The 62339-nt window shown below is 36.7% G+C and overlaps 1 long non-coding RNA gene and 2 pseudogenes across 1 annotated transcript; 2 read left to right on the forward strand and 1 right to left on the reverse strand.

The window, feature by feature from the left end:
• Positions 1–20569: 20569 nt before the first annotated feature.
• Positions 20570–21056, reverse strand: LOC129144315 (large ribosomal subunit protein uL23-like; annotated as a pseudogene).
• Positions 21057–23531: 2475 nt separating this feature from the next.
• Positions 23532–24874, forward strand: LOC100614903 (protein LSM14 homolog A-like; annotated as a pseudogene).
• A 2368-nt stretch (positions 24875–27242) lies between these two features.
• On the forward strand, positions 27243–60571 carry LOC107975380 (uncharacterized). The gene is made up of 4 exons (XR_008548640.2): positions 27243–27330; positions 33246–33317; positions 36902–36952; positions 60483–60571. It is a non-coding gene; the product is annotated as an uncharacterized LOC107975380 (long non-coding RNA).
• The last annotated feature ends 1768 nt before the right edge of the window (positions 60572–62339 follow it).

The raw sequence follows: 62339 nt of genomic DNA on the forward strand, positions 1-62339 counted from the left end.
TTTATAGACTATGCCTCAGTGACAAGTAACATATTTGATGTTGCGTTTTATTATCTAAGTATGCAATATATTTTTTATTAATTTATTTTTTGCATGTTTTGATAAAACATTTTTATTTGTATATTTTGTTAAGTAAAACATAAAATATCAGTTCTATTTTAATTTTCATTTCACTAATAATGAGCTGAGTCCCTGTATACATATATATATATATACATTTCTATTTAAAATTCTTCTTTTTTATTTCAACCATACTAGATTTATAGACTATGCCTCAGTGACAAGTAACATATTCGATGTTGAGTTTTATTATCTAAGTGTGCCATATATTTTTCTATTAATTAATGTATTTTTTGAGTCTCCCAATAGTGATTTAAAGTTTTCTTCATATTAATCTTACACATATCATGTACAGTATATTCCTAGGTATTTACTCTGTTTTGATGGCATTGAAATAGGGTCTCCTCTAAAATATATTTCTAATTGTTGTCTAAACAACACATACACACACGCAGAGTACTATTTTTCAGTTTTCTGTAAACCATGTGTTCCTATCCTTTAAAGATTTTTCTGTCAGAATGTTGTTGATTTTAAATTATTTTAAATACTCTTTATATGTTGAAAATATTAACCATTTTTTTTAGTGCTCAATATTTTTCTTCAGTTGGTTATTTTCTTTAGACTTTTTATATAATGGGGTCTGTCTAACTTCATTAAATTACTCTAACTTTTATTATTTTACTCTTTAATATCTTTTTGGTATTATATTAGAAAGATCTTCCCCATTTCAAGAATATTTTTAAAACTCCTTCATGATTTCTTCTGTAGTAAATTTCCACAGTACTTCATGTGAAAATATTATCTTCAACATAATATGATTGACAATGGGTTACCACCTTCACACAGCCTCATTTTCAAACAGAGATTCACTGAATTTCTTATTCCAAGTTAATGTCAGCTGAAGCACGAAGAAGATAATAAAGCTGGGGAAGAGAATAGCAGGCAGCTCTGTTTGTGGAAATATTCTCTGCTTCCAGTCTCCTCAGAGGGAGCTGACAAAATGGTTCAAATATGTTCCAGCATCTTGGAATTGCTGCTGCCAAACATAAACCAGGAATCCTCCCCATCGATATTTAGGTGAACATGAACAACTGCCATGAGGGAGCGACGAACTGTAACCAGCTCTGGGTATGGATAGTAAAGCTGAAATCCCAGAACTAAAATGTAGCCAACTAGTTACCCAAGCTCGCTGCTGTTTGGGTCATTTCATTAACCACACAGCAATGCACATTTTAAACAACTTAAACAATTGAATTTAAACAATCGAATTTTGATATCCCATTTATTTTATGGTGGGGATATTGTGGTATGTTGTGGTTTTTTTTTCAACTTTTCAAACTATAAAACATCGGGAATACATTTGTATATAAAGTATGAAGTCTGCAGGAACTTGACCTTTTTCAGATGGATACCAAATGTTCCCAATATTATTTATATCTAGGGATAATGTTCCCCATTGATACAAAATGCCACTACTATCATCTGCTATACAAAGTATGTAATAAATATACACAATTTTTTTCTGGACTTCCTACTTTATCCATTGACATGTCTAGTCACATGACTGTCACATTGTTTTAGTCCTTGTAACTTTGTAAGCATTCTAATATCTTGTGGATTATTAACAACCCCCACTACCAATTCTATTTTTCCCCTGTTACATTTTATTTTTATGTATTTTTCAGAAAACTTGAGAAACATCTTGTCCAGTTTCAATTCCTATTTCTTATGTGAATCATACTGAATTTATGAATTATACCTTAGTGAAAAGTGATATGATTGATGTTTCATTTTATTATCTAAGTACATAATATGTTTTGTTAATATTTGTGGAGGTTCTTCAATAGAGATTTAAAGTTTTCTTCATATCCATCTTATACATAGCACATAAACTTTATTTTTAGAGATTTAATCTTTTCTAACGGTGTTAAATAGTCTTTTCTAAAATGTTTCTAATTGTTTTCTGAATGACAACCTGATTTTGTTCCAGAAAACTTACCGATTTTCTTTATTGCTTTTAAAGGTGTTTGTTTTTGTGTTTTAGCAATTCTCCTGAACATTCCAGAAAGACAATCAAATTATCTACAAATATTGGTAGCTTTATTTTCTCCTTTCTAATATTTATAACTCTAATTTCTTCCTTTTGTCTAATAGGCTAGGACATCCAGTTTGATATTAAATAATGACAGTTATAGTGGATATTCCTGACTTTAATGCAACTTGGTCTAGTGCTTCACCATTAAGCATAATCCTGGTATTGGTGCTGAAGCAGATATATTTTATTATGTCATAAAAGTATCCATCTATTTCTATCTTAAATTTTTTTATCAAAAATGAAATTTGAGTGTTATACAATATTTTGTATTATCTTTGAGGATACTAAAAATGATTCCTAACTCTTTTAGAATTAGTTTTAGTAAATTATATCTTCCCCCAAAATTGTCACTTTAATCTAGATTTTCAAATTTATTTACATGGAATTGAGAATTGAACAAAGTAATCTCATAAGATTGCTTGCGTGTCCTTTTTGTCTGTGATTATTTTCTAGAACTTTCTTATTTAGAATATGTGTGCTTTTTTTCCCTTCTTGATTGAATTATATACAAGTGTATCTACTTAATTTTTTTCCCCAAAGAACTAACAAACCAATCAGTTGTACCAAATCTTCTGATTCCTAATTACAAATCCACCGCTCACCCTCCACTTTTTTACATTAATGTCTTTCCTATGCTTTCTATTGGTTTATTTGCTGCTTTCCTAGGCCCATAATGTCCTCCTTTCCTTGTCCCTGATAATATTCTACTCACATTTCTGTAGCTCAGTTCAGAAAATAGCTTCTCTGACCCCCTCATCAGAGGCAGTCATGCCTCTTCTTTGCTTACATAGCATCTGTGCACATTTAATCTGCAGCACCTTTTATATTTTATCTTAATTTTCTCTATAACTACTTGAGGCCAAGAGCTGTATCTTAACTTCTCTAACATACTGCTTGTAATATAGTAGGTCTCAAGAAGTGTTCAATAATGAATCAAAAATATAATAATCTCAATGGGTATGTATAATGCTTACCTTTCTTATTCATTATTTTGATCTACAGCTAGAATCTTTACTTATGTAACTAAAAATTCAATGAAATGAATTAGAGCCAATGGACAGTGAAGATCATTGTTCTCAGAGAAGTTCTTCATGTTATGGATCAGTGACTCCTTAATACATTTTCCTACTTTTGAAGAAATTGAACTGAATTTATTCTATTTATATAACAGGAAAGATGCCAAACTGTGGATCTGCTTATTCAAAGTGACTGAATTTTGTCAGGCTATTTATCAACAAATAAAGTATTTGTAATTATGAACTCTCTTTGGACCAATTTTCTTTAAATATATTTTTATATTTAAGGCCATTATTTGCTGCAAGTGAATCAGACTCCACCACTGATCTGATTTAATATATTTCATAAAAACTTCTCTGTCCCTAGTCTACCTTTTTAAATTCAGCTCATTGAAGGCCCCAAATGTAGTTTGAGATAAATTCCTTTGACTAAAAATTACTTTTGTCTCTCAAAATGGAAAGCTTTTGGAAAATAACACACACTATCAAATAATTAAAAAATAAATAGATAATCTACTTTATACAAATTCTTTAATTATTAAATTTATTCAACTCTTTCCATAGAGTCTCTGGTTAGCTGGGTCTTAAGAAAGGAAAATTAAACAGCTTATTGAGCAAAAGAGATTGGAAAAGGAAAAGCTGAGGGCATGAAAGTTTTCTTACCCTACATATTTGCTCATCACTATCATTTTTAGCCCTGTAGAGCAAGCATTGCATTAATGTAAAGTCCAGGACATCCAGGGCATGAAAGTTTTCTTACCCTACATATTTGCTCATCACTATCATTTTTAGCCCTGTAGAGCAAGCATTGCATTAATGTAAAGTCCAGGACATCCAGGACATGTTGCTTAATACTCAAAAACCAGTATGTCATCTATTTACTCAAATTGACAAATATTTATTAAATGGCTATTGTGTGTCAGGCACTGTTTTAAGTGCTTGAGATACATTTATGAACCAAACATATTTTTATTCATGTCCTGTTGGAGCTCATATTTTACTGGGAAAAGTCAAATAATAAATAGTAATGATAAACAAATTATAGGCTGGGTGTGGTGGCCTACAATCCCAAGAGTTTGAGGCTGCAGCCTAGGTGGCAGAGCAAGATCCTATCTCATAAATAAATAAATAAGACAGAGAAAGGGAGAAACAGAGAGAGAGAGAGAGAGAGAGAGAGAGAGACTGAGCTCGGTGGCTCATGCCTGTAATCCCAACACTTTGGGAGGCCAAGGCCAGGAGTTCAAGGCTGCAGTGAGCTATGATTGCACACTGCACTCTATCTTGGGCAACAGAGTGAGATCCTGTCTCTCTAAGAAAAAAATATATATATATTTTATATATTTATATAATATATAAATATATATAATATATAGATAAATATGTATATATTTTTATATACATATTTAAAAATATATTATATGTATAAACTATATACATATATATTTTTTTGGAGGGTGGTGAGTGCTATGGAAAAATAGAGCCATTTAAGGGGAGGATCACACAATTTAAGGGGAGGATCAAGGGTGCCAGAGGTGGGGCAGGTTGCAATTTTAAATGAGATTGTCATAGTAAGTCTCACTGAGTAGGTACATTTGAGCAAAAATGTTTAAGTGTTAAGGAAGGTGACCATGTGACTATCCAAAGAATATAGTATTTTTAGTGGAACAATCCACCAGTGCAAAGGCATAAGATGGGGACATACTTGGCAGGTTCAAGAAGCACAGGGAGGCCAGTGTGGTCAGAAATGAGTAAGGGAGGTAGAGAATAGAAAAAGGAGATGAGATCAGAGGAATACTTAGGGTGAGGAGCAGAGAAGATGGACTTGTAGGCATTGGCGTTTACCCTGAGTGGGATATGAAGTCATTGGAAAGCTTTAAGCAGAGGACTGATGTAATCTGACTTATGCTTGCTCTGACTCTCCATAAAGCATAAACTGTGGTAAGGCAAGGGTAGATCAGTTAACAAATCGTTGCAATAATCTAGGTGAAAAGGATAGCTTTTGAACTGGAATGGGACTACAGGAAGTAGTAAGTTACCAGGTATATTTTGAAGGTAGAGACAAGAGGATTAGGTGTAGGGCAGACGTGTTAGGTGTGGGATATAAGAGAAAGAGAAGATAAAAGGTTGACTCCAGACATTTGGCCCAGAATCATTATTAAATGACAGGATGAAGACTGAAAGTAGAAAACTTTAGGGGGAGAAAACTAGAAGTCCCATTTGGGATGTGTTAAGTTTGAGGTATCTATTAGCCCTCCAAATGGAGGTTTTTCAGTTAGCAATTTAGCATATAGGTCTGAAGTTTAAGAAAAAGGTCTGGGTTAGAGATAAAAAATTGAGAGTCTATGACATAGACATAGAATTTAATTTCATATGACTGGTTGAGATGGCAAGGAAGGGAATGTAGATGAGAAGAAAAAGAACTAAACTCTGAGGAACTTCAACATTGAGCATTTGGAGAGAAGAGGAGAAGCAAGTAAAAGGAGACCCAAAAAGCAGCAACCAGTGGCATGGGAGGAAAACCAGGAGAGTATAGTGTCCTTGAAGCCAAGAGAAAAAGTAAATCCAGAACAAACTTGTCCAACTCACCAGGATAGCTTTGAATGTGGCCAACACAAATTTATGGTTGGCGGTGAGATTTTATTAAAACACCATGAGATTTTTTTTGCCATTTAGCTCACCAGCGATCATTAGCGTTAGTGTATTTTATATGTAGCCCAAGACAATTCTTCTTTTTCCAATGTGGCCAAGGGAAGCCAAAAAATTGGACACTCCTGGATCTAGAAGGAAGAAGACTTTAACTGTGTCAATGCAGCTGATATGTCAAGTAAGATGAGTCCTGAGAATGGAGCGTGGCATTTGATGGCATGTTATTGGTGACCACAGTAACAGTGGAGGCATGAAGGGGCCAAAATCCTGATGGCAGGGGGTTTAGGAGGTAGAGGAAGACACTGAGCATGGATAACTATTTCACAGAAGTAGATACAACTACTACGTCTGCTTTACAAGTCCCAGAGAGATTTTGTACCCACCCAAGTTCATATAATAGTAGCCAGGGGAGCTGAGTTTGTTTGAATCCAGAATCTGCTCTTCATGCCACTATCTCATACCACCTGCAATCTGCCCTCCTCACAGACATAATAATTCAATGAAAGAAGAATCGTGGACTAGAAGTCACCATTTATTTCTTGTTTTCTGTGTTTTCCCACCAAAAATTCGGACCAGTGTTCCTACAACCTTCCACAAAAATCAGTTCTTCTCTCACTTTCTATTTTCATCATTTCTGGGCCTTCTTGTCACTTCAATTATGTAACCATTTATCCTTCCTCATCTGACACTCTCCTCTTTAGGAAAAAAAAAAAAAAAAATTCCTGGCTGGATGTGGTGGCTCACTCCTGTATTCCCAGCATTTTGGGAAGCCAAGACGAGAGGATTGCTTGAGCCCAGGAGTTCGATACCAGACTGGGCAACATAGTGAGACACTATCTCTACAAAAAAATTTAAAAAATTAAAAAACAAAATCCCTTGATTACTTCTATTCCTAGTTACCATATTCACAGTTTCCACTTCATTGAATCCTTATTTTATTTCCCACTGACCTAGGAATCAATGTCCTTCTATGTATTTCCTCCACCCAATAGACTTTGTCTGCTAAAACCTGTAACAAGTACACCACTGATTCTGGCTGGGAAGTAACACACCTCATGTAGTTGGAAAATAAAGTGAAGAATCTTTGTGTGCATGTATGTGGGTTGACGGTAAAGGTAGTGGCAGGCAAGCTGAAAACCAAGAGGGAAATAAAAATGTCAGAGAAAGTTAGGTTTACTGTGACCTCCCTAGCAAGTTTGGCAGAAAATGGGTCCAAGGCTGGGAACCGACAATATGGTCCATAGTATGACAAAGAGACATATTGGAAAATAGAGTTTCACACCAAAAGCTTGCAGATTTACAATGCAAGGATGGAGAATGAGTCGGATAATCATAGACTTACGCCAATTACCTGGCAAGGAAGATAGTGAGAATGAGCCCACAAGCACAGATGATTTGACACAAAGTGCCCTGCTTTTATTTCTCTCCTCATGGCATGGCTTCAAGTAGCTATGGCCCAGTTGTTTCATAAAGCACTCCCAAAATCTTCCTTTCAAACTGGAAATTCATAGTCACAGTGACAAGCACAAAATAAATTGAACTTCTATTTTACAATGTGCTCTGTTTGGCATCACTTGAAATGCTGATTTCTCCACAGGAATTATTATCCTTTATGGACACGATGGTCCCAGTCATAATACGCATCTTTGCAACTCAGAAATCTATTACTATTTGTGCATTTTCAGCCTGTTTCTATATACACTGACCTCTTCCCTGTATATTGCCTGCCTTTGCTCCATAAAAGCTAATGACTCATGAACTTCTGAGTCATGCTCTGAAGTTATGTGAATTAGTCTTAATTTAGTACTCTCCGGTTATCAGTATAAGCCCTGCCTGCTGAGAGCTTTGTTTCACCTTCCTTCCTAGCACTTGGAGTTCTCTTAATTGGTAGTTGATAACTTCCACAGTGAGCATTTTACATAAGGCAATAAAAGTTGGCCCGATGACAAACAAAAAGAACAAAACAAATTGGCACTGAAAAGAAATTATATTGTGTAAGACATTAATACCCAGAAAAGCCAAGATTTTGTAGATAAAAAGTTTCTTGTTTATATTGTTATAAAGTAATTAACATCACCTTCTAATAGCAGATCACAAATTAAGATGACAACTCTAGAGAACTTAATAGATATGTGAGGGGGAGATGGGGGAATTTATTCTCTTATGTCAAAGTAACAAGAGAAGCTTTGTTCATTCATAGCTATATATGTCAATGAGATTAAATTATCACACCAGAGAGGAAGAATTAGATTAAATAAGTGGATAACATGCACACACCAAGTGTTCCTACCATATCTTGGGGGCCCAGAGAGAATATAATCTGAGATTATAACATCATTATATGTATGGACACAGTATGGTATTTAAAAGCCTTTAGGATCTAATAGCATCTGAGAACCAGAGAAACATGCCAATGAGTGTATTATCTGGTTTAGAAAACATGTAGACAATGATCCAAGGAATTCATTTCTGTTATAACAGATAGCAACTCATTTAATTGTTAAAGAGTTTAGAAGAAGGATCTTGAAAGTGTGCCTATTATTTCCTTTTTTCTTTGTTTGTAGAGACAAGGTCTCACTTGTTGCCCAGATGGGTCTTGAACACCTGGCTTCAAGTGATCCTCCCGTCTTGGCCTCCCAAAGTGCTAGGATTACAGTATGAACCACAGTGTCCAGCATTTTCTTTTTTTTCTTCACTGCTCTAGGCGTTATTTAACTTTCACTGGTTTTCTGTGGGCATGGGCATGGTTTTTTTGTTTGTTTGTTTGTTTTGGTTTTTTTGGTTTGTTTTTTGAGACATCCAGGCCTGAGTACAGTGGCACGATCATGGCTCACTGTAGTCTTGACCTCACAGGCTAAAGCAATCCTCCCACCTCAGCCTCCTGAGTAGCTAGGACCACAGGCATGTGCCACCACCCCCAGTTAATTTTTTTAAATTTTTTGTAGAGATGGGGTCTCACTACGTGTCTGGGGTTGTCTCAAACTCTTAGCCTCAAGCAATCCTCCCACCTCGGCTTCCCAAATAGCTGGGATTACAGGTGTGAGCCACCACACCTTGCCAGTGGTCATTTTTTCAGAAAAGAAAGTTTGATTTTTGCTAAATGTTTCACACATTTTTAAGGTTTGTAAGTAAAAAATCCTGGGAATTCTACAATCTCTTACTCATTCACAATAGTTTTTTTTTTTTTTCTTTAGAGACAGGATCTGGCTCTGTCTCCTGGGCTGGAGTGACAGTGGTGCAATCATAGCTTGCTGCAGCCTCAAACTCCTAGGCTCAAGGGATCCTTCTGCCCCAGCTTCCTGAGAAAGCATGCATCACTACACCCAGCGAATTTGTTTTGTTTTGGTAGAGGCAAGATCTTGCTATGTTACCCCGTCTAGTCTCGAACTCCTGGCCTCAAGTGATCCTTCCACCTCAGCCTTCCAAAGTGCTGACATTACAGCATGAGCCACCAAACACAGCCCATTCATAATAGTTTTACACACAGTTGATACTTTATTATTCATTCCCAGTGGATAATCCAGAATTAATTTTTATTTGATCTTATAATGTATTATGCTTCTCCTCCAGAAAATTCATTTACTTTTGGTCTACATCAAGATGTTAATAAAAGAAGAAGGCCATATATTTCTTAGCATCCAGGATTAAGTGCATATGTGGTTCTGTCTTTATATATTACAGATGTGACTATAAAGCAGAAGTAGATTGCTGTCCAATAGATATGCATTACATTACATTACAGTTTAACAAAATACATCTATTTCTCTTTCCTTTGTTCTTCCTTCCTTTTACTTTTTTCTTTAAAAATATTCATGAAGTCTCCATGATTGTCTATGCACAGTGTGAGATGTCATAAATAAAGCACTAAACAAGAAAGACAAACATATCCCTTGACCCCGTGAACCTTAGCATCCAGAGAGATAGCTGATTATTGTTTGTTTGTTTTTTCCTGAGACAGGTCTTGCTTTGTTGCCTAGGCTGGAGTTCAGTCGCACAATCATGGCTCACTGCAGCCTCGAACTCTTGGGAGATATAGCTGAGTATTGAAGAAATCTCTATATAATCCCAATTGTCACTGTCATGATAGAAAAGTATAAGGAGGCATGTATATTAATTTATGAGTCAGGCTTCCCTGAGAGAACAGCATAGCTGGACCTGAAGTATAAGGATACATACGCACTTAAGGAGGATATTTGGGGGTGGATACATTCCTAGCTAAAGTTAATACAGTGGGCAGAATTGTGAATAAGCATGGGAGGCTCTGTCCTTCCCTTGAGCCCAAACCTGGAGATGCCACAAAGTTAAAAACGTCTTTGATGGATCCTGGAACTCAAATCAAAGACTGTGAAAAGCCCATGGAGAACCAGAAGGTAAGTCAAACCCCACAGAACCCAGAGGAAATCTTTGTAGTTCTGGGCTTCTCTTGCTTCACATTTACTAGCCAACTCACTGCTTACTCTGCCATACTTGATTCGGGGGGTAGGCAGGAAACATAAGCTCCAGACTGGCACCAGCCACGGAAGTCAGTTCATGTAGGCACCATGGGACTCTAAGTGAGTAGGAAGTATGGAAATAATCACCCAATGCAGGACTAAATGGCTTCCTAGCAACATCACTGAGTCCCTACTGAGTAGTTACAAGAGGAAGAAGCAGCGCACAGAAAAGAGCAGTGCTCCGCACAGGTTGAGGGGAAAGAAAGGCAGGTTACAGAATGCAAAATCAGAGGCTCTTTTCCCTATGGTAGCCACCCTCGAACACACATGTACACTTTCATCAAGAGGAGGGTCAGCTAGGATCCAAGCCATCATCCCTCTCTTCAGGTACATATCACCAGCCAAGGAAGATGGCGATTCCAAAATATGAACACGCAGGAAAATACAGACATCTGAGGAGTGCAAATGCAAGCTCTATGAAAAAAAGATCCAACTATCCATGAGGAAGCAAAACTAATAAATTGAATAAGACTAAATAAGACTTAATGCTTCTTAAGATGCTTAAGATTAAAATACTCATAATAATATCTTTATCAAGGATAGAGAGAAGATTGAAAACATCAAGCAATTAAGAAGATCTAAGTAGAGATATTAAGCATGAAAAATCTAATGTTGAAATAAAGGATTTAGCTGGGCGTGGTGGCTCATGCCTCTAATCCCAGCATTTTGGGAGGCTGAGGTGGATGAATTACTTGAGGCCAGGCTGGACAACATAGTGTGACTCCATCCCTACTTAAAAAAAAAAAAAAAAAGCTGGGAGTGGTACGTTCCTGTAGTCCCAGCTACTTGGGAGGCTGAGGTGGGAGGATCGCTTGAGCCCGAAAGGTCAAGGCTGCACTGAGCCGTGATTGCAGCACTGCACTCCAACCTGGGTGACGGTGAGACCCTGTTTCAAAAAGGAAAAAATAAAAATAAAATAAACAAATAAATAAAGGACTTAATATCTTAGGGAGGTTGAGAAAAGAAAGTATCAGAAATGATTTCAGCCAAAGTTTGCAAGTGACTCATTTGGTTAGTATTGAGAGTCCTATACAAACAGATTTTTCCTATTCAGTCATTTAATAGGGTTTAGATAACATATTTAAGAAATGTTCCTCAAACCTTTTTCTATGACTCATTTTTTAGTTAAAAAAAGTTAATTCTATACAAAAGATATTTTTTGTAAGTAACAGAAATAGTACATAAATACATGCTTACTGTATAAACTTCAACACAGAAGTATGTAGAAGAAAAATAAAACTTTCTTCTCAACATCATTCTCAACACAGTTTGCTTTTCCTTTTCTTTAACATAAATAGGACAACACCATGGTATTATTTTGCTTTTTTCATATAAAATATGTATTATTAATATATCTCTTATACATACATATTTCTGTGTATTTATAGCTCATCTTGTTTTAAATTAGTTTTTTCTTGTGTCTTTACAATTTTGAAAGTATTCATAATTATATGCTTATTATTAAAAAATCAAACAACACAAAAGTGTGTGTAGAGCAAAGTCAAAATCCCCTTTCATCTGTCTCTTTATCATTTTATTCATTTACACACACACACACACATGAATATATGTATATGTGCGTGCATGTATGTATATATTTTCACTGCTGTGAATTCGGGGACTGGAAAGATAGAAAAGTAAGCTTCCACAGCAGATAGGTGCAGTGGAAACATGTTGGTTTCCATTTCATGTTATTATATAAATTTAATCTCTTTTAGTTCGAATATAAACAGAATCAGACAATATCTATGACCCCGTAATTTACTTTTTGACTGAGCAATATTTCTTAGCAACATCTCAGGTAGGCATATGGAACTAACTTATATTACTGATGAATGAAAATTCTCAGGTTTACCATGCCAACAAAAATAGCATCTAGGTATTTTACCAGAGCTATGTGGGACTATATTAGCTTGATCCTTATTCTAAAGATAACCACTTGTTTGCTGGAAAATTTTTTTCTGAATAAACAGTAATAATACTGTGTCTGGAACAAATACTAGCAAACTGTATACAGTACCAGAGTATTCCTTTCCTTGGAGTTTATGGAATTTATTAATATTACATTCCATCCTCAGGCAACTGTTGACCTTTCTAAATATTGTAGTTCAAAAACTAGAAGGAAATGTGCTGGAATTTCAAGTAATTATTTGTTTAGAGAATTTTCTACCAAGGAAAATTAAAGAATATACTTATGGGAGTCTTACAAACACACACAAAAACACATAGTTATGACAACCATTTGATTTTAATAATCACTAAAATTCAGAAACAGTCTTCCCCTTTATTCCCATTATTTTTATTGAAATGATCTGGCTTTTCTGTTGTGTATGTCTCTGGTTTAGTTTAATAATTTAGTTAATTAATAATGACCTACTGGTTTGTTTTTCCAGAATTTTTACTATTATGGTCAGGAAGTTTTATAGAATCACTGGAAAAATCTGAAGATATAATGATATTTCAGTTTGGTTCTTCAAATATAGGTCTTTATTCTTCTTTTTAGTACTGAGCATTAAATAAGCCAAAGTTTTTTACACTTAACAAATCTCATCCTATTAAAAAAAATTCAAAAATTTTACAGAAAACTTTTTCAATTCCTATTTTTCCATTACTTTATATTTAAAGATATAACAACAAAGGGAAAAAAGAAGAAACAAAACTATAAAATGGAGCTGGGCACAGTGGCTCATGCCTGTAATCCCAGCACTTTGAGAGGCAGAGGCAGCCTGGGCAACATGGTGAGACCTCATCTCTACTAAAATTTAAAAAAAGGCACACACCTGTAGTCCTAGCTATCTGAGGGCCTGAGGTGAGAGTATGACTTGAGCCCAGGAAGTCAAGGCTGCAGTGAGCCCTGATCATGTCACTGCACTCCAGCCTAGGTGACAGAGGAAGGCCCTGTCACAAAAACAAACAAACAAACAAAAAAACAAACAAAGAACTATAAAATGTAAAGATGGGGAAATTAAGGGTTTCATGTGTAGTTCAGTGTGAATAATATCTAGTAAAGGACAGAAAGTACTGCTACTAACACAAATAATTAAGCAAAAGTTAAATTAATCCTATGTTTATGTTGCCTTTATTCAAAACAAAATAATTTTTCCTCCTCACTTTGCTCCAGTTGAATATTCCACTATAGTTACTTGTGTGTTGTCATTGCTGCAAAATCTGGGTCCTTATGGAGAGAGTCAATCTCTTATTCCTCTTTATCTCATCAAAATGGGACACGCAGAGCACCTAGTACTCAACACATTATTAGTTGAGGTAATGAAGTAGAAAATTCATTTTTTTTCTTAGCATCATCTTCAGGCTGAGACAAGAAAACGAATATGATTTTATTTTGCAACATATTTCTCCTGGGTAGTAAAAGGATTTGTGGTTCTTCTAATCTTTTGTGCACATAATGCTCCAGTTGACATAAATTCATTTCCATCCTGCCACTGGGGACACCAAATGTCTCTATTTTGGGATCTTAGGAAAAATAATACTGTTTACCTTTGACTCATTTATGTCAAGCATGTCCTTGTAATATTGTGTAGTTACAGGAATAAACTACAAAGACATCATCTTACATTTATATGAGGCTGTATGGTTTATAAAGCATTTTTACACATATTATTTTATTTCATGTTCATAACAGCTTCGTGATGTAGATAAAGCAGGGATTACTATTATCCTCTCTTTGATTTGGTTTCTTGTCTCTGAATGTCCTTACCTACATTTTCACTTTGTGTTATGTAAAGAACTAATGCCTTTAAACATCAAGTTAAATGGTCCAGATTGGGCAAATGATTTGTTTAAAATCTCACAGATGGACTTTACACAGCAGATTCCGAACCCCAAAGTACACACCTTTGACTCATAGTCCATTATTTAGTTCCCTATATCCTCAACCAATTTTCCCGCAGTTTTCCACCTTCCTTCCCCTTGCTCCCTTCACATAACTTAAATATGTGCATATTCTAGAGTAATTAATTAAAAAATTCTTGTAATTTTCCTATATAGTTTTCTTCCAGCCTGTTAAACTATCTATAATTTTCCCTAGAAATCAAATTGTTTCTTTAAGTGATAGAAGCAATTCCATGTTAACACAGCAATAAACACTAATACAGCGTCTGTAATGCACTGAGCACTGTTCTGTGTACTTTAACCAATTTACTAATTTAATTCTCACCACAACCTAATAAGGCAGACACTGTTATTAGCCCCATTTTACAGGTGGGAACACTGCACAATCAGAAAGATGGAGTAATTTGCCCAAATTTATCCAATTATTGACAGAGCCAAGATTTAAACCCTGACAATGGGGTTCATAAGTGTGTGCTATTAGCCATTATGCTATAATGCCTTTCTATGGTTATAGAAACTTGATTACATAAATTCCACATATTTACCCTATGCTAATGCAATGCTTAGGAGAAAAGCAATAGTGCACTTCCGTATACCTTTTATCAGGGCCTCTATCAACAGTGACTATGTTCCCCAGCACCGTGAACAGCATTATTGCTGTTCAGAAAAAAAATATGAAAAACTTCGAAATAATGTAAAAGGATGATTACATGACCTTTCAATGTCACACTGGAGCATTGTTTAATAGGGTCACCCGACAATTATTAAAATCTAGTACAATGACCCTTTCCTTGATATACCCTTTATTACTAATTAGAGCCCAAACTCTATGATATTATATGGTACCTTGTAAATATTATCTGGTAGAGAGGCAGATAATTTCTACCTGGTTGAAATTATAACCCCAAAGGATATGGTTTTATTTCCCTTTAGTTTATTAACGATGTTTGTCTCTAACCTATCAGTCTTTTTGTTCAATGCATATCATTACTTAGTTCCTCAAATGTTCTTTAAGCCAGCTTACCATCCTGTTCCCCTAATTCATGAGTTAAATACAACTTTGATATTTACTTATTCTTTATTTTCATGATATTCACGTTTTTTAATGTTTTTAAAAATTATTCCTGGAAGTCACCATGGTTTTTTTTCACTCAGCTTTTATGAGTTGATTATGAAGAAACATAGAAAAGCCTTTGATATACAAAATAAAATAGAAGCATATAATGTTATGAAATCAGTATGTCCTAGTTATTAATTACTGAAGGACAACTACTCACAAGTCAGAGTTCTGCAAAACCTAAATATGAAACTATTCAGCATTTTGCTGAGTATGAACAAAAGCATAAATAGTATCAGACTCTAATAAGAGGAAAGTGTGGGTGCTGGGAGACAAAAACAGTAGCAACCACACGGAGCCATCATTTCACCTTTCCTCCACAAGTTTAAAATGAAACATATATAACACATGGACACTTCAAGACAAAGAAGTGACTGCCCATTTATGAAATAGAGACGTAATCAATGTCTTTAAATGGTCACCAAATGAAGAGCAAAACCCAACTCTGGTGAGAACAAGATCATTTCTTATAGTACTTTTATTCTGTTTTTGGCTGTTGTCTTTCGTACTAACCAGAGAACATTTTTTGTAAGCAAGTTTCAGGGCCCTATACCCTGGTTTTAGAATGATTCAGACTCATATAGAAAAAATAAAACAAGATGCCAGGCACGGTGGCTCATGCCTGTACTTGCAACATTTTGAGAGGCCAAGGAGGGAGGATTGCTTGAGCCCAGAGTTCAAAACCAGCCTGGGCAGCATAGTGAGAACTCGTACAAAATCTAAAATTTTAGCAGAGTGTGGTGGTGCATGCCCATAGTCCCAGCTACTCAGGAGACTGAAGTAGGGGGACTGCTTGAGCCTGGGAGGTTGAGGCTGTAGTAAGCCTTGATCATGCCACTGCTCTCCCACCTGGGCAACAGAGCAAGACCCTGTCTCAAACTTAAAAAAAAAGAAAAAGAAAACTTCTTTAGTAATTAACATCAAACTTCCATTTCCCCCGAGATAGGAGGATTCCATGTTTATATTAACTAGTAAAGCCAGGAGTGAGCCAAGCTTAAGATAACAGAAGAATGTTTCCTGTTAACTTAAAAGCTGATGCTAAAGAAAGCCAAAGAATAAACGAGTTAAAATTTAAGGCTCTTATATTGCCCAGAATGTAGAAAAAGATTAGATTACTTTTGACTTCTATAAATCAAGAAAATCATGAAAAGAGTAGTGAAGTGGTTAATGTTATATCAGAGGGAGAGACTAGGAATTGCTGAGAATGCAAACATAAGATTAATAAGTGTCCATACTTTGTTGCTATCCCTTTACCTGTTCATTAATTTTTAGCTATTATTTAGCATATAGAATATTATAAAGAAAATGTTCTGATATTTGGTAGCCCTATTTAGCAACAGTCACCTATCACCATCAAAACTACTGGTGACTAAAAAATTAGTATCTAATGCTGATAAAGTGAAACTCTAAAGTCAATGAATATTTTAAGTCCTTCTTGATAACAGGGTTCTATGACAAAACATTTGACTTTACAATAAGTCACCACATCTGGCTAATTTTTTTATTTTTGTAGAGACAGAGTCTCACCATGTTGCCCAAGCAGGTCTCAAACGCCTGGGCTCAAGCCATCCTCCTGCCTCGGCCTCCCAAATTGCTGGGATTACAGGTGTGAGCCACTGCACCTGGCCTCGCTCTTTTTTACTTAAGCTGGTTTGTGCTGGAATTTCTGTCTCATGTAACAAAAAAATCCTAACTGGCATAGATCACATAGAGAGGATAAAAAATTATTCTCTTTTCCCTCATCTAAAGCTCCGTATACATGTCCTACAGGTCATGTTGCCCAGAGGAAGGGCATGGCTCAGTTAAGAAAGAGGCAGAATACAGCCAGTTTTAGCTCATTTTTGAAAGTTTAACTGCCCCATTCAGCTCTCTCCCTTCACAAGCCTTACCTTTGATAGTTTCCTCTTCAACAAATAAACAACAAAGCCCTGCCTCTATTTTATAGATTGTGTGGCAAATGCTTGAAATTGCAGTGTAGTGTTGCTTTTCATTTTTTGGAATAATTTTCTGATTTTTTGTTAGCTTTTCTCTGTAGTTAATGCTTCCCCTTAAGGTTAGAGTGAACATTGATATTTTACCAGTTACTTTCATGTCTCATCTGTCTTCCTGCTCTTCTGACTAAATTCCACTTTATGTCTGACCAAGCCCATTGCTGTGATGGAGGGGAAAGGACTACTCTTCCCCATGTGAATGAGACCCATAGTGAAATGCACAAATGACAGAGTGGAACTTCCGTTTCTGGGAGGACCAATGAGTGTAAAAAAAGGAGGTATTCCTTGATACTTTTTTTCTTTTAAATGAAGATGGGTATGTTTAACTTGTGGAAGAGAACATGGATAGGTTTCAAAACAAGAGATTTGTTAGATTTACTATAGATTCACTGCAAAAGGTGACAAACTACCAACTGTAAAATCAGGCTTAAATCTTTGGTGATCAGAACATCATCTCAGGAAAAGTATGCTCTGGAATGTGTGCTATTAAGCCCTCTCACAAATCACTGTGAAGATGAGAACTTGAAGGAATATAAGACAAATTGTAGTATATTGCTTCTCAATTTACTACACTCTTTCCTTCAAAGTTCCTTGAATCAACTTTAGAACTGTTTTTGACTTAGTGCCTGTGCCAAGAGGTAACATGGACCAATGTATTTTCCTTTTAATTAGGGAACACACATAATTTAGAGAAATAAAGGTGAATCTTAGAAACTCTGTTTAATGTTTTTTAGTTACAAACTTCCTTTTTATTAAAATTAGCTTGTAATAGAAAGAGAAGCTACTTGATAGTATAAATTAGTTGCCTTAAATTGATCTCCTTTTATTTTTTCATCAAGTTATAGAAGGAACTCAGTAAAAAAGCAGGAACTTTCTTAAATTTCCAAGGGTAGATACATTTGGAGGTATTATTGCAAAGGATCATGGTGAAAAGAGAAGGCCTATGGTAGTGCAGAGAGGAACTGTGATATGGGAAAACATAAAAGACAAAGAACAAGTGGAAAAGTCCCACTGTTTTTAGCCAGTTCCAACAAGAACTGATGAAATTTTCTCTGAAATACCCTATTCTGTTCCCCTGCACACAGACACACAATCCAGTGGTTTCCATTGAAACTGCAAGTTTCAGAACCATAGCTAATCTGCAATGTAAGCACATGGAATCAGAAAGGCTAATGGATTCCATAGTCATCAACCACCTTCCTGCTTTGGATCACAGACCAGGGAGGCATGGTTTGAACATGTGAAATAAATGTAGAGATTACATAATGCAGCTTTAAATTGTAGTTCATTTTAAACAGACCACGGTTAGTAAAATTTGTGTGTGTGTGTGTGTGTGTGTGTGTGTGTTTCTAAGGAGAATGTGGTTTGAAGAAGTATGATTTACATGATCTGGGAAAATCCTTACAAATGAATTCCATCCCACCCTTTCAAGGAAATACTGTGATTGTGGCAGCTACCTGATTAAGCTGTATTCTATTACTAGTCTATGATCAGTATCACTTTGCTGCTTGTCTTATATACCGGCATAGTAAATAATAACAAGAAGCCATTAAAATAAGTATAGTTAAGTCTCGATCGGTCACACAAGAGGGTTTTTGGTTCTGTTGAATGGAAAGTATTGTTTCTCTAACACACTTTCAATAGCATTAATAAGACCCGCTTAACTAAATGCCATATCTTATGTTCTGTGAGGAAATATCTTACCTCAAAGAACAGTCTAGAGTGTCAAGAAGGGATGCTAGAAGAACCTGGTTCTCATTTCTTTAATTTTCTCTTATGATACTTATCAGTGCTATGAGTATTCAGAGGAATGTCTTAGTAAAAAGAGTTGACAGCACTCCCAAGAAATCAGTGTAATAATGAGACAAAAGCATGAGTCAAATAGAGTTAGAGGCCACTGATGAATAAGTTTCAGAATACAGAAGGCTTCAAGTAGTAGAAAAAGTTTCTCTTTATCTTTTTAAAGCTACTGTATATACAAATTAAAACTAAGTCCTCTCTTCCTTGGTTTCAATGACCATAAAGCAAAAGGGCATATACCAGATTTGCCTTGGTTGCTACAACCAATTCACTGTTTCCAAAGATTTAGAATCTTCTGAAATACAATATTCCTAATTTTTCCAAAGATTTTCGTATTATGTATTATTCTCCAGGAAATTTATCATATTGTATCAATTTCATAAAATACACTTCTTTCATAAGCACTAATTTCCACAGTGATGTAGGGAAAGATATAAGAAAATATGCTATTTTCTGGGCAGGCCCTGTGGCTCATGCTTGTAATTCCAGCACTTTGGAAGGTCGAGGCAGGTGGATCACCTGAGGTCAGGAGTTCAAGACCAGCCTGGCCAACATGGTGAAACCCTGTTTCTACTAAAAATACAAAAATTAGCCAGGCATGGTGGCTAATGCACCTGTAGTCCCAGCTACTCAGGAGGCTGAGGCAGGAGAATCACTTGAACTCAGGAGGTGGAGTTTGCTAGTGAGCCAAGATCGTGCCACTGCACTGTAGCCTGGGCAACAGAGAGAGACTCTGTCCACAAAAAAAAAAGAAAAAAGAAAATATGCTATTTTTTAATATGAAAACATTGATCAATTTTCTGTATATGCATATATAAACCTATAGATGTATATAAATATTCAGTTCATAGTCTTTAGTTCAAGAACATACAGTCTGCTGTCCATATCTGTGGGTTCTGCACCCATGCATTCAAACAACTGTAGGCTGAAAATGTTTGGGAAAAAAATGGATGGTCACATAGACTTTCATGTCATTATTTTCTAAACAATACAGTATGACAACTATTTATATAGCATTTATATTGTGTTAGGTATCATAAGTAATCTAGAGATGATTTAAAGTATATAGAAGGATTGTATAGGTTATATGCATAAAGTACAACATTTTATATCAGGGACTTGAGCATCCATGGATTTTGATATTGGCAGGGATGTCCTGGAACCAATTCCCCGAAGATATGAAAGGATGACTATACTATATTTTAGAAAGTTCCTTGCAGTTCTTTCATTTTGAATTCAATATTTATTTTTAATAGATAAAATTTTATAGCCCATTTGACTCTCAATATTATTTAGTACAGAAAATCTTTTTAATCCAAGTGCTCATGAAAAGGAATATTTGTAATGCTTTTTTTATGGTGAAAAGTATATATATATACGCATATATATATACATATATATGCCTATATATATATGTATATACATATATATACATATATATGCCTATATATATATGTATATACATATATATATACAGTTAGAACTAGCAAGCTAGACTCATTTTAGATTATCCCAATTTTGTTGGCAACTTCCAAAGCACTGATATCAGGAGCCAGTTGAACATATGCCTTCTTCAAATCAGGGTGTTGACCTTGGCCACATCAATGTCATAGAGCTTCTTCATAGCCTGTTTGATCCGGTGCTTGTTGGCTTTAACATCCACAATGAACACAAGTGTGTTGTTGTCTTCTACCTTCTTCATGGCAGACTCAGCGGTCAGCAGAAACTTGATGATAGCATAGCGGTCAAGCTTGTTTCACCTGGGGGCGCTCTTCCAAGGATATTTGGGCTGCCTCCGGAGTCACAGTATCTTGGGCTGCCGGAAGGTGGGTGACATGCGGATCTTCTTTTTTTTTCTTTTTTTTTTTCTTTTTTGTGGCTATGGACACCTTTCAACACTGCCTTCTTGGCCTTTAAAGCCTTCACTTTGGCTTCGGCTTTAGGAAGAACTAAAGCCGAAGGAAATTCCTTCTTCGCTTTCAGCGCCATCTTGTGATAAGGGTCCAATGCTTTTTTTTTTTTTTTTTTTTAAATCTACGACTGCTTTTAAAAAATGCATTCCTAGTTTCAACTCAAGATATAGGAACGTGTCTTTTTTTATTCTCTTACTCCTGGTCTTATCAACAGTTCAAGGGGTTGGGTGGGGTGGGAGTGGGACCAACATTGAAGATGAAGAAATTCCCACCTGTGTCTGTTTGCCATCTCTATTTGTATAACAAAAAGTAAATTGCTAGATAAGTGACTACTTAGGTATTCTAATTTGGAATGGACTGGCATTTGGAACTGTATCACAGTATAGAAAGTTTTAAATTGGTAGCTCTCAGTCTTATTCATCTTTCTGTCTAGTTAATTCATTTTTTAAAACCTATATTGTTTATGCTTAGATCGTGAGTCTTTCAAAGACATGCTAATTGCTTAATGTCTGAAGAAACTTCATCCCTCCGAGTAATTTCAATTTTCTTTTGACTATTAAGTTTCTGGTAGCAGGAATGCTTAATTTGGCAAACTCTTGCATTTTAAAAGTTTAAAATGAGAGAACTAGAAGGCCACGAAATAACCATACTGAAATAGAAATAAGTTCTAATTCAAAAATTATTCTTTCCAGCCCCCAGGATGAAGGCAAATTGCAATTAGGCCTTGTAATGGAATAACTGCAAACATATTTTCTCCAAATCTCTAAGACAATAAATGATTTTTTCCAACAAAATATTTTATCAATAAGCAGAAGCTTTCTAATACATATGTGATGTGTACCTTTATCAAATCATTGCTTAATAGAGTTTTGCAGATCAGCTGAAAGTTTTTTAATCAATTTATTTTTTGATTTTCAAAGTATTTTTTTTCTTTAATTTTGCCTGGGAAATTGTTTAAATGAACCAGTATCCCGCAAACCGTAGTGGAACAAAACAAGTTGACATTTTAAATAAGGCAACTGGCTTTCATACTCCTGAAACTTCTTATGCTATGGATTAATTTTGCTTTCTTGAAATTCTAGCTATCTTGGTTTTCACAATACAACATTTTTCTTGGTTCTCCTGCTTCCTCTCTGGTCTTCATCTTTTTTTGTTTGTTTGATCTCTTTTGTCCTCATCCTCTTCCTAATTTCTAAATGTAAGTCTCCCTTTCAGGGTTGGGTCTTTGTTTTCAGTCTTTCCCACTTTACTGCAACGTGCCCAGGCTCAGTCTCTCTTCTAAGAAAACATGGCCCTTTGTATTTCTTCCTAATGTGTTGAAAATCAAACTCATCACATCTTCTTCAAAAGCATCCTCCTTTTTTTCCATGAGTTTCCAGACTCTGTTAGTAACAGAACCATTTCCTCAGTCATACTGTCTCTTTAAGCATCTCAAGTGTCTCTTATTTTCTTCTAGTTCCTACCCCATCAATGCATCCATCTTTTCTCTTCTATTCTTCCTTACCCTTGTTTCAGGCAGTCCTTGCATAATATAATGAAATGTAATTGATGTTCCTACCTCTTGTCTCTCCCACGATGAATTCCATGGTAACACCTATGAATCAATCTTCCCGAAGTACAGTATTAGCTATGTCAATTCTCTACCAAAAACCCTTACGAGTTTGCCATTTTCTGCTGTATAAAGTACAATATTCTCATCCTGGCACACAAGTCCATCCAAATACGGGCCTACCATGCTCTGACCCTCTCGCAGTAATGTGAATCTCAGCCAAACTGGTGTGGTTGGTATTCCTAGGACTAACTTTGTGATTTCCTAACTTTTTGCCTTCATCAATGCTTTTCCTTTTATGAGGACTTTCCTTCCCTATCATCTGCCTCAACTTGTTAACACAGAGCTTAATTTTCGAATGCTACCTTACACTTCTAGCCTTCCTTCAACTTCTAGTCAGGCAGAATTCCTTCTGTTTCTTTTATCTTTATCTTCCCATAGCATTGTGCTTGTATGTTTCTAGTGGTACCAACCTTGTTCCACTTTGCACTTTAGCTATTTGAGGATGTGTTTATTTCAATTCAACACATTTTTTTAGTCACTCATATGTAAAATAAAATGAAATGCATCTATTACAGTGTAAGGTCTCTGAGGGAGGGACTGGCTTATTCATATTTGTCTTTGATGTAGCACACCGCAGGGGCCTACGCAGTAATAGATGCTTTAATTACTATTGGTTTTACTGAATTGTGAAGACAGCAATAATTTAGACATAAGTTTGCTCAGCAGTTATTTGAGGCATCTTAGAAAACAATCCAAGATTTAAGTCCTAAAGGATATCGTTTTTCAGATTTTAGAAGTCAAGATCGTTCTTTGGAGTTTTCAATTTTTCTTTTAATGAAGTGAAAATAAAGCTGATTTAGCGGAGCTGGCGCCGGCGCCGCCGCCGCCGCCACCATGTTAGGTCTGAGGCGGCTGCCACAGGCGCGACGGATACTGTGGATCGCCTGACAGCCGCCTGGGGTCCGCCGCTCTGCGAGCGCCGGGAGCTGCAGTGGCACCATGAGCGGGGTCACCCCTTTCCTCCACAGCAAGATCAGCCACATCTCCAAGGCACAGATCTGCTACGAGGGCATCCTCTGCACCATCGACACGTAGAACCCCACCGTAGCCCTCGCTAAAATTCAATTTTCTGGTACAGAAGATAGATCGTCCAATACCACCTCAAGATGAACTATTGGAATACATTGTATTCCATAGGAGTGACATTAAAGACCTCACTGTGAGCCACCAAAACCACAGTGTTCTTTGCCTGAAGACCCAGCTATCCTTCAGTCCTCACTAGGCTCATCAACTTCTTCATTCTGGTGCGTGGGGTTCTCATGGGCCTTTGGGCAGGATGCTCATATACAGTCGGTTCAGTCCAACCTCCTTAGTTGGGCAGGAGTTTGGTGCCGTTGCTGTTGCTGGAAGCTCTTTGATATCGTTTGGAACAGAAACATCAAACAGTGGTGTCTTACCCCAAAGTAGTATGGTTGACTCTGCCTTAACACAGGATACAAGATCTCTAAAAACACAGTTATCTCAAGGTCACTCAAGCCCTCAGTTAGACCCTTTGAGAAAAAGCCCAACCACTGAACAAGCAGTGAAGACTGTCTCGGCCCATTTACCTGCTCCAGCACCTGTTGGGAGAAGGAGCCCTGTATCAACTAGGCCTTTGCCATCTACCAGCCAAAAAGCAATAGAGATCAAGAGCACTGGTGAGCTGAAGTACACAATGTTTCAAGACCAGAAAATGAGCAACTCAGAAATGATAGCAAGAGACAAGTAGCTCCAGGTACTCCTTCAGCTCCAAGGAGAGGGCGTGGGGTTCAGCCGGGTAGCAGGGGAAGATTTGGTATTCTGCGAGATGGGCCAATGAAATTTGAGAAAGACTTTGACTTTGAAAGTGCAAATGCACAATTCAACAAAGGAGAGATCGACAGAGAGTTTCATAATAAACTTAAAAGAAGATAAACTGAGAAACAGGAGGAGCCTGTAAATAGTGAAGATAAAGGTGACCCAGGAGTTGATACCCCAAAAGTAAAGGAAATGCTGATGAAGAAGATCCACTTGGACCTAACTGCTAGTAGGAAAAAACTAAATCCTTCTTTGATAATATTTCTTGTGATGACAATAGGGAACGGATATCAACCTGGGCTGAAGAAAGAAGATTAAATGCTGAAGCATTTGGAATCCCACTTTGTCCAAATCGTGGCTGTGGGAGACGCAGAGGCAGAGGGATCTTTGGTTTCTGTGGTGGCAGAGGGCATGGTGGTAGCAGATGTGGTACTTTAACCATCCCTGGAGGATTTCGCAGTGGATTCAGAGGAGGTCCTGGGGGCAGGGAGTTTTCGGATTTCTAATGTAGGAAAGACAACAAAGTTGCTGTATAGTCTACAAACAAGTCTCTAAAAATAGGTGAATTTTTAGCTCTTCATGGTCCTGAAAATTGATTTCAGTCTTTGTGAAGAATCAAGTGAATTCACTGTACATTTGTCAACAGCACTGGGTTTTTGTTTTTTGTTTGTTTTTCTGCTTAATTTCAAAGATAAAATGCAGTTACTTTTTGGGGTTGCAGGGGAGAAAGGCTAATCTTAAAAAATGAACATAAAATATATTTGGAATAGCAGAAGGTTAAGTAATTTCTTATGTACAGTTAAGCAGTACTTCAGTGGGACTTATAAATATTTTTTCATCACTGAAAGTGTATTTTTTAAATTACTAAATCATATTTTTCAATTGCAAGTTGCCTGCAGATAGGGCTGTGATACTGTGTTTTGGGCCACAGAAGGGTGTGTGTGTGCATGTCTGTATCTTTCTCCTTTTTTGGGGAATCCTATAATATGAGGTAGCTTATTTCATCAATTATTTATGGTGCTGGATGGTAGAGAATTTTCAGTAGAGAATTTTCAGTTAACTAGTTACACACAGTAAATACTGTTTCTTAGGCAAAGGTAACTTTTTTATATAGTTGTAAAATTCCACTATATTCCATTGCCAAAGAAACATTAAGAACTTTGTATAGCCACATAAAAAGCAACCACATTTTTAAAGAATAATCATTTTAAAGTCAGGAAAAAAAGCTGTTTTTATTATTTATGTTCAGGGCAATATCTGTCTTGGTACTCATAAAGTTGTGAAAATACAAAAGGATTTTTTGTGTCTTCCTTCCTATTTTTCTTGCATCAGATCACTTTGCCTCATCTTTTCATCTATAAATTGGGGAATAATATCTACTTCATATGGTAGTTGTGAGATTTCCTTGAATTAATATATGTGAAGCCATGAGCACAATGCCTAGCATAAGATCATTAACATCATCAGCAAGGAAGAAACCCCAGAGCGATTGGAATGAACGTGTCTGCAGCCACGCGCAGGTTTTCCTTGAACACTTATCTTCATCTAAGTTCTTGTGTGTCTAGAATTGGTGGGTTCTTGGTCTCACTGACTTCAAGAATGAAGCCATGGCCCCTCGCGGTGAGTGTTACCACTCTTAAAGGCGGCGTGTCCGGAGTTTGTTCCTTCTGATGTTCGGATGTGTTCGGAGTTTCTTCCTTCTGGTGGGTTCGTCCTCTCGCTGGCTCAGGAGTGAAGCTGCGGACCTTCACGGTGAGTGTTACAACTCTTAAGGCGGTGCGTCTGGAGTTGTTCGTTCCTCCCGGTGGGTCTGTGGGCTTGCTGGCTTCAGGAGTGAAGCTGCAGACCTTCGCGATGAGTGTTACAGCTCATAAAGGCAGTGTGGACCCAAAGAGTGAGAAGCAGCCAGATTTATTGCAAAGAGTGAAAGAACAAAGCTTCCACAGCGTGGAAGGGGACCCAAGCGGGTTGCCACTGCTGGCTCCGGCAGCCTGCTTTTATTCTCTTATTTGGCCCTACCCACATCCTGCTGATTGGTAGAGCTGAGTGGTCTGTTTTGATAGGGCACCGATTGGTGCGTTTATAATCCCTGAGCTAGACACAAAGGTTCTCCACCTCCCCACCAGATTAGCTAGATACAGAGTGTCCACACAAAGGTTCTCCAAGTCTCCACCAGAGTAGCTAGATACACAGTGTGGATTGGTGCATTCACAAACCCTGAGCTAGACACAGGGTGCTGATTGGTGTGTTTACAAACCTTGAGCTAGATACAGAGTGCCCATTGGTGTATTTATAATCCCTTAGCTAGACATAAAGGTTCTCCAAGTCCTCACCAGACTCAGGAGCCCAGCTGGCTTCATCCAGTGGATCCCGCACCAGGGCTGCAGGTGGAGCTGCCTGCCAGTCCTGTGCCCTGCGCCCGCACTCCTCAGCCCTTGGGTGGTCGATGGGACTGGGCGCTGTGGAGCAGGAGGCGGTGCTCGTCGGGGAGGATCAGGCTGCACAGGAGCCCACGGAGTTGGGGGAGGCTCAGGCATGGCGGGCTGCAAGTCCTGAGCCCTGCTCTGAGGGAAGGCAGCTAAGGCCTGGCGAGAAATTGAGCACAGCAGCTGCTGGCCCGGGTGCTAAGCCCCTCACTGCCCGGGGTGGGCGGGGCCGGCCGCCGGCGGCTCTGAGTGCACTCCCGCCGAGACCACGCCCACCCGGAACTTGCGCTGGTGCGCAAGCACCGCACGCAGCCCCGTTTCCCGCCTGCGCCTCTCCCTCCACACCACCCCCGCAAGCTGAGGGAGCCGGCCCCGGCCTTGGCCTGCCCAGAAAGGGGCTCCCACAGTGCAGCGGCGAGCTGAAGGGCTCGTCAAGTGCCGCCAAAGTGGGAGCCCAGGCAGAGGAGGCGCTGAGAGCGAGCGAGGGGTGTGAGGACTGCCAGCACGCTGTCACCTCTCACTTGGATCCTGCATATGTGAGCAATAGTAGCCAAAGTGAACTGCGGTTATCTCCTTCTTTCAGCTAACTTCAATCACCGCTTCTGAGTGAACATTGCAGGTTGTGTTTAGTGAGGGATTCAAGGCTTTATGCTTCATGGTGGGGTCAATCAGATTCTACATCAATTGCTTAAGATTATGAAAAAATATATACATTTCACTTGAAAAAAGGACTAAGTCTGATTTGTTCATCCCTGTACCTCAGCCCATGGCACACTGCCTGGTGTATTGCAGGCACTCAAAAAATTTTTGTTGAATGAAGAAGTCAGTTAATGGAGTTAAACCACTAAGACATGATTTGTTTTTCTTACCTTTAGAAGATATCCTAGAGATGAACTCCCTTTTTTGAGAGCAATTAGCATATAGTTGATTTTATTATGAAGATAAATGACCCCTTATTTTATATTAATTGATTTCTTTGCAACAGAATCAGTGTAAGTAATTGGGAATAAATTCTTGTTAATATATGACATTGTTAGAAACATTCCATCTCGCTTGCATGAAAATCATCTGATAAGGATTAAATGACATTTTGCAGGTGCTTACTGTGTGCCAGACACAGTTCTAAATGTTTCAAAAAATAAAATGTGCATTTCATAAGTGCAGTGTGGAATCCTGGATTGAATCCTGAAATGGAAAAAGAGTATTAGTGGAAAAACAGGAAAAATCTGTATAAAATCTGGAGTTTGGTTAATTGCAATGTATCACTGTTGGTTTCTTAGTTTTGTCAAATGTGCCATGGTAATGTAAGAGGGTAACGTTCAGGGAAACAGGGTGACAGGTATACGAGAACTTTCTGTATTATCTTTGCAACTTTTCTATATACCTAAAATTATTACAAAATACAAAGCTTATTTAAAATTATGTATTCATTTGTTTAATCCTTAAAACAAGCCTGTGATGCAAGTACCATTGTTGGCTCCTTTTACAAGTAAGAATTCAAAGTATAGAGAGGTTAAGTTACTCCTCGGGTCGCAGCTGCTATCAGTGTCAAGATACTGGCATTTTATTCTAGGTTGCAGTGGTCCCCAACATTTTTGTCACCAGGGACTGGTTTCATGGAAGATAATTTTTCCATGGATGGGGGTAAAGGGGTGCAAGGATGGTTTTAGGATGAAACTGTTCCATCTCAGATCATCAGACATTAGTTAGATTCTGATAAGGAATGTGTAACCTAGATCCCTCCCATGTGCAGTTCACAGTAGGTTTTGTGCTCTTAAGAGAATCTAATGCCACTGATCTGACAGGAGGCGGAGCTTAGGTGGTAATGCTCACTCACCTGACACTCACCTACTGCTGAGTGGCCCAGTTCCTAACAGGCCACAGACAGGTGTTGATCTGTGGCCTGGGAGTTGGGGGTCCCTGCTAGGTTGTATACTTTTTAAACAATATGCATTCCTTTATCTCCTGACTCAAGTAATCAAGAAGTCATTCATGAAGCAGATACAATCACCGCTCAGTAAATAATTCTATCTTCTGAGACTCTAGTCATGTGGCCAATGATTGACCATTTTTGTTGTAATGCTATTCCCTGTGAAACTTCGGCTAGATGCTGTTGATTCTTGATTTCAGAATGTCACACAATCAACCACTACCATGACCACAAATTCTAAGTTGAGTGCATTTTAATTGATTATCATGATCATATCTTAAATTCCTTAACCCAAGACTGAAATGTTGAATTCTGTAGTCATTTGGGGGTTATTGTGAAAGCCACTCTCCTATCTCCCTGTACTGGTACCCACACTACCCTCTGTGTGGGTCATATCTGTGCAAATGTCATGCTTTCATGCTTTCCCTGTCAAGCTGTTTGTAAAAAATACATAGTTTCTGAAGAAAAATTGAAGAAAGATGCAGAGAAGAAAAACACTAAGCAAAAACGCTCCAGAAAAAGAACACTAATCAAAAAATCCATCATAAACTTTAAAGACTAAAACCAGAACTTTAAGCTTAGAGGTAGCTAACATGTTCCAAATAATCTTGTACATAGCAGTCAAAAACCTCTTTATTCTTTAATGGGTATTTCTAGCTGCTTTCTTACACCCTTAAAAACTTTATGTCTTGCCTGCACAGCTGCAACTATGACCACAAGCCACTTCTTTTTCTCATTATATTGCCCACCTATTTGTAACAATATCCTTTATTGTTTCCTTAACCACAAACAGCACCGTGGGAGAAACTATTGCTCTCTTATTTATTTCAATATGACAGATGAAAATGCGTGGGGGAGGAGCACGAACAGGAAGAGAAAGGTTTTTTTTCCTTCACTCTTTGATGGTACTATTTCAAAGCACATTTACACTTTCTTTCTTGGTTTTGTTTGGTTTTAATTTGCCCAATGAACATTTATAAGATTTGCAATATATAGGGAAAAATGAAATTATTTATGTTTTAAAAAAATCTATGTGCAAGTTCAAATTTTAGTTTATCTAAGAAGATTGTATTACTTATCCATAGATTTAGATTATTGATTAAAATATTTAATGCATTTCTGCTGGACTAATTTTTCTTCTGAAAACACTTCTTGCTTTCACCTAAAATATGGTGAAAATAAATGCTTATTGCAAGTTTTAGGAAATTTCATTTATCCCTAAGAAATATATTTCTTGTTATGCCCTTGATTTGTTATTTTTTTGAACAAATTGCTTAATAACTTTTAAACTTGGATATTTATAGCTATATTTTCCTTTGATTAAATGTACCTAAGAAGATTTAATTTAAAAAAACGGGAATAAAATTATATAGGGGCTCATTGAAAATCAACCAAAACTGAGTGTAAAATGTAAAAAAAAAAAAAACTTCAGGCTGTAGGAGAAACAACCTATCTTGATCTTGGTGTGAAATTTTCTGGTGCTGCTGCCAATCCTGTTACCATGGCCCCAGGGTCCTTTAGTTCTGTTCTCTCCTTACCTCTCCCATTACTTTCCCTTCCCCATCTCCCTTTTTCCACTTCTAAACACACACACTGGCTGAAGTGGAGTCCAGCGAAAGGATGGTGCACTTCTGTTTGCTTTCTCTCTGCATTTTCTATTTTCTGACCACAAAATGGCTAGAGATGCCTCATATAATCCAAAATAGTTTTAAAGTTTTGTTTGTTTTGTTTTTGTCCAGGATAATGCTATTGGTTTGCCCAATTTTTTTATGCTGTTGGCTATAAGCTCACACAAATTATAAATGTCCTGCATAAATACATTGTGTACTTTTTTCTCTTGGTACTTAGTAAAATATTTTGCTGCAGTCTGTCATTAATATACCATTTAACTTACACATATACATTTCCAGCCATTATCATTGTTACCCGTGCTTGACTGAAAAATATACTGAAAATATTAGTCTACTTTTCCACAGGCTCATTTAACTTACATTGTTATATTTAAGGTATATGCCTGTAACACCCCATCTCCCACTTGACACTTCTAAGCCCAACCCACTTTTTACTGTCAGCCATGAGTTCTGCATCTTCCATGAAATGTCACTGGTCCATTCCAGCTCTTGCTGCCTCTTCCTTCTCTCCTTCCTTTTATTTCCTGATTCTTGAGACCTATACTTTAATGTCAATCTTTTGGCTCAAGTTATTAACCTTCAATGGCAGAGTGGCAAATGTAACTCTCTTATGCCACATAACATAGTATCTGCTTGTCTGCTGCTTGCATATTCTAATCTAAATTTGAGTTGGCATACAATCTTATTGTCAATATATGACTAATTTGTGTAATATAGATACTAAAATCTATATATGCTTTATTTACCTTATAAAAATCTGTATATGCTCAAACTAGATCTTGAGTTTCATCAAGGTGGTAACCATGTTTTATATTTGTTGGTGTTCTCTGTTCCCCAACAGTGAAAAGGGTCAGTATATAATGGTTGATAACTAAACCCTCTGTGGACAGGAACAAATTAAGAAAAGATATTCTACTTGTTTACCTATATGGTAACTTAGAGTTGTTTAAATGTCTTGAACAGAAACATAAACAATCTTGACTCAAAATTTAAAATTATTTTCTAATGATTGATGGAAACCACAAACTATAGATAGAAAATGGCGCTGGACCTCTCAGTGACTGACCGACAGGAAAACAGGTACCAGAAAGAATGAAGACTTTTACATCAGGCGTTTTTAGAAGGGATTCGTGGTTATCTGAGTAGAGTTATGATACCAGAGTGGTGTGTTCATCCAAGGCTGATAAGGAACCTTAACTTGACAAGATAAACAAGAGTGAATCAGCTAAATGACATTTGTGATTCTGGCATATCCTCTGAAGATGAAAAATAATCACTGTCTCAGGGTCAAAGTAATGACTCATCTCTTAGAAATTGAGGTGGAAATGTCCAGATTTGGGAAGAATAATATTTCACATTCCATAGGCTATCCTCATTTAAGTGTAGATAGCTAGAGTAAATGATTGTGGGCATCTGAGCTGTGACTAGGAAGTAAAGAAAGGGTACACACAGCTTCAGAGACATTATCATCATCACAAAGGGCCTTTGGACTTGGAGTTTATGCCTTTCTGTATACTAGGAGCTGTGGAAATATAGTCCAGGAAGATGATTTCAAATTTAGATTAGAATATACAAGAAGCAAACAAGCAGATATTATCTTATGTAGCATAAGAGAGAGTTACATTTGCCTCTGCCATTGAAGGTTAATAACTTGAGCATGGATGACCCCACAGAGAAAAGTGAATACATTTTCCAAGTATTTCATTCTGATTGTTGCAATGATCTATCAAAGGCAAAGTAAATAGTTCTGTCACTACACTTGCCTTACAATGCCCACACATGTAATATAGTGTTATCCTTTATGCCAGATAATGTTCAAAACTTGATTATGTATCTAGAGAACTTCAAAAATCACTTGGACTGTACATTTTCGGAATTACTTTAGTATTTCACTGCCTTTGTTAAAAGGAAAAAAGGGAAAAAGAAGAAAGCCGCTCCATGTACACACATAAACTCATTGCCATTATCACAAAGGCAAGAGAATGAAAATACAACAAATCATACATCTGCATTCCTTGCTGTTTATTCTGTTATCAAATTAGCTGAAATGAGATACCTATGTAGCTCATGGACATTTCCTAGGCAACCATCATTCTTTATTCAAAATCTTACCAAGGTCTTAGAGTTCTTAAGATAAGCTGCAAAGAGTCAAATGCAAGCATAGGAGGAAAAAAAAGAGAGAAAACAACTTTTGGTATTTTTAAGACCTAAACTCTGAGATTGCATAATGTTTTGAGGCAAAGAACTCCAAATATCCATTCCACACATAGTTGGAAATGATCCCAGTTGGCAATGATGTGTGTGTGTGTGTGTGTGTGTGTGTTGGTGGAGGAGATGGGTAGGTAAGAGGGTTAGAACAAATTGCTTCCTTTAGTTACACGTTTCCTCAATTAAAGAACAATTGTTATGTTTCATGTCTATAACTGTTTGCACCAGTTTTTCAAAATCACAAAGAATACTAAATTCTATTCTTTCTAATTTTGTTTGACATAGACTTTCTATTGAGCTTTATGGTAGGGGTCATGTAACTGGGACAATCCTTTGCATAAAGAAAGTGCAAGACATATTTTATTTCTGTACATCTTGACATCCTGCATCCCCTTCCAATTGCTTTTTCGTGGCAGGAATTTTTCTTCCTTATCTTTATGTCCTTATATCCTACCAATGTATATCTATAAATTATTATAATACCCATTGTGCAAGAATGATAATTACACTTTTGTTTGCTATGCCTGCAAGTATCTTCTCTCAGGTAGAATATTCCAAAACTATAAATGTAGTTTCCATAAAAATAATATATATCATTTTGTTATCTCATAAGCTTATGATAACCAATGTTTTAGTTAAAAATTCAGCCCCATTACCACAATTATTTCTTTTGTCTCTCTAGGTACTTGGTTCAGCAGTCACACCTAAAGATCTTGTATAGTCTGAAATTATTAACGGTCAACTGGGTTTGAAGGTACGTGACAAAGTATCATAATACCATCATTCAGAAAATTAGTAAGAAGAGGCCAGGAGCTGTGGCTCACATCTGTAATCCTAGCACTTTGGGAGGCTGAGGCAGGCAGATTGCTTGAGCCTAGAAGTTCAAGTTCAGCCTGCGCAACATGGCAAAATTGCATTTCTAAAAAAAAAAATACAGAAATTAGCTGTGCATAGTCATATGCCTGTAGTCCCAACTACTGGGGAGGCTGAGGTGGGAGGATCACTGGGAGGATCGCTTAAGTCCCAGAGGTGGAGATTGCAGTGAGCTGAGAACATACCACTGTAGGTCAGCCTAGGCTATAGGGTGAGGCTCTGTCTCTAGAAAGAAAAGAAAGGTAGATTAGTAAGCAGAAATTAATTCTTTTGTGTCATTTTATGTAATTCTCCTTATGCAAGGCTCTATCTAGTGTGAGGCTGAAAAAATTTCTGCAAATGAATTCATAATTTTACTAAACTTACTAATTAAAATGTGTTGGTTAATGGGAAAGGGATGAAGAATTGCTAAATATTAAAACTTGGAAGAAGACTTTACAAATTTACAATCTATTTTGAGTTTTTCACCAAAGAGAAAACCAAGAAAGCAAACACCAGAAATTGAAGACCATGAAGTATAAGTTTTTTCTGAGTTGAGGACAATGATTAGAGGTTAGGTGTGAAGCACAGAGGTTGGAGATCATGCTGGTAGGAAGGTCTAGGTGTCCTAAGAAAACAGTAAGTGCAACAAACATTGTGCCGGGCACAGTGGCTCACGCCTGTAATCCCAGCACTTTGGGAGGCCAAGGCAGGCGGATCACCTGAGGTTGGGAGTTCGAGACCAGCCTGGCCAACGTGGAGAAACCCCCCCTCTACTAAAAATACAGAATTAGCTGGGTGTGGTGGAGAATGCCTGTAATCCCAGCTACTGGGGAGGCTGAGGCAGGAGAATTGCTTGAACCTAGGAGGTGGAGATTGCCATGAGCCGAGATGGTGCCATTGCACTCCAGCCTGGGCGACAAGAACAAAACTCTACCTCAAAAAAAAAAAAAAAAAAAAAAGAAAGAAAAGAAAGAAAGAAAACAGTGCAACAAACATTGTGATGGAAACAAGATAATTTCCTTGAAAATCTACAATATATGTCAGGTGAGAATGCCCATGGAAGAGTATAACATAACCTCTGACTCTAGGCTAGGATACTCTTGGTCATTCTTACTTCTAGATGAGTTAATCAGAATTGGTGTGTGACTGTTTTAAGGGCTAGAACCTGAAGGGAAACAGAGAAGACACTGTGCTGAAACTGACATTTAGGGAGAAAGTCTAGGACTGTTCACACAATCTTTGCACATGCCTGTTTTGTCTTATTCGATTGTTAATTGCTGTTGGATAAAAGATCTAAACTTAGCAAACAAGGGGCTGCAGAAAGGAGAGAGACCGCTTCCTCTGCTTAGTTGATCAGCATGTGTTTAATAGACATACTCTAAGTAGCTAACGTTTCAGTCATCTGCGGAGACCTTGGGGAAGGGTTGTGACTGAGAGAGAACTTTTGACCGTTAGCTATGACTCACAAAAAATACAAGGCTCTCAGTTTTGTTCTACCCATATGTAAGTTAGTTCATACCACAGATAATATACCTTACTTCAAAGAAGGTGGTCTTGGCTTCAGGCATATATAAAAGTTTTTTTTTTTGTTTTTTTTTTTCTGGCTGCAAAGGCTTTGCACCTGTGTTTCCTTAAAGCACATGAGAAAAATGCAAATTCCAAAGGGATTTATTCTCTGTTTTGCCATCCTAGTCAATCCTACCTTACCAACCAAGAAAACTACAAATTATCATGATTCTGAAATTGGCAGTTTCCCAGAATGTTTGACATTCCATGTTAGTAAGCAGAAAAAAAGAGGAAGAAAAGAAGTCTTTCCTGCTGGGAATGTGGTAGAAATGTTAGAATTCTTTCCAGAAGAAGAAATCCAAATCTACAAGAGCACATTGTTTTCATGTTTTTCTAGGCTGTATTTTCAGCCTTGAAAACTCATGCAGATCCTCCCGCCAGAATATGACCTACACCAGCAAGGCTGAAACTAGCACCTATAAGAAGCAAATCCATGACCGTTAAAATACTCAGTCCTTGGGTGGGACAAAGCACACCCTTGTTTCATTGAGATTGTGCCAGGAAAAGACCACAGTTTAGCTGGCATTGCAGCCATGGCCAGAAGCCAGCTTACCCGGCAACTTATTTAATAGAATTCGCAGCATCTCTTGGACTCTTAAACACAGTTACATTGAACTAAAGTAAAAGATGTGGCAGCTTTGAGATTGGTAAACCTCTTTTATATAGTATGCTGCTGATCTATATTACTGCACACATTGTCCTAATATTACAATCTTCTCTTGGCTTGTCTGTTTACCCTCTAGACCAGTAACATAAGTGAGTGAAAGGAGGCCAGCTTTAAGAAGAGTCAGTCAATATTACCATTCTCGATTTCTGGTAGTGCTGTAGATACATTGCATGTGGGAGGCAACTGACACAGCCTCACTGCTCAGAGCATCCTCAGGAATGTCAGGGACTGAGAAAAACGGGAGAGAGCCTGTCCATCAGAAGGTGGGGCAGTTACTCAGCAATATCTGAGTATTAACATACAGAATCTGAGTCCTGGTGATGAAGGATCCTCCACATTCTCAAAATGAGCTACATAATCTGAAATCTCTTAATTTTTAAGTGTTATATTTTGCCAGTGCAGCCTGTAAGTACTCAAGTGTAGAAACTGTAGGTTTCAACTTTTAATCCAAAGTAGTACCTTTGTTTAGTAGATCAATAGGTCCCCCTCTTCTATAATAATTTAGTAAATTAAAGTGAACTAGGGCCTATGTATTTTACAGACATGTATGTGATGTATACAGATGTGGCCATATGGTACTATTTTGCTTATATCTTCACTGTCAATGAAAAAGGCTCTTGGATTAAAGGTAGACATTGAAAAAGGGAAATTAAAACACAATATGAGTGAGAAATTTATTTATAGAAATGATTGGCCTTGAAGTGTTTCAAGTTCTCTTACCTAGATATATCATAACCCAGAGAATGGAGAAAACATAAAACGTTTTAGCAAACTGCTTAATCCACATTTGAATGGATGAATAAATATATATCTAGAATATTGGATATAATTAGACAAATTACAACAGTGGCTACTAAATAGTTCCAAGGACACGTGCCAGCCCTTGAAGAAGTTTTCACTGCTCTGGGAAGAAATGAAAAAATATAGATAATTATAGTGTATGGAGTATATAAACTTATTTGTGCTTGGACAAATCCCACTACCTGTGGAATTTTTAGCCAGTCTCATCCCTCCTCTGTATCTTTATTTGTAAAATGAGAGTTTAGAATTCGGTGACCTTATTTTTGTTTTCTATTGCTGTTATAACACATTACCACAAGCTTAGTGGCTAAAACAACATAAATTTATTATCTTACAGTTGTGAAGGTCAGAAGTCCAACATGAGTCTCATGGGCTAAAATTGAGGTGTCAGCAGGGCCACATTCTTTCTGGAGGCTCTGACCAGGAATTGCTTTTCTTGTCTTTTCCAGCTTCTAAAATCTACTTCATTCCTTGGATTATGGCTTCCCTCTATCTTCAAAGTGAGTAATAGTCAAGTCTTTTCCTTTTTTTAAAAAAGTGTATTTTGTTTTTAAATTGACAAGTAAAAATTGTATATATTTATAATATACAACGTGATGTTCTGAAATATGTATATATTGTGGAATGTCTAATCACATGTATTACCTCACATATCATTTCTTTTGTGGTGGGAACACTTAAAATCTACTCTCTTAGCAATTTTCAAGTATACAATTTTGTTATTAAGTATAATCATCATGATGTACAGTAGATATCTTGAACTCCTCCTGTTTAACTGAAATTTTGTATCCTTTGTCAAGTCTATTTTATGTCATATCACTTTGAAACTCTTCTGCCTCCTTTTTCTCCTTTTAAGGACCATTTTGATTACATTGGGGACATCTGGATAATCCAGATAATCTCATTGTTTTAAGGCCAGGTGATTAGCACATTAAATCCACGTGCAGATTTAATTTCTCCTCGCTATATAACATAACATATTTATAGTTTCTGGGGAGTGGGACGCGGACATTTTTGAGGGGCCATTTGTCTGTCTACCACATCATTTCAACTAATTTTTAGTTTTTCTGTCCTGTGAATCTATGAGATAATGTCTTGTTAAGCCTGACTTGTTATGAAGGAATGAGACAGGTTTCAGGGAGGTAAGTGGGTCTGAAGTTTGCCATAATTTATGGCATCCTCTTAGCATCCCATAAAAATTCTACCTGCCTCTGAACCACTGAATGTATATGACACTGATTGTTCTTTGCAACCAGGCTGTAGCTAGAGATCATCACTTCAACAGTTTGGTTCCTGACCAGGTATGATGGCTCATGCCTGTGATCCCAGCATTTAGGAGGCCAAGGCAGGAGGATTGCTTGCATCCAGCAGTTCCAGACTAACCTAGTCAACATGTTAAGATCCTGTCTCTACAAAAAATAAAAAACTAGCTAGGTGTTTTGGTATGCTCCTGCAGTCCCAGCTACTCACAACACTGAAGTGCAGATAGCTTGAGCCTAGGAGATGGAGGCTGTAGTGAGCTGTGATCATGCCACTGCACTCAACTTGGGTGATAAAATGAGGCCCCCGCACCGTCTCTCTCTTTCAAAAAACAAACAAAAAAAGCTTGATTCCTGGTATTATTGAAATAGAAGGAAATTTTCAAGATCATCAGATGCCATAAGGTTACCAGTTATTGGAATGAAATTTCAGAGCATGGGCAGAACTCATTCAGGATACTTAAGCAGTTTCACACATGTTGGTCCCTGTCATTTGATAGTCTGTGTTTAGACTTATCAAGTCTACATGAGACCGTTCCTTAAGGACAAAATGGACATTACATTGCTCCCTTGCCTTTAATATCACTGTGCTGAACATAGGAGTAATGTTAGAAAGAGTGAAGTCTGCCCAGTCCCCCTTGCGTCTGACTTTCAGTGACCAAAAGCACACTGTAGAGGCATTGTACGTGTTGTTCTAAAACAAAGCATAACTCTACTCATCAGCCAGAGAAAACTCTGGTTTATGACTCGTAATAAATCATTTTTTTTCCAAACAGACTTACCAATGTTCTTTTAAAACATTTTTACTAGAATATTTATGTTCTCAACTTTCAACATCAGAAGTATTTTATAAGCCCAGTCTGAAATGGAGGAGTGAGTGGCAAAGCATACTCTCTCCCCAACAAACAATAATTGAACTTGGGAAAATTACAGAAACAATCACATAAAGTATTTGGATATTGTCCTATGGGCATATAGAAAATGGAGAAATATTCTTTCAAAAAATCTACTAAATCTTGGTAAGGATTGTAGAGTTTGTGACATTTGAATGACAGCATACTCTATTCCTCTTTTTTTTCACCCTCTCCATCTTATGAAAACTGCCCCCAGGGAACCCTAATTCTGGGACCTGTGGGGAGAGGGAGCCCCATCATCTTTTGGCTTGTGAAGAGTAGGCTGTTTGCTTTTTTCATCTTCCTCAGCCTTGTAATGCAGAAGCTTTATTGTAGGCAAGTGTGGCTGACAGGACCAGGTCTCTATTCCCCTACACAAGCTTCATTCATAGTATAGAAGCTGTACTCAATCATGCCATACCATTCACACAACAATGCTCCAATAGCTCCTGCCCCAGCTCACTTATAAAGTGAAGAATTCACTCTGGGAGAGGCAAGTCAAGAAGACAAGGGACCATTATATCATGTCCCCAGTGAGTGCATCACACTCACTCATGCACCAGAAATATCACTCTGTAGAGGCAGGCCACTGTCTCTGCCTCCAGCTTTTATGCAGTGGCACAGAGATTCTATTCAGAAGGAGAGATATGTCTTAAGGACAAAGAGCTCTGTAGCTCTACCTGAGGAGAATGACTTTAAGTGGAAAAAAGTATGGAACATTTCATGTTTTAAAAGGTGTTGTCTAAATTAATGGAGATTTTGCTGTAAAGTAATTAAAAGGGCTCTCTTAGCTCCATAATGCAAGTAGAAAATGCAAAATGACAGAGAGACCAGAAGTTTGACAGAGAAAACCAGAAAAAGAGACATTCAAGAAGAGCTCTCCTGGGATTACAGTGAATCCTGTGGGTAAGAAGTGCTATGTGAATACTCTAGACATCACCCATTTATAAGCAACAGAACAGGGGGTGAAACAGACTTGGAAATGTTTCTCAAGCAGCATACAGATCAATCAACAAAGAGCAGAGCTTCATTGGCAGTAGAGGCTTAAGGACCAACCTGATCAACCACTGATTGAATTATAAGCTACACTTACCTGGGAGCAACTCCTAGGAAGACAGTTTTAACAATAAAATAACACTCATTCTTTGCAGTGTAGACTATTTGCATGCCCCAAACTGTGTCTTCTCAGGAATTATCAGAGGGGTAAAATCAAAGCTATTAATCCCTGGTTGAACATGGGGCAGAGGCTTAAACTTGAACTATGATAGTGGCCTCCAAGCCACACACACATGCAATGGTAAAGTGTAAAAATCTAACTGGCGAAAGGAACCTAAGTACGACTTTTAATAATAAGTGGCTTATACTGTCCCAGAGGCAACCTCTAGGCAGCCAGGCTAGAAGATAGAAAGAATATCTGATAGGGACATCAGAGGCTTGGAGGGAATATAGATGTTCACAGGACCAGTTCAGCCAACTCATTGAACAAGTAAATAAAGCACTAAGCAAACAGCAGAAAAATCAACCCATGGTGGCAGTAGTGTGTGAGTGTGTGTGTGGTGGGAATCAGGATTCAGAAGCTGTTACCATATATCACTTAAAATTTTCAGCCAAAAATCATGACACATGCAAAATACATATATATATATATATATATATATATATATATATATATATATATATATATATATCGGTAACCCATACACCAGAAAAAAAGCAGGCAGCTAATACTGCTTTTGAAGGGGTCCAGAGGTGGGACTTAACAGGCAAAGACCTGAAAATAGCCATTATAAACATATGCAAAAAACAAGAGAAGACCATGCATAAGTTATTAAAGAAAGATGTGATGAGAATGTTACAAAATAGAATATAAGTAAAAAGATAAAAATTGTATATTTTAAAAAGCCAAATGGAAATTCTGGAGTTAAAAAGTGAAGCAACCAAATAAAACATTCACGGTGACTCATGCCTGTAATCCCAGCACTTGGGAGGCCAAGGCAGGCAGATTGCCTGTCATCAGTAATTTGATACCAGTCTGGCCAACATGGTGAAACCCTGTCTCTACTAAAAATACAAAAAAATGAGCCAGGCATGGTGGTGTGCACCTGTAACCCCAGCTACTCGAGAGACTGAGGCAGGGGAATTCCTTGAACCAGGGAGGTGGAGGTTGCAGTGACCCGAGATCGCGCCACTGCACTCCAGCCTCGGTGACAGAGCGAGACTCTGTCTCAAAAAAAAAAAAAAAAAAAAAATATGTGCAAGGGGTGCTCAACAATACATTTGAGCTGGCAGAAGAAAGAATTACAAGAACGAATTAATGTCTACTTCTAGTATTAGAGATTATGCAATTTGAAAAACAAAGAGTAAAAGGAATGTAGGAAAATGAACAGATCGTCAAAGAAATATTTGATACCATTAAGCACACTGACGAAGGCATAATAGGAGTACCAGATGAAGAAAAGAGAGAGAAAGGGACAGAAAAATTTTAAAGAAATAATGGCTGCAGACTTAAATTTGATGAAAAACATTAATCTACACATTCAAGAACTTCACACAGAATAAATGCAAAGATATGCATATCCATACAAAGTCGTACATAATATGTTGAAAACCAAGGACAAAGAGAAAAATACAAAGGGAAACAATACAAACAAACAAATAAACAAAAAACCTCATTAAGTACAAGAAAACCACAATAGGTAACAGTTGATTTCTCTTCAGAAATAATGCAGAACAAAAAGGCAGTGGATAACATTTGGAAATGCTGTAAGTGAAATACTGCCAATAAAGAATCATATATATATATATGATATCATATATATATATATGATATCATATATATATATATATGATATCATATATATATATATATATATATATGAAAACTAGTTTTCAAAAATAAAAGTGAAACAAAGACATTCCCAGAAAACAAAAAGCTGTGAGAATTTGTTGCTAACAGACCTGACTTACTAAAGGGAGCTCTTCTGCCGGAAAGCAAGTTACAACAGACATTAATTTTAATCCACACACACAAAAGAGTGCCAGTGAAGGCAATTATGTAGGTAATTATAAAACAGCATATAATTGCATATTTCTTCTCTTATCTTAAAGAGAAACTACAAAATTTGATGAAACAATATATAATTATACATTTGGACTCATAGAAATGTAATTTTCTATTGTGAAATAACCTTTGACAATAAGAGCTCACAGGATGCAAGTGGAAGCAAAGTTCTGTTGGAGTAGGGAAATGGCACCAAATGGTAATTCAAATTCACAGAAAGAAGTGAAGAGAATCAAAATTAGTAATTAAACAAGTTAATTTAACAAACATTTTATGTTAATAATTATATACTTGTTCTCCTTTATTCTCTCAGCTTAAGACACAAGATTACTTAAAGAAATATTTTAACAATGTATTGTTGCGTTTATAACATATATAGATATAACAGGTATAACAATAATAACACAGTAAAAGGGTCATAAATGGAGCTATGTAAGAGTAAACTTTCTTTATTTCACTATAATTAACTTATATACATCTGAAGTAGGTTATAAGTTATCATGTATGTTGAAAGCCCTAGATACAACAAAAAGAAAATAATTTATTAATATGTTATTAAAAATTCTCAGAGAAATACAAATATTATGGAGAAAATATCCATTTAATGTAAAAAAGGCAGTAAAAAAGAACAGAACAAGAAAGACATGAGACATATAGAAAACAAAAAGCAAAATGGCAGGTGTAAATCAAAACATGTCAATAATAATAATAGCTGTAAATGGATTAAACAACCCATTCAAAAGACAGAGATTAGAGGTTGGGTGAAAAAAAAATCCAAATTTGTGCTATCTACAGGTTACATACTTTAGATTCAAAGATACAAATAAGCTGAAAGTAAAAGAGTGGAAAAAGATACATCATGAAAACAGCAACCATAAGAGAACTGGAGTGGCTATACTAATATCAGACAAAATAACTTTACAACAAAAATGTTACTAGAAACAAAAGGGTTATTTCAAAATTAAAAATTAAATCCATGAGGAAGATGTAAAAATTATAAACACATATGCCTCTAAAAACAGAGCCCCCCAAATGCATGAAGCAAAACTGATAAAATTGAAGGAAGAAATAAATAATTTTAAAATGATAGTTGGAGACTTCCATAATTCAGTTGCAATAACAGGTAGACAGGAGATCAATAAGAACATAAAATATTTGAACAAAATTATGAACCAACTAGATATAACAGATATTTATAGAAGATTCTACCGAACAATAGCAAAACACACATTTTTTTCAAGTGCATATTGAACACACTACACGATAGACCATATGCTAGGCTATAAAACAAGCCTCAGTAAATATAGAAAGAATAAAATTATACAAACTATGTTTTCCAAATGCATTGTATTAAATTAGAAGGCAATAATAAAATTAAATTTTAAAAATCACAAAAACGTAAAAATTAAACAACATATTACTAAACAATTGGTCAATAAATAAATCATAAGGGAAATTAGAAAGTTTCTTCTGATGAATAAAAATACAACACAATGTGCCACAACTTATGGGATACAGCTACAGCTAAAGCAGTACACAGAGGAAAATTTACAACATGCCTATGTTAAAAAAGAAAAAAAAAAAAAACCTCAAGTCAATAACCTACCCTTCCACCTTAAAAAGACGTGAAGCTGAGATTCCATTCCAAGATGGCCAAATAGGAACATCTCCAGTCTGCAGCTCCCAGTGTGATCGGCGCAGAAGATGGGTGATTTCTGCATTTCCAACTGAGGAACCTGGTTCATCTCACTGGGACTGGTTGGACAGTAGGTGCAGCCCATGAAGGGTGAGCTGAAGCAGGGCAGGGCATCACCTCACCCAGGAAGCGCAAGGGACCAGGGGATTTCCCTTCCCTAGCCAAGGAAAGCCGTGACAGACGGTACCTGGAAAAACAAGACACTCCCGCCCAAATACTGTGCTTTTCCAATGGTCTTAGCAAATGGCACACCAGGAGATTATATGCCATGCCTGGCTGGGCAGATGCCACGCCCACAGAGCCTTGCTCACTGCTAGCACAGCAGTCTGAGATCGACCTGCGCAGCAGCCTGGCAGGGGGAGGGGCGTCTGCCATTGCTGAGGCTTGAGTAGGTAAACAAAGCAGTCAGGGAAGCTCAAACTGGCAGGGTCCACTGCAGCTCAGCAAGGCCGGCTGCCTCTGTAGTCTCCACCTCTGGGGGCAGGGCATAGCTGAACAAAAGGCAGCAGAAACTTCTGCAGACTTAAATGCCCCTGTCTGACAGCTCTGAGGAGAGCAGTGGTTCTCCCAGCACAGTGTTTGAACTTGGAGAACAGACAGATTGCCTCCTCAAGTAGGTCCCTGACCCCTGGGTAGCCTAACTGGGAGACACCTCCCAGTACAGGCTGACTGACACCTCATACAGGCAGGTGCCCCTCTGGGACAAAGCTTCCAGAGGAAGGATCAGGCAGCAATATTTGCTGTTCTGCAGCCTCCACTAGTGATACCCAGGCAAATAGGGTCTGGAGTGGACCTCCAGCAAACTTCAACAGACCTGCAGTGGAGGGACCTGGCTGTTAGAAGGAAAACTAACAAACAGAAAGAAATAACATCAACATCAACAAAAAGGACATCCACAACAAAATCGCATCTGTAGGTCACCAACATCAAAGACCAAAGGTAGATAAAACCACAAAGGTGGGGAGAAGCCTGAGGAGAAAATGTGAAAATTCTAAAAACCAGAGCACCTTTTCTCCTCCAAAAGATCACAGCTCCTCGCCAGCAACAGAACAAACCTGGATGGAGAATGACTTTGAAGAGCTGACAGAAGTAGGCTTCAGAAGGTCGGTAATAACAAACTTCTCCGAGCTAAAGGAGGATGCTTGAACCCAGCACAAGGAAGCAAAAAACCATGAAAAAAGATTAGATGAGTGGCTAACTAGAATAAACAGTGTAGGGAAGACACTAAATGACCAGATGGAGCTGAAAACCATGGCATGAGAACTATGTGACACATGCACAAGCTTCAGTAGCCGATTTGATTAAGTGGAAGAAAAGGTATCAGTGATTAAAGATCAAATTAATGAAATAAGAAGAGAAGTTTAGAGAAAAAAAAGAGTAAAAAGAAATGAACAAAGCCTCCAAGAAATATGGGACTATGTGAAAAGAACAAATCTACATTTGATTGGTGTACCTGAAAGTGACGGGGAGAATGGGAACCAAGTTGGAAAACACACTTCAGGATATTATCCAGGAGAACTTCCACAACCTAGCAAGGCACGTAAACATTCAAATTCGGGAAATACAGAGAACACCACAAAGATACTCCTCAAGAAGAGCAACCCCAAGACACATAATTTCCAGATTCACCAAGGTTGAAATAAAGGGAAAAATGTTAAGGGCAGACAGAGAGAAAGGTCAGGTTATCCACAAAGGGAAGCCCATGAGACTAACAGCGGATCTCTCAGCAGAAACTCTACAAGCCATGAGAGTGGGGGCCAATATTCAACATTCTTAAAGAAAAAAATTTTCAACTCAGAATTTCATATCCAGCCAAACTAAGCTTTGTAAGTGAAGGAGAAATAAAATCCTTTACAGACAAGCAAATGCTGAGAGATTTTGTCACCTGCCTTACAAGAGCTCCTGAAGGAAGCACTAAACATGGAAAGGAACAACTGGTACCAGCCACTGCAAAAACATGCCAAATTGTAAAGACCATCAATGCTAGGAAGAAACTGCATTAACTAACAGGCAAAATAACCAGCTAACATCATAATGACAGGATCAAATTCACACATAACAATATTAACCTTCAATGTAAATGGGCTAAATGCCCCAATTAAAAGACACACACTGGCAAATTGGATAAAGAGTCAAGACACATCAGTGTGCTATATTCAGGAGACCCATCTCACATGCAGAGACACATATAGGCTCAAAATAAAGGGATGGAGGAAGATCTACCAAGCAAATGGAAAGAAAAAAACAAAAAGAGTTTGCGATCCTGGTCTTTGATAAAACAGACTTTAAACCAACAAAGATCAAAAGAGACAAAGAAGGTCATTACATAATGGTAAAGAGATCAATTAAATAAGAAGAACTAACTATCCTAAATATATATGCACCCAATACAGGAGCACCCAGATTCATAAAGCAAGTCATTAGAGACCTACAAAGAGACTTAGACTCCCACACAATAATAATGGGAGACTTTAACACCCCACTGTCAATATTAGACAGATCAAGGAGACAGAAGGTTAACAAGGATGTCCAGGACTTGAACTCAGCTCTGCACCAAGCAGACCTACTAGACACCTACAGAACTCTCCACCCCAAATCAACAGAATATACATTCTTCTCAGCACCACATCCCACTTATTCCAAAATTGACCACATAGTTGGAAGTAAAGCACTGCTCAGCAAATATAAAAGAACAGAAATCACAACAAACAGTCTCTCAGACCACAGTGCAATCACATTAGAACTCAGGATTAAGAAACTCACTCAAAACCACACAACTACATGGAAACTGAGCAACCTGCTTTTGAATGACTACTAGGTAAATAACAAAATGAAGGCAGAAATAAAAATGTTATTTGAAACCAATGAGAACAAAGACACAACATACCAGAATCTCTGGGACACATTTAAAGCAGTGTGTAGAGGGAAATTTATAGCACTAAATGCCCACAAGAGAAAGCAGGAAAGATCTAAAATTGACACCCTAACATCACAATTAAAAGAACTAGAGAAGCAAGAGCAAACACATTCAAAAGCTAGCAGAAGGCAAGAAATAACTAAGATCAGAGCAGAACTGAAGGAGATAGAAACACAAATAACCCTTCAAAAAACCAATGAATCCAGGAGCTGGTTTTTTGAAAAGATCAACAAAATTGATAGACTGCTAGCAAGACTAATAAAGAAGAAAAGAGAGAAGAATCAAATACATGCAATAAAAAATGATAAAGGGGATATCACCACTGATCCTACAGAAATACAAACTATTATCAGAGAATACTATAAAAACCTCTATGCAAATAAACTAGAAAATCTAAGAGAAGTGGATAAATTCCTTGACACATACACCCTCCCAAGACTAAACCAGGAAGAAGTGGAATCTCTGAATAGACCAATAACAGGCTCTGAAATTGAGGCAATAATTAATAGCCTACCAATAAAAAAAGTCCAGGACCAGATGGATTCACAGCTGAATTCTATGAAAGGTACGAAGAGGAGCTGGTACCATTCCTTCTGAAACTATTCCAATCAATAGAAAAAGAGGGAATCCTCACTAACTCAGTTTATGAGGCCAGCATCATTCTGAGAGCAAAGCCTGGCAGAGACACAACAAAAAAAGAGAATTTTAGACCAATATCACTGATGAACATTGATGCGAAAATCCTCAATAAAATACTCGCAAACTGAATCTAGTAGCATAACAAAAAGCTTATCCACCACAATCAAGGTGGCTTCAGCCCTGGGTTGCAAGGCTGGTTCAACATATGCAAATCAATAAACATAATCCATCACATAAACAGAAACAGCAACAAAAAGCACATGATTATCTCAATAGATGCAGAAAAGGCCTTTGATAAAATTCAATGGTGCTTCATGCTAAAAACTCTCAATAAACTAGGTATTGATGGAATGTATCTCAAAATAATAAGAGATACTTATGACAAACCCACAGCCAATATCATACTGAACGAGCAAATACTGAAAGCATTCCCTTTAAAACCTGGCACAAGACAGGGATGCCCTCTCTCACCACTCCTATTCAACAGAGTGTTGGAAGTTCTGGCAAGGGCAATCAGGCAAGAGAAAGAAATAAAGGGTATTCAATTAGGAAAAGAGGAAGTCAAATTGTCCCTGTTTGCAGATGACATGATTGTATATTTAGAAAACCCCACCATCTCAGCCCAAAATCTCCTTAAGCTGATAAGCAACTTCAGCAAAGTCTCAGGATACAAAATCAATGTGCAAAAATCACAAGCATTCCTATACACCAATAACAGACAAACAGAGAGCCAAATCATGAGTGAACTCCCATTCACAACTGCTATAAAGAGAATAAAATACCTAGGAATCCAAGTTACAAGGGATGTGAAGGACCTCTTCAAGGAGAACTACAAACCACTGCTCAATGAAATAAAAGACAACACAAACAAATGGAAAAACATTCTATGCTCATGGATAGGAAGAATCAATATTGTGAAAATGGCCATACTGCCAAGGTAATTTATAGATTCAATGCCATCCCCATCAAGCTACCAATGACTTTCTTCACAGAATTAGATAAAACTACTTTAAAGTTTATATGGAACCAAAAAAGAGCCCACATTGCCAAGACAATCCTCAGCAAAAATAACAAAGCTGGGGGCATCATGCTACCAGACTTCAAACTATACTACAAGGCTACAGTAACCAAAACAGCATGGTATTGGTACCAAAACAGATATATAGACCAATGGAACAGAACTGAGGCCTCAGAAATAACACCACACATGTACTACCATCTGATCTTTGACAAACCTGACAAAAATAAGAAATGGGGAAAGGATTTCCTATTTAATAAATGGTGCTGCAAAAACTGGCTAGCCATATGTAGAAAGCCGAAACTGGATCCCTTCCTTACATCTTATAGAAAAATTAATTCAAGATGGATTAAAGACTTAAATGTTAGACCTAAAACCATAAAAACCCTAGAAGACAACCTAGGCAATACCATTCAGGACATAGGCATGGGCAAGGACCTCGTGACACTAAAACACCAAAAGCAATGGTAACAGAAGCCAAAATAGAAAATGGGACCTAATTAAACTAAAGAGCTTCTGCATGGCAAAAGAACCTACCATCAGAGTGAACAGGCAACCTACAGAAAGGAGAAACTTTTTACAATCTACCCATCTGACAAAGGGCTAACATCCAGAATCTACAAAGAACTTAAATTTTCAAGACAAAAACAACCCCATCAAAAAGTAGGCAAAGGATATGAACAGACACTTCTCAAAAGAAGACATTTATGCAGCCAACAGACACATGAAAAAATGCTTATCATCACTGGTCATCAGAGGAATACAAATCAAAACCATAATGAGATAGCATCTCACACCAGTTAGAATGGTGATCATTAAAAAGTCAGGAAACAACAGATGCTGGAGAGGATGTGGAGAAATAGGAATGCTTTTACACTGTTGGTGGGAGTGTAAATTAGTTCAACCATTGTGGAAGACAGTGTGGCGATTCCTCAAGGATCTAGAACTAGAATTACCATTTGACCCAGCAATCCCATTATGGGGTATATACCCAAAGGATTATAAATCATGCTAATATAAAGACACATGCACACGTATGTTTATTGCAGCGCTATTCACAATAGCAAAGACTTGGAACCAACCCAAATGCCCATCAGTGATAGACTGGATTAAGAAAATGTGTTACATGTACACCATGGAATAGTAGGTAGCCATAAAAAGGATGAGTTCATGTCCTTTGCAGGGACATGGATGCAGCTGGAAACCATCATTCTGAGCAAACTATCACAAGCACAGAAAACCAAACACTGCATGTTCTCACTCATAGGTGGGAATTGAACAATGAGAACACATGGACACAGGGTGGTGAACATCACACACCCGGGCCTGTCATGGGGTTGGGGGCCGGGGGAGGGATAGCATTAGGAGAAATACCTAATGTAAATAATGAGTTAATGGGTGCAGCAAACCAACATGGCTCATGTATACCTATGTAACAAACCTGCATGTTGTGCACGTGTAACCTAGAACTTAAAAGTATAAAAATTAAAAAAAAAAAGAAAAAGAAAAAAAGAAGTGAAGCCAGGTGCAGTGACTCACACCTGTAATTCAAACACTTTGGGATACCAAGATGGGAGAATTGTTTGAGCTCAGGAGTTCAAGACTAGCCTAGGCAAGATGACAAACCCCATCTTTATAAAATAAATAAACAAATAAATAAAAATAAATTTAAAAAATAAAGTAAGAAAAGAAAGCTAAATCTGAAACAAAAAAATTTAAGATAATGCGTATTAGATGAGAAATTAATGAAAATAAGGCCAGACACAGTGGCTCACATTTGTAATCCCAGCAATTTGGGAGGCTGAGGTGGGTGAGTCCAGGAGTTTGAGACCAGACTGGGCAACAGGGTGAAACCCTGTCTCTACCAAAATTGTAAAAAGTAGCTGGGTGTGGTGGCATGTGCCTGTAGTCCCAGCTACTTGGAGGGCTGAGGTGGGGGATCGCTTGAGCACTAGAGGTTGAGGCTGAAGTGAGTCATGATCATGTCATTGACTCCAGCCTGGGCAACAGAGCAAGACCCTTTCTAAAAAAAAAAAAAAAGAAAAGCAAAGAACAAAAATGAATGAAAATAGAGTTGAAAAAAAAAAGTTGGTTCTTTGAAAAGATTAACAAAATGGACACTACGCTAAGGAAAAAAGACAGAAGGCTCAAATAAGACAAAGAATAAAAGGGGGGGATATTATTAAGGACTTTTTATAAATAATGAGGATTATAAGAAAATATATGAACAACGGTGTGCCAATGAGTTAGACACTTAGATGAAACAAATTCCTAGAAAAACACAAACTACGAAAACTGACTCAAGAAGAATTAGAAAATCTGAAGACACATAACAAAATGTTACATTAATACTGTAAAAGCTTCCCAAAAAGAAAAACCCTAGCTCAAATGGCTTCACTAGTGAAAACTGCCAAACATATAAAGAATTAATGCCAATCCTTTACAAACTCTTTGAAACAAAAAAAGAAAAGGGAACACTTCCAGACTTATTTAAGGAAGCCAGGATTACTCTGACACTAGAAGCAAGCGAAGACATCAAAATAAAATTATATATGCTTTATGAATACAGATGCAAAAGCCATTAACAAAATTCTAGGAAATTTAATCTAGCAGGAGAAAAAAGGGATTGTACAACATGGCCAAATAGGATTTATCCCAGGAATACAAGGTTGAATTAACATATGGAAATCAATCAATCTGATTTGTTATATTAATAGAATAAAGGGCAAAACCGCATGATAATCTCAATAGATGCAGAAAATAATTTTGACAAATTAAACCCACTTTCATGATAAAACAAACTTGACAAACTAAAATTAGAAGCAAACTTTCTCAACCTGTTAAAGAACGTCTACAAAATAAAAACAAAAAGAAAACAAACAAAAAAAACCCACAGCTAACATCATACTTAAGGAAAAAACGATCAAATGCTTTCCCTTTAAGTTAAGAAACAAAGCAAAAATATCTTCTCTCATCATTTTCAGTCAGCATTGTGCCAGTCAAGACAATAGGCAAATATAAGAAATAAAATGTTTCCAAATTGGAATGGAAAAAGTAAAACTATCTGTATTCATAGATGACATGACCTTTTCTACAGAAAATCTTAAGGAATTCCCTTAAAAACTATTAGAGCTAATAAGTGAGTTCATCAAGGTTGCAGAATACAAGATCAATATACAAAAATCAATTGTATTTCTATCCACTAGCAATGACAATCTGCAAATGAAATTAAGAATACAGTTCCACTCACATTAGCATCAAAAACTATACAATTCCTCAGAATAAATTTAACAAATTAAGTTCAAGATGTGTACACTGAAAACTGCACAATGTTGTTGAAGAAATAACGCAACACAATTTCTATCAAAAGCCCTACTGACTTTTTGCAGAAATTGACAAGATAAAGTTAATATGGAAATGCAAAGGACCCAGAATAGCCAAAAAAAAAAAAAAAAAAAAAAAAAAATTCTTGAAAAAGAACAAGGTTGGAGAACTTACACTTCCTGATTTTAAAACTTATTTCTGTACACAGCTGCAGTAATCAAGGCGACATATACTAGCATAAAGATAGACTTATAGGTCAATGGAGTATAATTAGAGTCCAGAAACTAACTCTTACATTTATAATTAATTCATTTTTGACAAGAATGTCAAGACAATTCATCAGGGGAAGAACAGCCTTAGTAACAAATGATGCTGGAAACAACTGAATATCTGCACGTCAAGGAATGAAGTTGAACTCTTTCCTTAAACAACACACAAAAAAATTAAGTAAAAATCAATCACAGACCAAAATATAAAGATAAAACTACACAACTCAAGGAGAAAATTTAGGAGTACATTTTCATTTACTTGGGTTAGGCAATGGTTTCTTAGATATGAAATGAAGGTACAAGTGACAAAATAACTAATAGATAAATTGGATTACATCAAGATTAAGAACTTTCATGCTGCAAATGATACCATCAAGAAATTAACAGTGGTGTTGATGCTCAGTGCTACAGAGGACAATGGCTGGAAATCCTCTTTGTTTTCCCTGGCTCCTGGAGTCCAGGGACAGCCCATAGAGCTCCTGTGCCTGGCCAGAAGCCATCATGGAAATCGTTAGTTTCACATTTTCCTGGAAGAAGGAACTGCGTGCAGAAGTGGACCGCAATGCATTTTAAACCTTGTGGAAAGAGCTAAGCTATTGAATTGCTTCTTTTGAAGGAAGGAGTGGAATTATGTAAGATATTGACACAGGAAACTTTTTACCCTAAATTATTGTAATGCTTCTTTCAGTACTTAATGCAAGATTTAGTGTTTATCTATCTCTTTTACTTCATGCTTTAGCTGTAGATTGGAGTGAAATGAGCTATTCTGCCGTGCAGAACTGGCTTTCAAGGGTCAGAATAGTAGATCCAATAATTAAAATTTATGCTTTAACATTTTAGATCTGGTTATTGATATGCTTTCTCAGTAAATCTAAGAGTGTCTTTAAAAATGTAAACCCAGAGCAATTTGAAGTTTCTATTTAAACTTTATTTGCAACTCCTCTAATGAGAAGATTGAATTTATTTACAGTTAATTGTACTATTCAGATTTTTGAATGTATGAGGCAACCGAAAAAATTCTATCTACAGTGTGCTCTTAAAAACTATAAAAAGAAGATGAAAAGACAACACACAGAATGGGAAACAATTATTGGTAAACCATATATCTGATAAGAGACTGGTATCCAGAATATACAAATAACTCATACAATAATAAAAAGACAAATAACCCAATTAACAATTCACAAAGAATTTGAATTGACATTTCCTCCCCAAAACCTATACGGATAAAAAGATGTTCATCATAATTACTCATTAGGAAAACACAGATCTTTTCATCAGGGCATACAAACTAGAAAAATCTTGAGAGATCTTGTGATAGAATATTGATTTTTACGAATATTCTTTTAGTTGGGAAGCCTAGGTGGATAGGTCACTTGAGGTCAGGAGTTCAAGACCAGCCTGGCCAACATGGTGAAACCCCATCTTTACTAAAAATAAAATATTTGGCCAGGCGCAGTGGCATATACCTGTAATCCCAGCTACTCGGGAGGCTGAGGCATGAGTATTGCTTGAGCCTGGGAGGCGAAGGTTGCAGTGAGCCTGGATCGCACCACTGCATTCCAGCCTGAGCAAGAGAGCAAAAACAAGACTCTGTCTCTGGAGAGGGGATTGGGGGGTGTGGCGCAGAATATTCTTTTAGGAATATTCTTTTGAGAATGGTGAGTTTTTAAGTAAGTGTGTCCTTACTTTAAACTTACTGTTCATTTCATGTTAGCATTTAGTTATATTGGAAAAGCTCATTATACCTTTTGATTATGAAGATAAAATCTCTCTTTTTCTCTCTTCTATATATACACATACATATATGTGTACCTACCTATATATCGATATAAATATGATAAGATATAAGTATATAAAATTTCTACTATAATCCAAATTTTATTCCCTAATTTTCATCAAATCTTCAGACTAAAGAGGATTTGCTAGGCATAACTGGAATAAAATTTTATTTTGAAAGAACCAAAAATTTGATGATGGGAACTAGGAAAATATAGAGTATAAATGAGATTCCATATGATCTCATTATTTATAAAGTGTGGGAAAAATAAGGACATACTTGAATATGATGCTAAATTTTTATTAATTAATTTTACTTCAATAGGTTTTTGGGGAACAGTTGGTGTTTGGTTACATGAATAAGTGTAGTGGTGATTTCTGAGATTGTGGTGCACTCATCACCTGAGCGGTGTACACTGTACCCAATGTGTAGTCTTTTACCCCTCACCACACCCCAACCTTTCCCCCGAGTCCTCAAAGTTCAATGTATCATTTTGCGTCCTCATAGCTTAGCTCCCACATATAAGTGAGAGCATATGATGTTTGGTTTTCCATTCCTGAGTTACTTCACTTAGAATTATGGTCTCCAATTCCATTCAGGTTACTGCAAATGCCATTATTTTGTTCCTTTTTATGGCTGAGTAGTATTCCATGGTATAAATATATCACATTTTCTTTATCCACTTGTTGATTGATGGGCATTTGGTTTGGTTTCATATTTTTGCAGCTGAAAATTGTGCTGCTGTAAACATGTGTATGCAAGTAGAATGTGATTCTAAAACTAATTTAAAAGTGAAGCATGCCCTGGAAGGATATGGCATAGGCAGAATTAAAAGCAAAGTCCACTATGGTTGATAAGTATCTGTTATAAAAGAAAAAAAAATACTGTTTTTAAAACATGGAGATCTTGCCAATTATATACAAACCTTTCTTTTTTTATTATAATAGAAAAAAGGTTTTTTTCAAGGTCTTTTTGGCAAAGTCCTCATCAAAATATAGCCAAGCCTCTCTTGCCTCCTGCTAGTATCAAATTAAATATTATCTAAGTTGGAAACAATAAGTGCTAAAATTATTGACTTTATTTAAGGTTTTAAAAAATCACCTTGGAATATTAGTGCTGTTCTATTTTTATCATTAAATATTACTCATTTGAATTTTATATATATATAGTTAAATTTTCTACATAGAAAGCTATTTCTGTTACTGTATCATCATCAAGGGATAGTAACAGGTATTAGAATTAGGACTAATTTTTTCAACCACTGAAGACATAAAACAACTCTATATATCTCCAGGAAATCTAGAACCCGTGATTTATAAGAATCAATATTTATGAGACTGAGTTTTCAAAATGAGTATTCTGCTTAGGTTAATATAATGGTAGAGAGATTAGTTGTCCTCCCCAATTTCCCTACAACATTATTTAAAATTAAAAACAATATTTAAAGATTAATTTTACTTTGGAATGGTGTTACCATCACTTATCAAATATCTTTTCTTCCTCATGAATCTTTGCTGAATTCATAAGTGGCTGAGAAAGTTTTGGTTAGAAATATAAGCTCTTCTATTTCCTAAAATTTTCAGCATACTTCTTACTTTAGAGGTAGTAAATTTCTTGCAGTAGTGCTGCATGCAGATTAAAAGTCAGAAAAGGACTCATGTTTTTTCTTTCATCTGAGTTCCACATAGGCCAGCCTCTCAGCAATACAGATCTTAAAATCAGATGGGCAGTTAAGTCATAGCAAGTATTCAGTAATGCTTTCTGTTTCTGTATTGATTATAAAGGGTTGATTAGGCCAGGTGAAAACCTAGGCCAGTCACCCTTTCCAGATATTGACTTTTTCCAGACAACTAATTTAATAACCAATGCTATATATATGGACATCATATATATATATGATATATATACACACACATATATACACATATATACGTATATATGTGTATATATACATATATGTATATATGTATATATACACATATATATGTATATATACACATATATATACATATACGTATATGTATATGTATATACATATATTCTAGGGACATCTAGCTCAGATATAAAGATTAAATTCAATCTGAAAGGTATACTGACATACTAAATACTGTATCCTGATGGGGATGTACTGACAAGCATACAGAATCAGAAAAAATGTATCTGGCTTGGGAGATAAACCTACTAGAGCATTATTTTGGCTGGTAGGAACTTTCTCTTTAGGTGAATGCCAGGAAAACAGTACTCTGTCTTCCAAACTCTCTTCTTTTCTTCTGATTCACTATTAATATTTGAGTGATAGATTAAGTGAGCCTGAAATTTGCTCTGATCTCTACTTTGTATAATATGATTAAGCAACTAATTGTCTCTGGTCAGGGATAAACTCTTATGTTGACCATCCCTCAACTAAATAATCTAAGAGAGATTGTAGCGAACATCTGGTGTTTTTGTCACGTAGTATTATTTCTTGCCCTCTCTTTCTTTTTTTTTTTTTTTGTTTGTTTGTTTGAAAGAAAGGGAAGTAAATAACACTACAGTGGTTCTCTGGGGAATCACTCTTTTCTATTTTCGTGATAAGTGATGGTGGTGAAATTGATTTCTACTCCATTCTCTATTCCAGTGATCCTGGTTAAGTCATTGTCATATCCCAACCTTTGATAAATAATTCCATCAGAGTTGATGAGATGTGAGGGCGTTTTGTGAGGCCAGTCAATAGAAAATGGCTCCATTTCTTCTCCTGAGAGTCATGTATGAGGAGGTGAAGTCAGGACCTTCAGAAGAAAGGCTACCTACCCTATAAAGGGAACCTAAAACTGCTAGTGAGACCAATATTGAAGCCTAAGGATAAAAATCATTACCACAAAAGGCAGAGGACAGAGATGGACAAGAATGGGGTCTACTATTTGAGCCACTGGTTAAAAGCTCACCTGGAATTAAATATATGTACCTGGACTTTTAAATTACTAATGAATAGATTTGATTTATATTTAAGTCATTGTGATTTAGGTTTTCTATAACGTACTTATGACACAAAGAAATATGACTCAGCTGGCAGGGAAATGAATGCTCATTCACCAAAAATAATAATTTTCTTTCTTTATTCACATAATCTATTTGACCACCAAGGAAACTTTTTACTTACAAAAGTGTGTGTCTGTGTGTGTGCATGTGTGTGTGTGTGTTTTCAATCAGTGGTGTGATTTTGTGTGACTGAGAAGCATAAACAGGTGAAGAGTCACATGCAGGTAGGTTGTGACACTTGTAACAAGCAGATGCTTGGTTCCAATCTTTAGGCCATGGAGGGAATACCACTTTGGTGCTTTTTTTTGATGCTTCACTTAACTGTTTGTTTTACACTGTGAATTTCTTGGATACTTAGCAAGTCTATTTTAGAGACTTAAGCCATAGTGCACACAGCCTCCCTCTGATGTCTTTAAAAGGACAAGAAACATTGGCAAGCTGCTTCTCTTAGTTTATATTTGGGTACTCCTTTATAGAGGGTCAGCAGTGTCAGTGAAAGACCACAAATGGCAGCTGCCTGCAATTTCCCCAATTTTTTATAATTTCCCCTGGCCTTTGCAATTCAAATGAGCAAAGATGAATTCTTTACAAATGCTTTTTGTTTTTTTTTAAATAAATGCTATACTTATATTCTATAATAAACACTAAGTTATAGTCTTTATCTTTTCCCCCAATAACTCCTACCATACTTATGTTGGACTTCCTGCGACATTCACCCCTAGCAGGCAAGTTTCCTTCCACCTTTATTTCTACTTTGGAAAACTGGCTTACTCTTTGTTTCCTTTCTGTGGAACAGCATTAAAAAGGGCAATTTTCAGAACTCTTTTGGTTTCTTTTTTCTTTTGTTCCTATGTTGAAAGACCACAAGTTTGTGTCTAATGTTTCACAGAATAAGCATTTTTATTATTTCAAATCTAATTCTCTGAGTCAGGCTTGAACTCTTTGGCTACATGTACATGACTTAAAGGAAAGAAGTCTTGGAAATTATTTATTTGATTTTAGCAAAGTGTAACTTGTGCCCAATCTTTCAGCCTTCCAAAAATGTCTAATTAGTGAATCAAATTACCGGGATTGGCTCTCTTTATATAAAGTCCTTGTTTTCTTCTCTCTGTACATCCTTTTGTAAGTAAAATTGGCTCTCATGCTGAACTGAAAATATCCCCTCAAAGATTACCAATCCTAAAGGTAGAATCCAGTTTCTAGCCTTATTTTTATGGCACTTCTATTGCACTTTATAACAATTAATACAATCTTTTACTTTAGCCATTAGAATGTAGAATCCTGTGCTTTGAATTTTTTTAAAAAACTGTTCTTCTCTTTTCCTTCATGGCCTCTACTTTTTCTTCTCACATCCCAAATGCAAGCATTTCAAATAGTTTCCTCTTTCATCTTTATTTCCTTTTATTTTCTTCATTATTTTCTTCCAAGACTTCAAAAGGTCAATTCCGTGTATAACTTCCAAATCCATGTTAATCAGCTCCAATTATGCTGAGAGGCAAATCCCAAATGTTCAATGTCTGCTTGATCCCTCAAAAAAATGTATTTCTTAGGCCTCTCATATCCAGTCTTTTCTCCTTCATGCGTACCAACAGATGAGTTCTTTTAAAGCATAGTTCTATTCTTTTTAGATTCTCATTCAGACTCTATCATTGTACACTAATACAATAGAAATTTCTTATCACAGCCTTTAAAAACCCCTACTACCTCTTCAACTTTACTGCTTGCTACTCCTCCACCTGAAAAATGAAGATGCTCCACCATTTATTGTCTCTATAATCCATGTACATCTTTTTGCCAGGAATAATTTCCCTCCATCTTCATCCACGAAATGTCAGCTGTAATGCTGTTGAAATAGCCAAGCCTTTAGAATCCTTTCTTTCCCTACTTGTTTCTTTTTTTTCTGACCTCTCATTGGAAATTTCCTTTCTCTTTTTGACTTTTAGTAAACATTGCCTTGCAGTGGTATTATTTGTGTGTACATGTTCTTGCCAAGAAAGCCATAGTTCCTCCAGAACGAGTAATTAATATTATTCGTTTTCCTTTCTCTATAGTGCCTTGCGAAGGCACTGAATAGACACTCTAGTAAATCTTTGATGTTATTACTGATTATGTGCAAACTTAGTGGTGGTAAGGAACAGCCTTCAACACTTGAAAACGTTTAATTTTCATCATAGGCAAACTTCTCCAAATGGGAGGAAGAATTTTCTTCTCACTGAACTATGTAGCTGAAAAGCACTATACATTTATAAGGCATGTAATAACTCTATGTATTATAATATCAGACTGAATTAGTAAAGGAAGTAAAATTAGTAAAGGAGATATAAGATAGATATTTTCTCAATATGCCTGGAATCTAAGGACAGGACTTTACCTGTCACTGAATAGCTGTGTGGCATTGGTCAGAATATATAATCTCTATAAGTATTTTTTTTATTTGTAGAGGGAGAATAATACTCCATACTGATATTGTTAAGAAAAAACAGGACAGTACATGTAATGAGGTAAATATAGAGGACATGCTCAATACACAACAGCTACTATTGATATTATCATCAATGATGGATTACTTTTTCTTAGCTAAAACTTACATTCCCTTCTACCAAGCAAGACCCCTGAAACTTTAGATGACTCTCTGGGCATAATTGTCCCTCTCAGATTTATCACATGCTGCATTTTCTGCTTTTATCAAATTGCTCATATTCTACCTTCCTTATGTGTGTGTGTGTGTATATATATATACACACACACGCATATTTGTGATTCATAACTGTTCCATTTCTATAGCACAGACCCATACAAATGGAGGCTCTATTTATATTAACTTCTAATGATATAGATGTTTTGATCTGTTCCTCTATATTATTACCATGTACATGATAGAACACTGTCTAAATTAGTAACAAGCTTGAGTGCACATTTGAAGAAGGAATCCTCATAAACTTTCATAATGGAGGCAAATGCAGCAAGGATAACTTTATGTATGCCATCTTGTTCCATCAGCCATGCCTTATAGCTGTTTAGTGCTTTTCAGTTTACAAAACCCTATCCCCACATTATCAACTTTAAATTTTGCAAAAACACAATTAGGATGGGAGGGCAGGTAGCATTATTTCAATACTATAAATGAGGAAAATGAAACTCTCAAAGATTAGCTTGTAAAAAATCACTTGGCTTGTAATGGAGAATCAGGTTCAGAACTGTCTTCTGACTTCTAATTAAAGATATTTTCACTCAATCTCTCTAATTCTTAGTGTCCGTGAATCCTACGGTAAAATTAATCATGCTTGCCAAACAATGGAATTTTAAGACAAACTAGGTAACCTGCTAAAAAATTAATCTTGGTCTTACTAAATAACACAGTGATAAATTATTTTCATGGTGCTGTCTATATTTTATGATTAAGTGAGTTTACAGCATTCTTATCTTAATATATCACCAACTCAACTTTCAGTAACTTTGTGCCTTCTCCTTTCTTCTTTCATTCCTCTGGCATATGAACTGGTTGCAGCTAAGTGAGTCAATCACTATAAGAACAGTTAAAAATATATACTTGATGCAAATGTACTTTGCACAAAAACAAAAATAGGTGCTCGTAAATGGTACCATTGTTTAACCTCGCTCAAAAAGTTCTGGTAAAATCTATGAAAGATAGTAAGTACATTGGTAGGAATTTGCTGCCGCAGTTATGTAGATAAGAAGACATTTAGGTATGAATATCACTGATCAATATTGTAATAGTCTATTAAAACAAAAACAGTTATTTGAGAGACAAAAATAGGTGATAGCATTTCTATTTTGGGTATTAGAATCAAAGTCTAGGGGAGACACTGCTTTCTGTTTTTGCTAACAATTGGTTCTTAGGACTCATAATAAGCTAAGGTTATTTTTTGTCCAACACAAATATCATCTCATATTGCCTTAGTTTCCCTATTAGTAAAATAGGAGTAATAAAACTTACTTCATAGAATTTTTGAAGCATAATCACATATACCTGGTATATAATAAATATTCAGTGCATGCTGGCTAATAGTATCAGCACCAGTATTGTCTTGCCCCTTTCTCCCAAACATTAAGCACATGCTGTAGTTGATGTTAAAAATGGTCACAATTCTCTACCCTTTCTTATATCCATGTCTTTTGAAATGTAACTTTACAGCTTCTCTCCAGCTGGCCCTGTGACTTGCTTTGACTAATAGAATGTAGCAGAAATGTCACTCTCCTCTTGTCTCCTGGAATCTCTGCCTCTTCCCTATAAACAAGCCCAGGCTAACCTAATGGAGAATGAGAGAGCAGGTGGATCAGAGCCAGTCACCTCAGTTGTCCTAAGCAAAGCCATAAACACATCAGATACAGAAGCACATTGGATAGAGCATCCAAGATCAGCAAAGCTGGCTCATAGTCAATATTCAGCTGATGACAGACACATGAGGGAGCCCAGCCAAGACCTCAAGAACCACTCAGCTTTCCTATGATTTATGAACTATAATAAAGGGTTGCTGTTCTAAGCCACTAAGTTTTGAGATGATTTGTTATGCAGCAATGGCTAACTAATACACAGAATTTGCTGGCCAAGAATTGTAAACACTATGGATTGGGTTTGTTTTTGTCTTTTCCATCTTGTAGATGGAAACTCTGGGGCAGAATGAAGGGTTGTCTATGATAATGTTGAGAATAAATGTTTAAAATCAGGTCTAGAAGACTAAGTATTTTATTTGCTATGCTCAGCCAATAGATGATTTTACCTTAGAATTCTGTGACTTGAGAGCCCATACTCTTTTTCTTACACAACCATGTAGTGCAGTGTATCAGTATTTGCCTTGAAGTAGGCATAGAGTTTCAGGGGAGGGAAAAAGAGAAGTTAGAGACTAAACATTTTATATTATTTGGCTGTGTCCCACCCAAATCTCATCTTGAATTGTAGCTCCCACAATTCCCACATGTTGTGGGAGGGACCCAGTGGAGGGTAATTGAATCATGGGGGCAGGTCTTTCTTGTGCTGGTCTTGTGACAGTGAATAAAGTCTCATGAGATCTGATGGTTTTATAAAGGGGAGTTTCCCTGCACAAGTTCTCTTCTTTTGTCTGCTGCCATGTGAAACATGCCTTTCACCTTCGTGAGGCCTCCCCATCCACATGGAACTGTGAGCCCATTAAACAAACCTTTTTCTTTTGTAAATTACCCAGTCTTGGGTATATCTTATTAGCAGCTTGAAAACAAACTAATACAACATTCAGGGCCCTTTTATTATGAAGAAAAAAATTTTACCCTTTAGAAACATTTCTTTTTGCTTGGAATTGCTCTGTTTTTAAAACTTGCCATTTCAAAAAAACTAAACTAAGGATCAACATTCGATTTATCTTAACCCAGATTTTGCTCAGATGACAACATCTTTTTAAAGAGCCTCCTTTGTCCTAGGCAGAAGAATAATCAAGCAAGAGAAATGATAAGTAGAACTTAAAAAATAACCAATACTTTATTCTGAACTACAGAGGATGAACAAACAGCACTTAATTTTCTTCTTTCCTTTCTCCTTCCGGTGAGAAATAGGTTAAGGTTTTTAATGCCTCTCTCTGAATAGAAACTTAAAAATTGAAGCTACCATTTTTCTTCCTAAATTTTCTTAAGATAGAGAAAATATACAAAACATTAGGTGCTACTATTGCTTAATGTTTCTAAGGGACTAAAATAAGTGACCTGAATAATTAGCTAATTCTCTTTGAGTCTCTTTTAACTTTTAGCCAAACTGTTATGCTATTTACTGATCTCACCGTAAATATTTCTTCAGAATAGGAAAAGCAAGATATCAAGTTCCAATTCTTCTTTCTAATAATAGATTTAACTCAAATATTTGTGGGTGGTTTAAAAATGTTAGCCCCACCTTAGATATGCTAAGCTATAACTTCATATTTCTATAATTAAACAGTTTACCTTTGAGAAAGGTTACTCCAAGTATCTAAGATACTCCTAGGGCAAAATGTCATCCTCTGGGGGTTCTCCTTGTCTGTTCCTGGTC

Source organism: Pan troglodytes, chromosome 5 (assembly GCF_028858775.2).
Source record: "Pan troglodytes isolate AG18354 chromosome 5, NHGRI_mPanTro3-v2.0_pri, whole genome shotgun sequence".
NCBI classification, from domain to species: Eukaryota; Metazoa; Chordata; class Mammalia; order Primates; family Hominidae; genus Pan; species Pan troglodytes.